This window comes from Pelodiscus sinensis, chromosome 12 (assembly GCF_049634645.1).
Source record: "Pelodiscus sinensis isolate JC-2024 chromosome 12, ASM4963464v1, whole genome shotgun sequence".
In the NCBI taxonomy this organism is placed as follows: Eukaryota; Metazoa; Chordata; order Testudines; family Trionychidae; genus Pelodiscus; species Pelodiscus sinensis.
Genome location: NC_134722.1, coordinates 30,456,766 through 30,528,854, shown reverse-complemented (window position 1 = coordinate 30,528,854; position 72,089 = coordinate 30,456,766). Strand labels below are relative to the sequence as shown.

General features: G+C 45.3%; 1 protein-coding gene across 1 annotated transcript; it reads right to left on the bottom strand.

Moving 5' to 3' along the window:
* Positions 1 to 17,694: 17,694 nt before the first annotated feature.
* HEATR3 (HEAT repeat containing 3) lies at positions 17,695 to 63,825 on the bottom strand. Its single transcript, XM_075940245.1, has 15 exons — positions 63,388 to 63,825; positions 55,837 to 56,009; positions 54,457 to 54,544; positions 44,066 to 44,178; positions 39,974 to 40,083; positions 38,344 to 38,484; positions 36,771 to 37,054; positions 33,608 to 33,698; positions 30,298 to 30,455; positions 27,022 to 27,104; positions 26,571 to 26,707; positions 23,415 to 23,503; positions 21,788 to 21,931; positions 21,510 to 21,686; positions 17,695 to 19,286 (listed from the first exon to the last, which is right to left on the bottom strand). The coding sequence occupies exons 1-15, from the start codon at positions 63,520 to 63,522 to the stop codon at positions 19,164 to 19,166; spliced, it is 2,046 nt and encodes a 681-aa protein (XP_075796360.1). The 5' UTR covers positions 63,523 to 63,825; the 3' UTR covers positions 17,695 to 19,163.
* Between the last annotated feature and the right edge of the window lie 8,264 nt (positions 63,826 to 72,089).

The window sequence follows — 72,089 nt, the reverse complement described above, 5'->3', positions numbered from 1 at the left end:
TTTAAAGAGGCTTACACTAATCATATATTCAAAGCCAAAATCACAGCAGAACCACCCAAAAATATCTTTATGGCTAAACAAAAAAAACAAAAAACAAAACAAAAAAAGAGGCAGTTAGAGGCAAAAAGGCATCCTTTAAAAATTGGAAGTCAAATCCTACTGAGACAAATGCCAAGTCAAATATAATTAGGCAGGCCAAAAGGGAATTTGAAGAACAATTAGCATAACACAAAAATTAACAGCAAAAATTTGTTTTAAGTACTTCAGAAGCAAGAAGCCTGCTAAATAATCAGTGGGGCTACAGATGGCATTCACTCAAGGGTTCTGAAGGAACTCAGACATAAAATTATAGAACTACTAACTGCGGTATGTACCTTATTTAGCTTAAATCATCTTCTGTTCCAGATGCCTGAAGGATAGCTAATATAACACTGTGTTTTTGTTTGTAAAGGCTCCAGAGGCAATCTGGACAGCTACAAACTGGTAAACCTAACTTCAGCACCAGGTAAATTGGTTGGATTATAGTAAAAACAGATTGTTCCTTCCTAAGTGGAGTACTTTGCATTCATACCTTGTTGAATTTCATGTTATTTAACTCAGATCATTTCTCCAGTTTTTCCAGATCATTTTGATCATCATGGATAGTTCTCTGAAAACATCCACTTTAACTCGTAGCAACATTAAAAAAATTAAAAGAATGCTAGGAACCATTAGGAAAGGAATAGACAATAAAACAGAAAATATCATGCAACTACAGAAATCCATGGTACATCTTGAATATGTCTACAGTTCTCATCACTCCATTTGAAAAAATATATATTAGAACTGGAAAAATGAATATAGAAAGGTAACAAAACAGATTTGTGCACAAAGCAACTTCCATATGAGGAAAGCTAAAAAAGGGACAACTAAGGGGGATATTACACATTTATAAAATCACGAATAGTATGAAGAAAGTAATGAGGGAAATATTACTTATCTCTTCACATAACACAAAAATGAAGGGTCTACCAATACAATTCATAGGCAGCAGGTTTAAGGGGGGAAAATGAAGTATTACTTCATACAAAGCACCAGTGTAGCTCATTACCATGTATGGCTTTTTATTAGTGACCTATATAAAAGAAAGCTATGTCGATGTTGCTCAGCTACGAAATCTAACTGTACAGGGTCAGATTTTGGAGAAAGGTGCTGAAGGGAAGTGAGGGTAGCTTGGCCCACTTCATGCATTGCTTCTATGCAGGGTTGTGGAAAGCTCTAACTGTATTTCAAAATTTAAGTACAGTTTTAATCTCAATATTTAGGGGGCAATTACTATGGAAGGTGACCTTCCTGAAATGTTAAATCATTTCTGACAGAAGCAACATATGCGGAGCTCAGCAGGCAGAGTCATTAACATAGTTCAGCATTGCAGTCTAAAAAAATCTTGCAAACAGGTTCCACTACTGAACTGCTGGCTAAAGTGTACTGCAGGTATTAGATCAATTTGCTCACATGCACGTTTGTCCAGAGAGAATCAGGAACTCACTTTGCTAGTCAGAGGGATTTCATAGGCTACATCTATACTTACCCACAGATCAACGCTCCAGATATCGATCTTCTGGCCATTGATTTAGCGGATCTAGTAAGGACCTGCTAAATCAAACACTGAGGGAGACCCGTCGACACCAGTACTCCTACTCTTCGCAAGGAGTAAAGGAAGTCAATGTGAGTGTTTCTCCTGTCACCCTCTCTCTGATGGGAGGCCAGTACAAACTAATTGGCCAAAGTTTGAATTAAGGTACGTTGACTCCAGCTACGCAATTAATGTAGCTAGAGTTGTGTATCTTCATTCAAACTTATCCCCTAGTGTAGACCAGGCCTCAGAGTATCTGTGTACTCTTTCTGCAAGCCTTTTCCTTTCCTCACCTCACAGCTTCAATTATTATATGAGGAACACTTCAAGATACTTTACAAACACTCATATTCTATATGCTAGGATAAGGAGAGAAGTACAGAAGGCACTAAGTGACTTGCCCAAGGTCACATAGGATGAGTGTCCAAATTGGGAGTGGAACCCAAAACTATGCCTTTAACATAAATCCATCCTTTCCTCAATAGATTTACACAATCTATGCTACTTCACATTGTTTTCTTCCTGCCTCTCAGGATCTTTCCTCAGTCAATTATACTTCCTTCTGATCCCTCCTACTTCCAACTGCCACTGCTATGGAGCCTTTTCATTTCCTCTTTTCTCCAGCTAGTGGGCATCACAAAGCACATTTTGCCTACTCACTGATGAGCAGTAGGAAGGAAAGGAATTTAATTGTAATCAACTCCGTAGAAATAGATTCACTTTTTCCTCTGCCCCATTCACTCATTTGACAAAGAAATTTATTTAAAAAACCTGACAATATTTGTATATATATTCAAACTATTTAGCCAGGTCTGTAAAACATGCCTTCAACCCCAGTAATAACTCAACTGGTATGAAGAGCAGTATCTAAATGTAAAAAAGATCATGATCTTTCTCAGAAGGTCCTTTAATTTGCTGGATCCCAGAAATCTAATTATTAGTTTTCTATTGTTTTCCATGCATTGGCTAGTTACCACCTTACTACACAGGTCATGCTAAAAAGCCAAGGGAAGGAATAAAAGCGTATAATACCTGTCACATAAATCATTTTGTTTTCTTTTTGCTATGTTGCCAGTAGATTTTGAAATGAAGTTTATCAAAAAGAGGGTACCCACATTTTGTAACATTCAAACCTCTAACATTAGAACAAAAACCAAAACACATTTAGTATTTAATAAAGAAAACATTTTTGGTTCAATGCAGCATCAAAAGCAAGTGTCAGGGTTGCTGAATATAAAAAAATCTTAACTTGCAGTGGAAGGGAGGGGCACACTATTCAGGCAGTCCACAGCTACTGATGAGAACATATGACAGGAGTGGGGATGTGTACCCCTACAAGACATGCTCTGAAGAGCACAGCTAATCTTTACAAAGGAGGATATGGAAGAGGACAGCAGGATCCTCCACAGAAGAGTGGGTAGAAGGGCTAGAATTTGAAGATGAAAGGTGAGCAGAAATCAACTACAGAAGCTGCTGCCTCAGCAATTTGTCTTCCACGTTTATCCTAGATTTGGGGCCAGACCCACAGAGACATGGATGCAAATATACAGTGGTCTGATTGTACACGTAATTATTTTAATAGTACAGGGAAAATACAACTCACTCTCTGGTACTGGTTGTCTAATGCTTGAGACACACAAGAGGTGTGAGGACTTAGACCATTGTATGGCTGTCAGGGTAACTCAGCAGGTGGATCTCTTAGCTTGTATTGGGGCTCAGAACTTCACAAGCAGTAGTCACAACTTGGATTAGAGTGTGCAGTTCAACGGCTCATGAAGGCATCAGTCACTGAGCAAGGGTGTTTTTTGGAAGGAGAAATTCTAGCAGCTCATCCAGTCCTACAAGGACAAAGTGAAAATTGTACCAGGTATTAGAGCAGGGAGGAAAAACTGAAGGAGCTAAAGGTAGGAAGGGAGCAGACTACACTATAGAACACATTAGAGTGGAAGTAGTACATTTCTTTCTTTCTCAAGGAGTAACAGTCATTTTTATAGTAATTCCTTGTCCTATACTGGAACAGTGTTCCTTGTTCTGCAGGGTCTAAATGAGGATACCTTTTCCTTTGTCTTTATACCTCAAAACCACACTACTAGTCCACTCATAAAATGGGCAGACAAGGATGTGTACATCAGACTGCAGGTTGAGTCCGTTAGTGGCCTAATGCATATGGTATTACTCTCCAGAACCTGGGGTTGCAAGTTCAAGCTTCCTCAGAGCTGGAGCTGAAACTAGCTGAAGGAAGGGAAGATAAGGCAGCCCTGTGAGTTGGGTCCTCCAGTGGCTTAATGGATAAGGCAGGAGTCAGCAACCTTTCAAACCAAAGAGCCAAACTATATCAAAATTCAGGAAAAGAAGTCAGTATGAGAATGCCCATTTGCATAACTGAAAATATACAACTTAATATTATTGATAATTGACATGATGATTAATATCATAAATGAAACATTGTACTCACTGACTTTATTTAATGGGACTTCTGCTGCTGGTAGGGGTGTGAGGTGCTCAAGACAAATGGTTGGGGGCAGTGTTCCCTCTAAGATTTTCCATCTGTGAGCGGAGTGAGTTTTGTCTCATGCACCAATAGCGACATGACGTGCGCTTGTTCGGATGTGCGCCCCTGTGGCACCCACCAGTTACTAACAAAATTATCTATATGTACACATAAAAATTTAAATTGTTATACAAAAAATACTAAACCAAGGGACAATTCACAAGGTGTATGACTCTGTGGTACAGGAATCAGGGCAGTGGGCAGGAGGTACAAGAGTATTCAGGCCAGGGGTGAAGAATTCATGTCAGTGGGAGCTCAGGATGGGGGAGCTTGGAGGTCCAGGAGGTGGCAGCTCCTTGATGGGGGTGGCTGGTGCTGGGTTGCCCATTACTCCGGTGCTTCCTTGCAAGGGGTAGGCCCAGGACTGGGCTGCCCCGCCCCCCAGGAAGCTGCTCAGTAGTGGGGAAACAGAATTGGGCTGCCTGACCGCTGGCCACTCAGCAGCTCTTTATGGAGGAAAGGGCTGGGGCTGGGCTGCCCAGCTCCCTCAACTGGTGGGTGAGGGGGGAGTTGGGGCAGCACTACCCAGTGCTCTCAGCCAGTCAGCTGGCAGCTCCTGGGATAAAGAGGCCAGGGCTGCTGGCTGGCAGCCGCACACCTGGCTGGTGCTGCAGCCGAGAGCCAGGCGGATAGGTTTGGGGGCCACACGGTGGCTCCAACCCTGGCTGCCAGGACTGCTACCACCTGCCACGCAGCTCCAGCTGGGGCCACCAGAGCAGCTGCTGCCTGCCACATGGCTCAGGGCCCAGCTGGGGCCACCAGAGCAGCCTCCGCCCGCCACATGGCTCTGGGACTGGCTGGCCCAGGGCATATTGCCTGCTGTAGCTGGAACTGTGAGGCTCCCCCAGTAAGGACAGTCCCACCATGCCCAGGAACCAGCCGGAGCAAACACGGGCAGGGCAGCCGCCCGCCACCACGCAGCCCCACCAGAACATACCAGGCCACCACCACTCACCTTCTGGGCCAGCAGGAAAGTGAGTGGTGGCGGAGTGTTGCTATGTGGCTCTGCGAGGTAGGCGGGCCTAAATTTGTTTGTGCATGGCGATGCAGCTCAGAGGGAAACCTGGTTGGGGGTGTGGAAGGTGCAGGAGGCAGGGCAGGTTTTTGGGGTGGAAGGTAGAGTATGTGGGGCTGGATTACCTTACCTGGCCAAGGCTGGGCTATTGTTCCTGGGCAGCGGTGGCTGGATGAGGGGCTGGGACAGGATTGCCACAGCCAGATTGTGGTTTCGTGTCCTACCCATGCCATCGCAGGAGGGGGGCCACCGTCTGCCCTTCCTGCACCCAGACGGGAGCCAGACTGTGGGCCTTCCCCAGGTTTGGGACCAGGGCCAGGAAGCTGCAGCCAGATGAGGGCTGGGCTCTGATTGGGGTCTTGTTGGCCAGGCTGCCATGGCCGGAACCCAAGTGGACTGCTGCGCGCCCAGGATGTTGCAGCAGTTTGTGGGACTATCATGGCTGGGCCACAGGTGGGCAGATGGGGGCTGGAGCTGGGCCACTGCGGCCAAATGGAGGCCTCTGCCACCACCAGCCCCTCTCACTATCCCAGCTTAGAGCATGCACGCGTCCTCTATAGTGCACCCTCAGCTGGCCCTTTAAACAAGCAGAGCCCCCCAGCCGGCTCTTGCTGGAGTGCAGACAGTTCTTACCTGGGTGCACCGCCTTACTTTCACCTCTAGTTAAAGGTGAAACAGACGAAAAAGACCCTCCTGACATGAGTAATTACGCACTTTTAAAATTTTGAATTCATTTTTTATTTTAAAAGTTGCATGTATTTTGGGAATGACAAAAGAGCCTTATTTGGTGGTTCCATACTGAGTCATATTTGGCTCGAGAGCCATAGGTTGCTGACCCCTGAGCTAAGAGTCAAACTTCCTTAAAATCTGAACTGTGGACACTTCTAAGGAAATGTCTGCATTGCAAGAGATGGTCTTTCTAAACAACTGCTAAGACCAAAGGGACAACAGGAATATCACAACTTAGAATCCCACATCCAGGTTCCAAAAACCCACATGCATTTGCTGTTGCCTTAACCCAAAATGAACATAGAGTCACCTTAGAAAAGAGCACATTTTTACTGTGGTGATGGGGGCTTGTACTTGAAAAACAGCAAGCAAAAAATTAATAATGTTACTGATTTCAAGACAAATTGCAGAGGGAAACATATCAAAAGAGGGAAAGAGGAAGCCTAATTTTAAGAATCCATGTATATCTGCAGTGGTGTTTTTGTTAAAAAAGATGCAGATGTGATTTAGTAGATATGTTGCAGGTGCAAAGATTAAAAAATTGTACACCGCTCTTTCAAAATTGTTTTCAATAGAAGAAAAAAGGCATAGCATGAAAGCTGGTACATAAGATACTATTATTACAAAACATGGTTTCGAGAAAGGTCTATATCGTGAACAGAGCTTGTCTGGAGAATCTCAACAGGAATACAACTGAAGTTTACTATATTTGTCCCCAATTCAGAACTTGTAATATACTGGATTAGTAGCACCCTACTGAAATCCCACTGTCTGCTCCGTTAGCTAGTAAAAGTAGACAGAGCTTTACTTTAGTCAGTGTTCCTCAATCAGCTAAATGAAGGAATATCTGAAAAGTAAATACCAACCTGTGACAATTATGTGAATCTCAGAAGGAAAAAAGGAGGGAAGGAGAGTGGCTGAGTAAGTAAATGCAGAGATAAAAAAAGAAGCTAGAAGCAAAACATACATAAAACAGGGGTAAGTCTACACAGCAGGGCTGTGTCTAGACTGCATCACTTTTCCGTAAAAGGGATGCAAATTAGACACATCGCAATTGCAAATGAAGCAGGGATTTAAATCCCGCCCACTTCATTTGCATAAACATGGCTGCCGCTTTTTTCCGACTCGGAGCTTTGCCAGAAAAAAGCGCCAGTCTAGACAGGGATCTTTCAGAAAATAAAGCCTTTTCCGAAAGATCCCTTATTCCTTAGGATAGCCATGCTAGATATTTTTTCTTCCAGCCAAACTTATTAAAGATCAATCTGAAATTGACATATGGATGTAACTGCAAAATTTCTTTAACATTTAATCTTGATAAAACAGTCATGTACTAAAGAAGTACTCACTATCTTCCATGCTCAGAGAAGGAAGAAAGAATAAATATAAACTCAAGTTAAAATGAGATGATAGGTGCCCCAACTAACAATTTTAGATTCATCAGTTTCCTTTTTCTACTCAGATAACCTAGAAACATTAGATAATTTCCTTGTTTCATCACAAATCCTTTTAATAATAAGAATAACTCTGAAAAGGCTGTCATTAAAACTCACTAAGCGAATGCTTGGCTTCCTTCGATTTTCTTGTATCTTTACAATATTTCTAACATCCGTTACATCAGACAATCATCCAGCATGTTCCTCACCTATCAAATTAAATCAAGTAATACCAGATACCTTTTACTTCTACTTATGTCTAACATTATTACATGTCAGAAACCATCTCTAGCAATCTGAAGAAGTTACACAACAAGTAACTGATGTTCTCTTTTGGGATGCATTTCTCTGGTTACGAGCCCAGAAGAAGTTTGCTAGCAGTTATGGTTGGAGCATGAAGCCCCACCTGCATGGAAACTTCCGGGAGATTAAAAAGGGGAACGGCTTCCAACTGCCTCAGCTCCTTTCCAATTAGTCTAAATATGTAAGATATACACTAAAAGGGAAAGGGGGAGGTGAAGATCAGTAGAGGCAATAAATGCAAAAATATCACGTAGTAAATAAGCTTTCTAAAAATTGTCCCAACTTTGGGACATTAGCGAAGAGTGCCAAGACTGAAGGGGGATCAATAAATAATAGTACACTTGAACCTCTGTACTCTGGGTGACTCTGATCTGGGAACATCTGTGGTACAGACTCTAGGCAGAGGGAGGAGCAAGCAGCTCTGTGCACTGCTGTTCCCCCTATGCTCTAGCTGGGGGAATGGTAGCACAGTACCTGGGAGCAGTGGGATGGGGGGAGGGGAGGAGGGCGTGGAGCCACATATGGCCCCAGTGGCAGGGTGCCAGGTAAATGCCCTGCCCCAACTCGTGCATACATACTCCTTCTCTTTCAGCCTCCCACCCCAGCATACTCCATGGTCCGCACAACTTCCTTAATCCAGCATACTCTGTTCCCCAGGGTTGCTGGATTAAAGAGGTTCAAGTATATTAGAAAACTACTCTTCTGACCTGAACCCCCAACTGAAAAGAACTCTATGGAGCTGATCTACATGTAACATAGAATGTGTTAATGTTTAACAGTTGGCCAGAGACCTGCAGCTAGCCAAATATTCCTGGAATTCTGATGGTGCAGCCATCCAGAACATCTCTGAATACTATCAAACATTGCAAACAAAATATGAGGTCTTCTCAGGAATTCACTCTGACTTAAGTAACACTAAGCACCCTGTTCACATCTGATAGGTTGTTTTGGCTCTAATGAGCATGTTGATGGACCATGTGTAATTAGCTTCTTGCTATCCAAGGGCTTGTATGTGCCATGCAATTTTCTGTGTCTGATGGCTTTTACATGGTTTGGACAGGTACCAGGGCTGATCCAGCATCCTACAGTTTAGGCCTATCAGATCTTACCTATCAATGCCCCAAATACCCAGGGCACCAAGCTCCTGAGGACAACGCCTCTCAAATTTGAAATGGCCCTTGCTATCTTCACAAGCTGTAGAAGACAGGACAAGCAAGTCAGATGAGAACTCAGTAACACTCTTTGCTCAAATTCTTCAGGCTCAGCCACAATCAAGCCTGGAAAAGGCCGTAATAGGCCACAAGTCTAAGTGACAAACTCAAAAACAAAAACTTAAAAACCCACTAATAGGTTAAGAGCTGCAAAATCATACCCTGGCATCAAGAGTTTGGGCAAAAATTAGGGAAGAATTTATTATCTGTCATACTGCAGCCAACTTACAGCATTAGAAACTGTAATTTGGGCACCATGTAATCTCATGGGGTTTCTGTACGCATGAGGCTCATTAGCTAAAGCCCCTGGCAGAAAATGGGTCTTGGCTTGTGGCCAGAGTTGCATGTATCTTAATTCATAGATTATATGGCTAGAAGGGGCCACTGTAAGATGATCTGGATGGTAAGATTTCTTACCCAATAATTTCCTTTCTGCTACAGGTTCTGCTACCTGTTTAGTCTGGCACTCTCTGCCCAGGCAACATCCATGGTCCGGCATGATTTTAGTTAGCTGAATGTCCACTTATGGTCATGGCCAAATTTCCTGCAGTGCCATAAAGTTTGTTGGCAATCATCAGTCCTGACTCTGTGTTCTGTGCTGTTATTTAGCTCTAATTTGCTCCCACATGTCTTCTAACAGCCCAATAAACAATGGGAGTGCTGGTAATGCTGTTAGACAACATTGACCTCCTGTGGTTTGGCAAATTCTCTGGTTCAGCACCGGTCAGCTCCCAAGGGTGCCACACTAGAGAAGTTCAATCTATAGCAGCATTTCCCATAATTCTGACACATATTAGCTACTTCCCTATCTGCAGTTCAAAGCATATGCTCTAGCCACGCACTCTGGTCTCCTGCCTCATGATTCATTCCAAAACTGTGTAAAAACTCATTCAGTGTGTTTAGTAACAATAACTTCCAGGCCAACTAATAAATTATGTACAATAGGCTATGGCCTACATGTGTAATGGCCAAATTAAACACTGCCCCTTGACACTGCTTAAATTAAGCCATCTAGCTAGAGTAGAATTGTGCTAGATACTGTTATCAGGAAGAATATTACCTAGTAAGAAAATTACCATTCTGCAAGCTCGGCATCTCCCTACAATTATGACTGTTATAGGAATCAACAAGTACTGAACAGAAGTAGGGATGGATAAGAAAAACAGAATGAGACAGGGAAGAGCTCTGATGTGTCTCAGGACACCCGAAGCGGTGATTCACCTTGTTGCCACTATTCTGCAGCCTGAGGGAGTCTTGCCTGTAATAGCTCAGTGTTTCTTAACCAGTGGTACGAGTACCCTTCGGGGTACTCAAGAGAAGTTTGGGAGGTCCAGCAACACAACTGAAATTTGGAGTAAACTGAATTTTTGTTTTAAGTTTTATAGTACTATTATTTTTGTACTTTTTACACCCAAAAATTTCATCGCCCTCCAGCTACAATTAAGGGCTACGTCTAGACTACGTCCCTTTTTCGTAAAAGGGATGTAAATTAGACGTATCGCAATTGCTAATGAAGCGGGGATTTACATCTCCCCTGCTTCATTAGCATAAAAATGGCTGCCACTTTTTTTCGGCACGGAGCTTTGCCGGAAAAAAACGCCAATCTCGACACTGATCTTGCGGAAAATAAAGCCTTTTCCAAAAGATGCCTTATCCCTTATTTTAGAGAGGGATAAGGGATCTTTCGGAAAAGGCTTTATTTTCCGCAAGATCAGCGTCTAGACTGGCGCTTTTTTCCAGCAAAGCTCCGTGCCGAAAAAAAGCGGCAGCCATTTTTATGCTAATGAAGCGGGGGAGCTTTAAATCCCCGCTTCATTAGCAATTGCGATACGTCTAATTTACATCCCTTTTACGAAAAAGGGATGTAGTCTAGACGTAGCCAAGTTGTTTAAACAAATGTGTTGCAATGGTAGAAAATTTGTGTGTCTGAAAACTGTAGGTACTGGGGGTAATTATTATTATTATTTTTTAAAAAGGGGGTACTTTATAAAAGAAGGTTGAGGAACACTATACTAGCTGACTGATAGCTCCCTAACACAACCAGCCTGTCAACTATTCAGGCACAAATTTCTGGGCTAGACCAATCTTGACTGTTGACAAGAGATGCATCCCAACTACCAAGTCCCTTTGAAGTGTTTCTCTGTGCTGTCCAGTGATTAGGAATTGAACACCCACAAAAGTCCCAGATCTTCCCTTCACAAAGGAACAAGTCACCCTGTTTGCTAGTTTTACTTTAGATTCACTTCTCCTGTATCACATACAACATCTGAGCTCAATCATGTCTCTCTCTATAAAAAACCCTTTTCCGGCAGGGGCGACAGAGTGACATCATCATGTCACTCTGCCTCGCCCTGCCCCCTAGCTTTGGCAGAGTCCCCAGAGGAGGAAGAGGCGGCCATGGCTCTGAGTTCCACTTTGCTGCCTCTCCTTGGGGGGGCACCGTGGGCTCTCTGCTGGCCCCCAGCTCCTACTGCAGGAAGACTAGGGGGTGGTAGCAACAGCTTCTCACTGCGCTCGGGACCCTGATGCTCTGGGACCTAGTGGGGAACCGCTGCCTCTGGCCATGTGCTCCAGCCTCGTGCCCTCTCCTTCCCCGTGAGATTACAGCGCCAGTGCCAGCTTCCTGTGGGGAAAAGGGAGAGAGCCCCGAGACTCCACGCCAGATCTGGCTTATGGGGCAGTGTGCATGCTGCTCCTTCCCTCCCCACAGCAGCACGCATGATTCCCTGCAAGCCAGATCCAGCGCGGAGCCTTGGGGTTTCTTCTTCTCCCTGCTCCCCCCCACAGGAAGCTGGCGCTGGCACAGGCTAATCTTGCGGGGAGGAAGGGGACACAAGGCTGGCAGCAGTTCCCCTCTGGGGCTCAGAGCATTGGGGCCCCGAGCGCAGTGAGTAGCCACTGCCTCCACTTCCGCTACCTCCTGGCTCGGCCTCCAACCTCCTCCAGTGGCTGAAAGACTGGGGTTGCAACTGGGGAGGGGGCAGGGGGACTGAGAGGCTGGGGGGCAGGCTGGGACTAGCTGTGGTTGGGCCTCCCCTCCCCCTCCCAAGAGGCTGGGGCTGGCATAGCCCCTTACCTTCCCCTCTCTGGTAGTGGGGGGAGGGGCAGCAAGAGGCTGGGGCTAGCTGGGGCCCCAGCGGCTGGGGGGTGGTGCAGAGATCACGGCTCCCCGGCTTGCCTACCCTCAGGGATGGAGGGTTGCCGAGCATAGTGAGCAGTGGGTATAGCCCCTTAGTAATAAAACAAAACAAAATGTATTTTAAGAAATGAGATTCAAATCGAAGCAAGTGTAACAAATGGTTACTTACAAAACCAAGTCATAACACTCCCTCTGGGGTCTACACTTATTAATAGTTACCTTTGCAAGTTAAGCAAGTAGATTCTCACCCCAAAGTTCACTGCAGTATTTGCTGCCCCTAGGGAGACAGAAGCATCCCCTCTATTTCAAGGTGCCTCATCAGCAAATGGCTCCAGATTGCTGACTCATACTTTTGTCCTTACTTCCAGACAGTGTGATTGTCATACTGTTCCTCTTCACTTCCAAGTGGTTTCCATGGCTATAGTATATCTTCGATGTTTTTCCATCAACTTTTCTGTGCATTACAGAATTCCTCCTGCTTGAACAGGCCATCACTGAGACATACGATTCTCTATTGACTCGCACTCCCAGACCACGTTTTCAAAATAGTTACATTATTCCTTAAATGTTACCCCTACACTCAGTTCACAGTGATTATAAGATACAAAGATTTCAGCAGATCTCACATGCTTGCCTTCATAGATAAATACCAGGAAAGTGGTGTAACGGGTGAAGCAAATTTGTCAGGACTGCGACAGAAGCTGCTTTTAAAGAACAGCGAAGCCGTGGCTGGTTGGCACCAATGGGCCTCTGTGTCACAAGCCTGTTAATACTGTTAATTGCCCCAAATGGTAATGCTGTTCACAGATCCCTGCTTCCAGCACCTTCTGCCAAAGGAGGGCTCTGCACAGGACAGAAAGACCACTAAGTACTGACGAATAAGGGTGTTAACCAGTCACCATGTTGCTGACCCACAAGCTCTTTCTGCCCACAAGGTCGTCATAGATTTTGGGGCATGTGCCTTGATACCATCTAAGACAGGGGTGGACAATAATTTTTTGCCGGGGCCCATTTCAAAATTTTTTGAAGTGGCTCCGGTCTGCTCCAAAAGGGGCGGGGCCTCAAATGGAAGGGGTGGGGCCAGGATGCTTCGGGCTTTCCCACCCACAGGCCATGATTGGTCTGAGGGTGGGGGAGCTCCTTTGCAACCCCCTTCCCACTAAGCACCCATGCCCCTGGCAGCGGGAAGAGACAATCAAGGCCTGGGGGCGGGGGAGCATGCAAAGCCTCCTCTCGCCCTGCCAGGAGTGCACGGCACTTAGAAGTGCCATGCGCGCCTCACAGGGTGGGGGTAGGGTGAAGGAAAGTTCACGTGCTCCTCCCACCCCCAGGCCACTCAGGGTTTGGGGGCAGGGGAGCACGCGAAGTCTCCTTCCGCTCTGCCAGGAACACGCAGCTGCGTGCTCCTGGCAGGGCGGAGGAAACTTCATGTGCTTTCCCCTACCCCCAGACCCTCATTGGCCTGGGGGTGGGGGAGTGACAGGGCCTCCGTGGGCCGGATCAACCTGCTTGGCGGGATGGATCTGGCTCACAGAGGCCCTTTTGCCCACCCCTGACGTAAGAGAAGCACCTGCTGTTTTATGTGTCTCAACGATGTACGGCTTAATCCATCTAGCTAGTGGCAGCTTAGCACTTTGGATGAAATCAAACAATCAAGGAGCCAGGTCACTGTGTTGATTTGGTGCACTTGACAGAACTCTTTAGCACTCTTCAAATATCAAAGTGTCCTACCACTTTTCTATTGGGGCTGGAGCTTTGGACAAAATGAAGGGATGAGGATCTCCTATTAGACATGAAAAAATTAATTCACCCCAGGCAAGACTGATTCTGGGATTTTTAGTCCTGGAACACACAGTGGGATTCCTGCATGGATTAAACTGCAAATTCAAAGACTCATGTAGCAGACATGATGGCAAACACAAACATGGGTTTTGAAGGAGAGGTAGATGAGATGCATCAATAGCTCAAAAGGGTAGGTTATTATGGCTTTTAAATACCAGTGGTAGGTCACATTAGGAAAATTTGGTTTAATTACAGGTTTAGCAAGCCTGACTGCTCTAAGAAATCCAGATACTGGAGGGTTCTTTGTAAATAGGATGCTACTTAAGGCTACACCTGGCATACTATGGAGCTAGACTGAAATCCCTTGTCCATGGCCACCTGAAGAAAACCCAGGATAACTGGGATACCAAGATCCATGGGATTTTGTGTGTTTTGAACACTACAAGCTAAAACAAGTCCAGATGGAGAAACAGGACTTTAGCACTGAAGCCTGCCTGCAGGAGAGTATCACTTTGGAAGATAGTCCAAGCTAACACTTCCCTTTCAATAACCAGGCTATCAATTGTAGACGGTGAGGGTCTGGATGGAGGAATGGGTCTTGGTAAAAGATGTCTGGTCTAAACTGCAGCTTCAATGATGGTTCCAACTTCAGTACTGTCAGTTCAGGGAACCATGGTCTAATTTGACAGTGCAGAACTCACACTATTACCTTTGCTACTTTTCACCTTATCCTCTAGATTACCTCCTCAAAAGTGGGAAAGGAAAAAGGGGTAAGGACTTATGAATAGCTGTGTGAGGGATTTAAGGTCTGCTATCCTGGTAACATTCTTGCTCAGTTTTTCTTCCTATGATTGGCTCAGCTGCTGGAAGAGTGCACTCCTATGAAATCAGGTGCAGTCAACAATTCAGAATGATGTCAATCACCTGAGCCAGTCTGCCTTTTGGTTCAGCTCCCCTTTCATTTGTATTGCTCTTATGTAAGAAAGAGTTCTCCATGTCCATTCCACTATCTCCTGCATTTCTTTGTAGCGTTACACTCCTTGTTCTCTCTTTGGTTGCTGATGTACAACTCCGTGATCATGCCGTTGGACTGGACCCCTTTAGTTCTGGAACCTCTGTATCTCTAGTTTGACACCTTGCATTGCCCTGTCCCCCAAGTCTACTTCCCTTCCTGTTAGGCTAACATTGGTTGTACCTCCTGGTCTGGAAGACCTATAGAAAGATCTTTGCAGATGTTCTGTGCGGTTGTCCACCATTGCAGAGAGATCAGCTTCTAGTCTGGAACCATCACCTGTTCTTGCTTGCTTTCCAGTGAGCGATTCTATACATTCAGAGAAAGGCCTAAATGCACCTGATATGGAAACTTGCTCAGGAGGCACTATCTGGACACAAAATCAAGGTCAGGAAGTTGCAGACAATGAGCTATGGTCAGCCTTGCACACTTCAACATGGATATCAGGAAAACGTGGAACTGACCAGCGAGTGATAGGCACGTCTTTATCACAGAAAAGTGTATTTCCATTCTCACAAGAGCAATTCTTTGAGTTGTCAGTCCAGCAGCAATTCTTGGTATTTATCACAAATCCACATGCTTGACGCAGATTTAGCATCTGGATCGTGGCACTGTGCAACATTGCTTGGGTTGGAGCGCTGATCTAGTTGTCATCTAGGAAACGATACCAATGACTGCCCTGAAACCCGAGCCTGGCTATCTTGGCACAGACCCTGGAGGATGAACATGCAAAATAGGAGCATGTAGTATTGGTGGTGGGCTATGCCATATGCTAATCTGAGCAATTTGCAGTGGCATGGTTTTATGGGAATATGGAGAAAATGAAAGTCCTCTTGGAAGAGGGATATTAGTCTTTCTATCCCATTTTCTTCATCCAGTTATTGAGCCACTTAAGATCTGGGATAGCTGTGATGCCCGTTATTCTCCACATGTTTCTGGGACAATGAAGAAAATGAAGCTTACTCCCAAGAATCTTTCTTCTGAGGGAACCCTTTCTATTTCTCCTATGTTCAGGAAATGCAAGATTTCATCTAACACCAACTCCCATTGGATGGGATCACTCATGAAGCAACGGGGAGGGCCTTAAGTTCAAGGAAGCATTTACAACTTTTTTGTCCTGTAAACCACCATTAGAATGAAACTAGGGATGTGATAGTATTCATGTGTAAGTGGTGAGCCCTGCCTCACCAGTTAACCTTTACGGTTTCACACAGGCTCCCCACCCCCTGCGCTGCTGCCTCTGTATCAGAAGCAGCAGCACAGAGGAGTGGGGAGGGTTGTGTGGGACCAGGCAGCTCTGCAGGAACCAGTACGTGTGACTTAAAACCTGGCTCCCCATGAGTACTGGTTTCTGCCTGCTACCTGCTCTCCTCCTCCTTTCTGTCTCTGATACAAAGGCAACAGCACTGGGAGGTGCAAGCAACGGCCTCCCCTCCCTGTGTGTAAATACACATTTACCAATATGATCACATTTTAACATCCCTGAGACCATTCTTCTTAGGAAAGGTCTACACTACCACTTACATTCAATCTAACCTCAATCCCTCTGTGATATGAAAGAGACACCCCCCCACCCAATGATTAATGCATCTTAGTGACCTAAGTGCCATCATCCACACTGGTACTACGCAAATGGGAGATACTCTCCTGCCTGTTATGGAAGAGTAATTATGACGACGGGAGAGTGCACTCCCATTGGCACAGAGTATCTTCACCAGCTGCACCAAATGTAGTGCTTCTAGTGTAGACCTGCTCTGAGAAGTAGGAAATTCTGCCTCCTAAATTCAGGCCTGGGAAGAGGCATGCTCAGTTGTTGTCATAGTGAACTCTTAAGGTTTTCCCCAGGACACCTGCTCTCTTTCCTCTGGTACATTTGTGAGGCAGATGGAAGGGGCGACTGTCTACTGCTTGTAGTCGCTTCTCAGAGTACTGAGTGGGAAGGAGAGGGGAAGAACTTTCAATTTAGCAGTGCTTTCTCCCACTATTTTGTCTAGCTTTTACTGAAAGAGGAGAAAGCCTGTAGATGATCACAGAAGTTGTTTGGAATGAACACTGACCTTTCAGGAGCAAAGCCAGATGTTGCATCTGGCTGATGAGTTGGATCCATGGTTCTGGCTGAAAATCTCATTGCATACATTGTGGCATCTGCCTCCAACATTATCACTAGGGAAGTGTTCTTAAGTGTAGACAGAAAATCAGGACAGCTTCTGTACTTCAAGGCTTTAAGATCATCAAGCCAGGATACTGGCTTCTGCAAATAATGCAGCCATCAATGATGCTCTGTAGATGGCCAATGAAGCAGCAAACACCTAAAACCAACAATTCTGATGGTGGCTTCCACATTCATCAGTTGGATGAAATGTCTGGTTTGAAACCACACACATCATCAGTTGGATCATCTTGCATCACACAAGCCACGGGTCTTCCTGGAATTATTCCCTGATTAAACTATAGCACAAAAAAAAAGTTATTAAAAAGTGTTGTGTCTGCTAGTTCACACTTAGGAATGATCTGCATTTTCACAATGAAAAAACTAAGTATAGTGCCAAAAAACAAAAACACAGGTAGAAGTTGGGAATAAAATCTCCTCTTGCAGAGAAAATAAGTAATATTTTTTTCTTCTTCTCACTGGCACTAGGACAACGAACAATAAAGCAAAATACTTCAATTTCTGGAATCTGGAAAAAAACTCCTGGGCAGAACAGGAGTAAAAATCTGACCAGAACAGTTAAAATATTCAGTGTTTAGAAGAATCCAATTTACTGTTAGCTATTAAAACCTCTCTGGCACTACCACAATAGCATAAGAATACTAATTTCTTCAAACCTTCCATTTCAATGGCTTAACAGGCAAGCTCTAAAAACACTCCCCATAGTCCCAAAAGTTTATACAATATTTGATACCTTTAAAGTTTAATTCTTCCAATTGTATTGGTTTCTGAATAAAGTACCATCTTGCATTATGAATAAAACTGATTAGTTATTCTCAGTTCTCCAAAGCCACATATACACACCTCCCAAATCATTTTTCTACACTGTGTATTTGATACTTTAGATTTCAAGAATTAAACAAATACATTTTAAGAAATAAAAGTGGTTTCATATATAAAGGCCATTTTTTTTTATGCATCCATAATCAGTGAGACTTCTTCAAAAATTGTTAATGTATTTTATAAGCTTCAGTTTAAAATCTCAAAACAAAGTTGAGGCTACGGCTACACTGCCGTTTTTTTTTCTCCAGAAGATATGCAAATCGTGCTTGCATTTGCATATCTTCTTCTGATTCTTTTTGTGGAAGAGGTTTTTCCAATATTTGGACCCATGTAGACAGGACCAAATGTTGGAAAAAAACCCTCTTTCACAAGACCCTGCAAACCTCAATTTATGAGGAATAAGGGGTCTCGCGGAAGAAGGTTTTTTCCAACATTTGGCCTCATCTATACAGAGCCAAATATCAGAAAAGCTTCTTCTGCAAAAACAATTGGAAGAAGATATGCAAATACGAGCACAATTTGCATATCTTCTTCCAAAAAAAAAAAAAAAAGGCAGTGCAGCCGTAGCCTGAGTGGATACCATTTAAACAATTTTTAAAAAATCTTTTATATCACATTTCAATATAAAAATAATTGTATCTATTAAGACTATTACTTCCCTGAATATAAACGTTTATGTTAATGGAGGATCGACAGATGGGAACTAAAATCAGAAAGCGGAACATCCACAAAATGAAGGAAAAACCAGGCCCAATATCTTTTTCAGGTTTCTTCCTAACTGACTTCCATAATAATTACCTCTCCCCCGTAAGAATTTATCATACTGGATGAAAGTGAGTTTGGCATGGCTTCTTCTCTGATAAGATTTGGAGAGCAAAAAAATCCAAATGCTGATCACAATCTATGTACCTAACACTTACTCAGGAAACCTGCCAAAAACTGCCCTTTCAATTTTGAACACAGCTGTCAGTACACATTAACTTTCTTAGGCACTCAGTCACCACTTAGATTCTCTTAAAAACTCTAGGTTTCTTATGGGTTTTTTCAATTCAGTAGGTAACTCATTCTTTTGTATTAATTTATACTGGAATAATTTTCTGCTAGGGTATATGAAGGTTTCCATATAGTGAGAGAAAACTATATACACATATCCCAAGACTGCAACACCACATTCTTAAATGCATTAACATTAAATTTCAAAGTAATGAAATACTTTAATATGCTGAATCCAGCTTGAATATTGCATCTTCCCAAAGAGCATAAAATATGCATAATGTAAGAAATGCAATGTTAACATAAAAACAAAATTCCCTCTACCCAAAATACTAGAATTCAAATTGACAATCAAACAATCCAGAGACCCTTAATTTAAAGGTCTGTTTCAAGTAGTCTTTCTTCCCCCTAATGTTTCTTGATAGACAATGAATCTTCTCAAATTCATTTTTACATTGTCAAGAACACACAACTGATCTGTACTGTACTGTCCTTTTCCTTCTTTCCGCATCTGCAATAAAAATATAAATATATATTTTAATTGAGAAGGCTGCTCTTCAGATTAGGACAGCCAAGTACTCCTCTGAAGCCCTCTGGCAAGATACGATGGATAACTCAAAAATTGTAAATTCACAGCACACTCTCTCTCCTCTCTAATGGTTAGCAATTCATACTATAAGACATTTTACTGCTCCACAGAACCCCTTCTTAATGAAGATTAGGCATTACCAGATATCTGGCCAGTACTATTATTGGCATCCGATTTCACAGTTAAACCTCTAACACATATTTATTCTCTGTAGATATTGTAGGGGAAAGCCCTAGCATTGCTCTCAGAAATAAAATGATGTGCAAAGTAGGGATGGAAAAAATATTTACAAATAATAACCGTGTAAAGGATAACAATTCGATCAGTTACTCGCTTAACTGTGGGGCTCAGCTGCCAGCTTTGCAGGGCTGCTGGCTGTGGGCCCATGGTGCAGTGAGCCCAGGTGTGCTGGAGCAGCACTCCGCCCACTGTGGGGCAATTGCTCCATCATGGCCAGGTGCCAATTAACTGATTACAGGTAAGGATCATCCAGTTAACAGATTATATCCCTAGGGCAAATCATTCACATATTTAATGAAGAGTCCATTTTTGGAGTATGACAACCAATTCTTTTAGGGTATGTCTAGACTACAGGGTTTTTCCAAAAGAAGTAGTCTTTTTTCAAAAAAACTTCACCTGCGTCTAGACTGCAGCTGTGTTCTTTCGAAAGTAAATCAAAAGAACACGGTAGTTCTTTCAGTCACAGTAAACCTCATTTTACAAGGAATAACACCTTTTTTCTAAAGTACTCTTTCGAAAAAAGGTGCTATTGAATGCAAACTCTGCATTTTCGAGATTGTATAGACTCTCGAAAAAGCGGCTCCCTTTTTCAAAAAATCTGCTTGTAGTCTAGATGCTCTCTTTCGAAATCTGCTTGTAGTCTAGAAGTAGCCTTAGAGTGGATTTGTCTTGCCCTGAAAAAGTGTCTCTCAAAAGTGGTCCATGAAACCACTCTGAGAAACCTGCTAACTGGGACGCTCCCGTGTATTTATTTACCACAGCCACAGAGCCACACCCTAGAATGATGGACCAATAGATATCAGGCCATCCAACAATAAAATAAAAGGCATACATTTTAAAAGTATATTAGAGTTTTTAAGCTTTCTGGGTGTCACCTGGCTAAAGCAACAAAATAGTTTCAAAATGTGCTACCCTTAAAAAACAATTCACTTTAATTTGAGGGATTGTAAATTTCACTTATCAATACAGGATTCTGGCCAAGACCTATCTTAACAGCAACAGGATAAGTACAGGCAGTCCCCAGGTTACGTACAAGGTAGGGACTGTAGATTTGTTCTTAAGTTGAATCTGTATGTAAGTCGGAACTGGCATCAGCCGCTGCGAAACTGATCAGTTTCAACCGCGGCTGAATCTGGATGCCAGTTCTGACTTGCATACAGATTCAACTTAAGAAACCCAGGCGTCCCCAAGTCAGCTGCTGCTGAAACTGATCAGCGGCTGATTCCAGGAAGCCTGGGGCAGAGCAACTCCCGGGCAAACGAGCAAAGCTGCCAGGCGGCGGCTTTGCTTGGGTGTCCCTGGTCTGCTGGGGGGGTCCAGCGGCTTTGCTGGACCCCCCCCAGCAGACCAGGGAGACCGGGAGAAGCTTTTCTTGCCCCGGAGGACACAGGTGGCGACACGCCGCCCGTGAGCTCCGGGGCGAGAAAAGCCCCGTTCGTAAGTGCGGATCTGACATAAGTCGGATCTGCGTAAGTCGGGGGCTGCCTGTATATGCACATTTGGAAACCCATGCAAATTAAAACAAAAAGACAAACTAGTTTCAGCAGAGGACTTTCTCTCTCCCCTCTCAGGGTTTGGCCCTCTCTACTCATGGAGGAATTGGCAGAATAAACAATCAGGATTTCAGAAAAAGATGGACAATAATTGGAAGTAAATATAGGATTGTTTCTTTATGCACAGGGTTAAACTCACTATTAAGAAAGGAATTTTTCTTTCCATCTATAGCATGCTAAGAATATAAGACGTTTGGCTTTTTGCTCCTTTCTGTGCACCAAAATTGTTTACAATGACGTGGGCATATTCCATAGAATTTCCTGGTAGTACGATCAGCTAAACCAATCTCAAGTCTTAACTTGCACTGTGTTTTGAAACTTTGGACTAGTTACTAGCTTGTGGGATGCCTACCCTCATTTTGAAGACTGGCTGGAATTCCTTCAGTGCAGGGAGCAATTTAATCTGAAGTGCTGCCTTTTCAGCTTCTTTCCCATCTGCAAACACATCAAAGAGAGCATCCAGAGCTTCTCCAGCTACCACAAGAGAAGAATCCTTCATAGCAACCTCAAGAAGAAATTTTCCAATAATCTGAAAAGAGATACCTATTTTTAAAAAACATGGCATTATAGAACAATGGCAAGTAATTGCCACTAAAGCAGTTTAGGGGCTGCTATCAATGTATTTTTTACCTTTAGTGTTTCAGCTGTATCTTCTACTTTAGCCAGCACGCTACCAGCTATTCCCAGGATACTAACTACATTTACTCTAACACTGATATTACTGCTATGAATACCAGCTTCACATAAAGTCATCAGCTGCTCAGGAGACATACTCTGTTTAAAGAAAAAGGGAAGAAAACTTAATGCCAGACAATTTTTAATTTCCAGATAAACTCTATTTCAAAGAAAAATCTTTAGGTCATTTGCTTCTCTAGAAGACGAATCTATAGCAGATGATCAGCCTTTGTATATTATGAAAAATGTTAAGGCTGAAGATGGAATCAGTTTGGAGATCATTAAACTATTCTTTTACTCCTTCAGAAACTTCCTCCAGAATAGGCTTAAAGCTGATTGTCATGGTTCTGTAGGTAAAAAAGTCCTGAACCAAAAAAGCCACATATTTACCTGTAATATTTTAATACCTCCCTCTAAGACATTACAAATACTTCAGAAACTCTTTATTCATAGACCCATAGCATTTAAAGCCAGATAGGACCATTAGATCATCTACTCTGAAGTATATCACAGGCTATTAAATTTCACCCAGTAACCCCTATACTGAACCAATAACTTGTATGGCACCTCTGGACCCCTTGCTCCATTCATCTGAAGAAGTTGGCTGTGCCCACGAAAGCCCATACCACCATCTACATTTTTTGTTAATCTCTGAGGTGCGGCAGGACCATTCGCCATTTTAAATGTTTTTTGTATGGCTAAAGTACATCTTCTAGAAAGGTATCCAGTCTTGAAGCTGTCAAGTCAGAGAGACTCCACCACTAGCCTTGGCAGTTTACTAAACAAAATGCTAAAACCTGTGGCGCCTGCAAAACAGCTTGATTTTACATTTCTTTTTGTTTTTGAAAAAGTTGGCCCAACTGTGTGTCTTTAAATAAGTATATGAAATAACCACTGGGCTCAGAACTTTTATGAAAGGTTTTTTCTAGGGACATATTTTTCCAGCAACCTTATTAATCTATGAGAAAAATGAGGATGAATTTTGTTGAACCCGTAATTCTAACAGCTCTACTGAGCACCATTACAATGCTTAAACATTAAACATCAAGTTAAGAATTTAACACTCTTTGAAGATTGGTTTGTTTCAAAACCGTAGAAGTACAATCTGATGTAAAATGTACTATACAGGTTGGACCTCCCTGGTTCAGCACCCACAGGACTTGACTGGTCCCAAATGAGGGATTTTGCTGGAACAGGGGAGGTCATTTTTGGACCCCCTGCCACCGGATTCCCTCGCCCTGCCTCTGGCCTCCCAGCCAGCTCCCCACTTCCTGCTGTCCCCACTGCCCTGTAGGGCAGCCTTTGCTGCTGGGGCTCCAGGAAGCCATGTACACCTCATGCTGGGGTGCTCCCTGGGCAGTCCCGACACCACACACTCCTACTGTCAGCTCCCTGCAAGCAGCGCACTGTCCTGCCAGCCCTGCAGGGATCCTTACTGCTGGCCCTCTACCGGGACTCTCTGGTCTTGCAACATCCATGCTGAACCATGGATGTTGCTGGACCAGAAAATCACAGTTAAGAGAGTTTCAACCTATATTTGTATCTACCAGGCTGTCCAATGTTTGGTCGAAAACCCTCTCACCTGAGATATATTCTTTGATGCCATTGTTTGCAATAGAGCTCTCATAGCACTAGTTATGGCTTCCAGGAACTCAGTGTGTTTTGGAAATTCTGCACAAACACAAAAACAAAGCCAAAGAGTCAGAACAAACTTTAGATCATTTTAGGGAGATTCTGCACTAAGAGAAGAGAAAAATTTCATTCCATTCCACCTTTACAGTTGCTACTCTAAGTTAAAAGCTAGATTTTCAGAAACTGGTCCCCTTGATTTCTGGGTGGAAATTGCCAACAATTTCACACTCATGACTGTACCTTCAAGTTATGTCACAGATGTTTGAAGTCCTAGTTTTCAGATACAATCCAGGCAGTAGCCTCCCCCGGAATTGAAATGGGGGGGGAGGTGTTCGAATTTACACGGGGGGTGTCAGAGCCGATGAGGGGTGACACCATGAGGGTGAAGGTGGGCTGTATGGCACCATAGTTCATAAAACTGGGGTGATGTTGGGGATATTTGGGGGGGAGGGATACATCCCCAGGGGGGAGTGTAGGGAAATCCCTGAATCCAGGACTGGGACTTCTAAGTGACATAAAATATAAGTGTAAAATTATGCATGAAAAAGAGGGGCCTAATTTAAGGCCACAATGAAAATTTAGCATACCTGTCCCACACCAGTATCTCAGACCATAAGTGCTATTGAAACACTAAGCACTGAAAAGAAGCTAAGTGGGTATTTTAAAACTCACTTCCTAGATTTTTTTAAGCAGAACTGTAAGACATTCAGTTTGGGACTCTGAGTTCCAACAAGCTCCCAGAGTATCAGTCTCCCCGCAGTTAACACAAAAAAACAAGTTCACTTCTTAGTTTCCCATTGGTATGCAGTAACCCTGGGAAACTTTGGACTCAAACTATGCTCATAAAATTTTCAAACTCAACTGCTCCTCAATACCAGATATTTTCTTGTATATTCCTCTGTATTTTTACAATTTTCATTCTCCCCTAATATACTTTTGTTGCTATTTACTGGCTCTTGCAGCACCACTCCCAGGGAGCCCCCTTGCCACCCCCATGCTGCTGTTTCTGTATCGGAGGCAGCAGCATGGGATGGCAGGTGGGAGCTGGTCTGCGAGGGAAGCCAGTTTAAAAACTCTGATATAGAGACAGCAGCGAGGGGTGGCAGCAGCCCCTGTCCATGGTGTGCCTGGGCCCACCACAGACAGAAGCTGGTCCATGGGCGGTCCAAGCTCCCTTTGGACAAATGCTACTCTGCTTCTCATGGAGCAGCCTCTGTTGCAGCAAGTCTGGGCTGCCGCAGAGGCTGCTTCACAGCAGCCTCCACTGCCCACCATGCTGCAGCCTTGGATTGAGGCAGCAGTGTGCATGGGGCTGGGGGGAATGCAGGCAACACTGTGGAGCTGGCGCTGGGGGGAACTGGCAGCAAGTGGGGGAGCATGTGGGTCTGCAGAGCCAGCTCATAAGCCAGCTCCCCTCAGGTGTCGCCTCTATCAGAGGCAGCAGTGCATGGTGGGGGGGCACGGATCTGGTACTCATGGGGAGCCTACTTAAAGCCCACTCTTCATGGGCACTGGCTCCTGCTCCCCCCCATTCCTGCCTCTGATATAGAGGCAGCAGGGGGGCGGGGAAGGAAATAGGTATAGCTGACAAGTCAGCCCAGGCTTATCGGTTAATTGTGTAGTCGATTACACACTGACACCCCTAGCTGCAACAACCATAAATAGGCACGTTTCACCTGGCTCCATGCTTCTGCGGTGGGAGTGTGTTGGGTTTGTCCTCTCTTTGCAGACCAGCCTGCATACTGAGTCCCTCACCCCAGCCCTATCCCAGAATAATGATTTAAATGAAGAATAACAAAACTTATTTGAATTAAGGTCCCAAGCAACAGCAGGTAACTCTTCCAGTATTTCCTATGGAAATACAAGTTGGACCCCGATAATGCAGACTTTCCTCTTGCAGCAACATCTGTGGTCTGGCATCCCCCATGGGAAAAGCTGGGCCTCCCACCCTCTTAGAGTTTCCAGAGTGCTGTAAATGGCTCATTTGCCACATTCAAGCTGGGTGGGGGAGGTTAGTAGAAGTGGGGTTGGGGAGAATGCTCAGGGGGAGAGGCAGGATGGCAGCGGGGCCCAATGGCTGCAATGTCCCTGTGAAAGTCAGAGCAGGGGGTCTCCACATTCTGTCCTTGCCTGCAGACACCACTCCTGCAGCTCCCACTGATCAATAATGGAGAACTGTGGCCAGGAGAAACTGTGGGGTTGGTGCTTGTAGATGAGGGGCAGCACATGGAGCCACTGCTGTAAATGACAGCTGCTTTCAGAAGTGGTGCAGGGCCGGGGCAGGAGTTAAGCCTGCCTTAACTCCACGGCTTCATCCCACTGCTCTCTGGCCACTCCCAGGCTTGGCGCACTCCCGCAGGACTGTGCTCCTAGCCCATGGCTGCAGAACTCTGCAGCCTCCATGCCTCTTCCCTGAGTGCCATTTCCTTCCCCCTCCCCCCAGCGCCTACGTGGGTAATGCCGGCACTTCTGCTGCTGTCAGAGTGGAGCCCCACAGTCGGTGGCAGCACAGGGGCTGGCACCGAGCTCCTTTGGTCCAACCCTGGCTCGGGGCCAGTCAAGGTTCCTGCACTAGAGTTTGTTTCAGCTTTGGAAATCACTTTGAGACTAAGCTTCCTGTGGTGCCTAACGTGAATTATGATGCTGGTAAAAAGTCACTTCAGATAAATTAACGGTCTCAAAATCGTATTTCTTTATACAGACTTGGGAGAAGTCCTGGTCTCCATAACAACAGCTTGATTTATAAAATCAATAGAAAAAACTGCCACGGTAACAGAAATGAGCAAACATAGATGAGGTGGTCTCATGTTAGGATGGAGCTCACTAATTCAATCCCTTAATATTTTAGTGCTTTCATATACACATGTGAAACATACTATGGACTCCAAAAACTGCATTTCATCTGAGCTTTCCTGGGAAAATGGATGACATGAGATATACATAGCTTCGGTGCACAGCAGCATATTCTCAACATCCATTTTTCTTGCGCTTGGAAGGCAGTGTGGAGAGATTTAGTAATAAAACAGTATTAAATAAATAATACACATAACATTTACTTACAATAGAAACAAACCTTTCTGAGTTAAGTTTAATACCGTGGCCTTACCTGACTGAGAAAAAACTAGCTGGGAGAGGTGCTGTGCAAGTGACTGAAGTGTTGAAGCTCCTCCAAGGCAATCCACATCAGACACTAACAAAATACTATGAAGGCACATGAGAGCTCTGCACTGCACTGTGTTCATTCTAGAACAAAATAAATTACAGAAATGTGCCCTTAGAGCCTCTCATCATTAAAAAGTGATCAACATAAACAAGGAATTTTAATTTAATTATGAGACGTTGAGAGGGAGTATAATTTACCTGTGGACCACAACGTATGTGCATATAAATATTTGTATTTTGTTACTAAACAATATAGCCGACACGTAGGAGGCCAGTTGTCTGGGGCAACCCAAGATGGATGCAGACATGAAAGCATCAATGTTTGCATGACTTTAATAAGACAATTACAAATAGCTTAATACATTAAAAAAAAAAGAAGTCAAAGAAATTCCTACTTTTTAATTAATGGTTTCCAAGATGGACTGTGCATACAGATGTCGACAGCAACGCTATTTGGAAAAGTGGTTTTTTCAAGAATCTGGAAAAAAGTTCAGCAATAGGGTTTTTTTGTGGTGAAGGACAGTTTAATGTTAGCCATTTCTTTGTTGATCATTCAGTAGAAAAATTAAATTATATGTTTTATCCCACAATCCCCCAGATGTCAAAGCTCCAACCATGTTTTTACTCAACTACTGGAACCTCCAGCTTCTCCTCTGACAACTTCTATGATGAAGTTATGCCTGAAGTTCAGCATAACATTTTTATATTAAATTAAATACATTACTTGATTCCATATTTAAAATCTCTTTAAACAATTTATATGATTATGCTACATAATTTCTAGAATGCTGCAGAATCTGGGGACCTTGCCACAGATTTTATGTTCACTTTGCCACAGAATAAACAGGGCCTTGAATACAGTTCATCTTATATTGAGACACTCTTTGTTCTCATTTCTATTACACTATCAAACTACTATGATTACTACTACAAGATGAGGCATGTTACCTCTGCAACCCACAATTAAGAATAAGGAAAGCACTTTACAAATAAACTGCCTAAAACTTTTGCTAATCCTTCATACCAAAATTTTAAGGTTAAAAAGTTTAGATGTCTGTAGCTGAAAAGATGGAGAGAGCAAATCAGACTGTCAAAGAATAACAGGAAAGGCTTCTACAAAAATCAGGTGTTATTCAGATAATCGAATGCCATTCTGGATTCTCGTATGAGAGAAAATCAAATCACTTCATCTTCCCAGCGAAATAAAGCATCTTTATGGTAAAAAACAACCCTTAATGACAGAGTCCCCATTATGCTTTATAGTACATACTATCACTGAACACAACGTCTGGAAATTTGAACTTTTTATTACAAGGGAACACCTTTTCAGTCTTTTTCTCAGATTTCACACCTAACTTGAAGTTCCCCGTTGAATTTTTGCTATTTTGTTATTTTAGTGTCTTATTTTAAAAAAAATATTTTCCTTTTCCCTGTCACTTCTTGGAACACCTACACATACAAGGGATTTTACACAGAGGGTATGTCTAAACTACATGGCTCCATCGACTGAGCCATATAGTGTACTCGAAAAAGGGAAATGAAGCGGCGATTTAAATAATCGCCGCTTCATTTAAATCAAAATGGCCACTGCGCTGTGCCGATCAGCTGATTGTCGGCACAGCGCGGCAGTCTAGACAGGGATCTGCCGACCCCAGAACCCTTCGTCAGCAGATCCTGTAAGCCTCGTTTCACAAAGCGTAAAGGATCTGCCAACAAAGGGTTCAGGGGTCGGCAGATTCCCGTCTAGACTGCCGCACTGTGCCGACAATCAGCTGATCGGCACAGCGCAGTGGCCATTTTGATTTAAACGAAGCGGCGATTATTTAAATTGCTGCTTCATTTCCCTTTTTCGTCCTGCCTAATCTACATGGCTCCGTCGACAGAGCCATGTAGTCTAAACACACCAAGAAGGAATAACTAAACAAAAAAACAACAACCCTAAAACACTGTCAAATAAAGCGAACAAACTAAAATCAATATTTTCCTCATGTTTCCAGTTATAATGATCTAAGCTGTTACTTGTAGAAATAGCAGGTAAAATATTTTTCCAGAAACATGCTGGTGTTTGGTGGCACCCTTTTAAGTACTGGAGGATTAAAGTTATTTTCCAGGCATGCATCAATTATAAAGGTGAACTGGAAACAAGTTTTAACAACCCAAAGCCTGTTAATAAAAAACATAGTATATTTTTATGTGGGATCCAAGTTTATGTATTATATATTTAAAATAAACAGTAAAAGTCATGGCTCTGCTTTTATTAAAGTAGCCTAGAAAGGAAGTGTTTCTAGACTCTGAATCTGAGAATGAGCGACAGAAGATACATCACTTGATGATGACCTGTTTTGTTCATTTCTTCTGAAGCACCACGCATTGTCCACTACTGGAAGACAAGATAGCTGACCATTGGTTTGACCCAGTATGACAGTACTTAGGTTCTTAAACCATAACATTGGACTGCTTCCAGTCTTCTGAAACTTCCCCAGCTTTTCAAGTTCTAAAATCAACATTAATGGTCCTGCAAGCTCCTCAGCCAGCTTCTTTAAAACTTTTGGAATGCTAGTTATGTGGAACTGCTGATTTTAAAATGTCTACCTTTAACAATCACTGTTTAATATCCTCCTGAGATGGATAGTTCTATTAATAGAAAAGAAAGAATAATCATATGACGTTACTAGGCTATGAAGTTTTTAGTGTAGTTATACAGATGTTGGTCCCAGCCTATGACACACACAAGATGGATGAAATAATCTCTTTTATTGGACCAATTTCTGTTGGTAAAATAAGCAAGCATTCAAGTCCCCCAAAACTCTTCTTCAGGTGATCTCTGAGCTTCAGATGGAACTCAAAAGCCTTTCTCTCTCACCTACAGAAGCTGGTCCAATAATAGGTATCACCTCAGCCCCTTTGCCTCTATCTAGGCTGGGAAGGGCAGACAGCACAGACAATATATTTGGCCCCTCCTTACAGCACCTACAGAAATCTTCTCAGCAGTTCAAGGCTGGTTGTTGAGGTTCCAGAACACATCATGCTGGAGAATCAACCTAAGAACTGAACCTCTAAACATGCAGGCAAAGGGCTGCAGGTACCGTGTTTAAGAAAAATGTTATTATAGTCACTTTTACAATGATTCTCACATTTTCTGATGCCTGTGAAGTCCTACTAAGATGTTGAGTTCTGGGGACTCAACAGCAAACCCAGAACTGGCAAGTGGAGTATCGAAATTTACAGTTTAAAAGGGATAAGGGGAATTGAGTTTATTTCCGTTTGATCTCTGGCATTCTCTCCCAACCTAGCTAGGAGTGAAAAATGGCATTTCGTGCCCTGGTTTGTTCAAATTTCATTATCTCTATGCAGGTCCCTTAACATATCCAACCTGGAAAAATCCTATACTGTTTAGAAAAAGCCCAATATCTCATTTAATTCTTGCCATAATGGAGGGGGAAATTTTAAGTTACAGTTATATCACAGACTTATTTTAGGTAAGTCAGCTTGTATGAATAATGTTGTATATCTAGGATTTTTTTTAAATGCCAAAGGTTTGATTAAAAATAAATCTTCCTGTACTACAGCTGGATTAGTTTTTGGGGGGGAGGGTTTAAACTAGGGCCTAAATCAAGTGCAGTGAAAACATTATATGTGATTTGTGACTACGTGATAGATAGCAGTTCTACCTTCTTTGGAATGAGGTTATTCATGAGTGCTGCATGAACCTCAGCAGAGAGACAAAGAGGTGACATTAGCTGCCCATTTCCCTCATCGTAAGAGTTCTCCATAAACAAATCACTCTCGTCGCTGCTGGAGAGTTCTTCCCATTCATCATCAGATGGATCTGAGAACAGAACATAGATGTAAGAATGAAATCTGAACTCACACACAAACTAGGCACCCAACTCTTGTGCAAACTACTGTCTGATGCTTAGTTTAACTAACTCCAGAAAAATGTTACAAGACAAAGTCTCTAGGAACTAGTGCGCTAGCACAGTTCAAGCCCATAGGCTTGTTCATGATACGTTTAAACAGTATTATATGAATTATTTTAATAAAAGGATCATGTTTAATTTAAGATTATTCAATTTATCAAATACTACACGATGGAACATACTGTTCACTTTGGTATATTTTATTCATTCCCAGAGTCCATCTGTAGAGGGCAAGGAATATATTTAAGGTTTTCCTCATTAGAGATAACTCCCAGTCAAACCCATATTTGCAGAACCACCTGTTGACTCCTACTCCCTGCCTTATGCCCCATGGAGAGGAAGTAACACTCCTTCAATGTTAGTCAGGACCCTAGGGTGTGGACTCTTTCATGTCAGATCAGCTAATGCCCTCGGTTGCCTGATAAGCAGGGTATGTCTGTTAGTTCAGTACACTGGCTAAAGTTTGGAAATCAAAATATCTTAGTCCTTAAACAACCTGAAAATTAAATGAACACCCATCTCTGGTTTCCTCTCAATTCTTCCAGACCTTTTTTTTCTTAAATCTACTCATGGACTGTTTAGTACTGCAGAAACACAAGATTGGTTTGCATTTTATACTGAGTAAACAAACAGCAGCATATGCAGCTATTCACAAGAGATTCTCTAATTAAATGAGGAAAGCTTATGAATTATTGTTCATTAGAAGAGATATGCAGTTTAAAAAGACCTTCATTTACTACATGCAGATTTTCTCACATGGCAAAATTATCAAAGAGAACATATGGCATTAGCAGGTTTTCCATCAGAACCAGCAAGATTTACTTAAGAAGTTATCACCTAAATGTGGGCTGCTTGGGGATCACATTTACATTATGGCCAGGAGCAGCAGCGTTAGAGATTACAAATTTCAGCTATTCATTTTAATATTCATGTTGAGGACTCCTCAGTTCCTTGGTTATTTTATTAACTGTCAGAAGAACAACTAATAAACTCAAATTGAAAATAAGAAACTAACAGCTGAAGAGATTAGTCAAATCTGAAAAAAAAAATCCGCTTTTAAAAATAAATCACAGTCTATTCTCAAAAGAAATTTTGTGTACATAGAGCCCTGTGGACTACCCACAACTGCATATAATTCCTATTATCAGCACAGTACAAGAGTTGTTTCTCCCCCCATTTCTGAAGTTGCATTCCATAATTCTAGGAATCAGAGACTTTACAGGAAAAATTGTATTAAATCAAAAGAGTAAGAAAGCCAGTGTGAGGTGAAGACAGAATGTGACTGAACTGCAGAACATCTATCTAGTATAACAAATTAGGCCCCGGTCCTGCAAATGTATGTTGGTGCTCCTTTAATTCTGATTGTCCAGAATTCTGCTCAAGAGCCACCGACCTGCACACGCTGCACAGATCCAAATGTAGGATCAAGGCCTTAATGGCACTGAAAGTTTTGGACATAAAGAACAGGCGGGGGGAGGGAGAGATTCTTTTTGTGAGATACTCAAAGAACCATCATCGACTTGAAAACGACATTTCCAGCTGAAAGTGTTAACCTACTATTCCTGCAGATAACCCGTAAGTTTACTAGGATAAAAAATTAAAGAAAAAATCTATTTTTCCAATGTAGTAGGTATATTTGGACAGGAGTTCATATACAAATCAGTTTATCTTTTGTTGGTGGTTGGTTCTACCACTTTCATGAGGGAGCTTATACACACATTCTTCCCCAAGTCTGTGTTTATCAGTAACAACAACAAAATTTAAAAAAGGGAATGAGAGGAGAGGTGGGCCTGGGCAGCCTGAGCAGTTTTTTAATTCGGTTTTCCCAGGAAACTATCATAAGCAAAACAAAGGATTAGAAAAGCCTTTATTTCCCCTAAAAATAAATAAAAATGGAAGTCAGGGTATACCATTTAAAAAAGGGATCTATCACATAGTTAATTTTTTAAATTACTTTCATGAAGTTTAAGCCAGCATTTTTAACTAGTTGCAAGATGACTGGGGAAGTTTTTACTATCCACAAGAGAAAATGTCTGGTGCACAGATTTACAGAAAGAAAGAGAGAGCATTAATGTAATTATTTATAATCGAAAGAAAGCAACTGGGATACTGAACTGCAGCTGCTATGGCAAGTCTTATAGAAATAATGGAGAGAAGAAACAGAACACTGTATGTAAACCCTGGCTTAAAAACAAACTAATAATTCTCTGGCATCGCTGCAATCATAAGAGAAACACAGAAGGTCCAAAAGACAAATGATGTACATTCCAATGGCATTAGCTTATTTCTTGTAAAACCAACCATTTATGGTTTTATCATATAGTGATTAAGCAAAGTAGTTGCTGTCCCAGATCCCTGCAAAAGGCATTTGTTATATTACTCTTTAAAACATTTCCCCTTCTGTTTTGTTTTGTCTTAATTTAGAACTATCAATGGTATCAGGGTAAAAATTTCCCTCTTTGATGGTGGACCTAGATAGCAACACCACAAAAAAGCTGACACCTGCGCTGCAGTGCTCCCAGCCCTGAAATGAAGATGAAACAGCTACTAAGTGATTGGCTCAGTCGACTCTTGAAAGCCTAGCACAAAACCTTTCTAGTGTAGATGTAGTTATCACAGCAAAGCAAACACGTTTTTTCTGTTTGGCCAGAAAACTAAGCTATACCAAGAAAAGCACTTTTTTGCCCATATAACTGCATCAACACTAAGGCTTCTGCTGGAACAACTATGTAATGAAGAAAAATCACACTTATGAGCTGGCAAAACTTAAATGGAGACCTGGACTCAGATCGTGTCTAGATCTTGTCACAAGATTCCAACACAGAGAGGGCAGTTTGAATATTGTAATGTCAAAACACACAAAAAAAGGATTAGAAGTTGTTGTACTGAGAATCTTTATGTACGTTAAAGGGCATGAAAAGATGCAAATTTATGTTTGTTCACCTTTAAGAATGGGAGGATTAGCAGGTCAAGTTAGATAAGATCCCAGAAAAGTCCAACTAAATTTGCCATGTTACTGAAAGTGGAAGCCTTGGTAACAATGAAAAAGCTGCCTACGTACCTTCACTGCAGCACATATTAACAATGATTTCCAGGGCAGTCTGCTGAGCCATCAGTAAGGCTGTCACTTGTTTCAGCTCCCACTTATCAGACTACAGAAAAACAAACAAACAATTTTGGAGGGCAGGGCTCTAGTTTTAAAACAGGTACATGTTAAGCAATGTAGACAAAATGTAATAATTGTGAATAAGTGTCACGTAAAAAACAGAACAGAGACTATCGAATATTCAGACACCACTGATGTGTGCCAGACTTCAGAAACTGTTAAGTATTGTCTTCTGCAGACTAACAGAGCCTCTATCCCTACTAATAGGCACAGATCACTTGCTATCCTGAAAGGTCTAATCATATATATAGTAGCCCAATGTCTGTGACTCTGTAACGCTGGCTGTTCCCTCTGGGCGGCGCTGTTGACTCCCGCTGTGGTGCTCGGCTGACTTCTGCGCCGCTCAGCCTGGCCGCCGCGCAGGAGCATGCAGGGGTGCTGCATGGGGAGCGCGGGGCCCAAACGGCTGCTTGCTCCCGCGCAGTGGCCCAGATGAGCAGCGCAGAAGTCAGCCAAGTGCCACTGCGGGAAGCAACAGCGCCGCCCAGAGGGAACAGCCGGGGGGCGGGGCCTGGACAAGAGTGTGTCTCTGACGTCAGGAAAGGGCGCCGGATTCAAAAGGAGGAAACCGGAGCAGACAGAGAGGAGAACGGAGGAGGTGGAGGACAGCGAGAGAGTGAGAGAGACGCAGCAGGAGGAGGAGAAGAGAAACACAGAGTGAAAGGCGGGAGAGGGAAAAGAGAAAGAGAGAGAGACTGAGAGAGAGGCAGACGAGAGCTGAGAGAGACAGAGGGCAAGGCAGTAGGAGGAGGAGAGAGAGAGAGAGAGGCCGTTTGCTTCCGCACGGCGGCCCAGCTGAGCAGCGCAGAAGTCAGCCGATCGCCACGGCGGAAGGCGAAGGGGGGCGGGGCGGGGCGGTGACATACACGCCCATGGGGCAGGGCCTGGACGAGTGTGCATTCCCGATGGAGACAGAGAAGAGCAGAGAGAGAGTGAGAGTGAGAGACAGGAGGGGGAGAAGAGAAAGAGAGAGACTGAGAGAGAGGCAGAAGGCGGAGGAGAGCTGAGAGAGAGGGGGGGAGGCAGTAGGAGCAGGAGGAGGAGAGAGAGAGAGAGAGAGACGAAGCGAGAGACCGGAGGCTCAGGAGAGAAGACCGACGTGGAGGAGAGACCTGAAAATCCCGTCTTATGACGGGCTAATTGGCTAGTCTCATCATAACCTGCCAAAAACTCGTAGTTGTTCTGTTTCCCTCCTCTTCAGTATGTCCTACTGAATTCTCATAATTTATGTATATAAAAAAAAATTATAGGTGTGACTAGTAGCACTGCCTATAGCTATGGTGTTCAATAGGTTAGCGACTAGACATGTGGCTATTCAGCCGGTTGAGTGTGGCTAGTTAGCTATAACAGTAGCCACTATAGTGGCTAGTGTTTCAGAACTAGTTGTACACCATGGACCTATATGGTTGCCTGACACTTCCCCACTGATTCAGTTACTTCACAAACTTCAACCATTTGAGCTGAAATTTGACAGGCAGGGTATCTGCCTAAGGCTGAATTTACTTTAAAAAAATTCTGCCAAAGTGAACCAGCTGTTTCTGAGAATGAGACTATTGTTTTATCCTCGCACAGTTCTAACAATCTTTATATACTTGAGAAGGTCTAGCACAAGGGTGGGCAATAATTTTTGATGGGGGGGGCCATTCCAAGATTTTGGCAAATGGATAAGGGCCACACTTTTCTATGGAGGGAGTGCACAGTCTGGGCTGGAGGTTGGGTGCAGAAGGGAGCTCAGGGTAGGAAACTGGGGTGCAGGAGAGGATATGAGAGGGAGTTTTTGGGTGTAGGAGGGGGTTGTGACCTGGAGCAGGGGATTGCGATGCAGGGTACAGGAAGGGGGGGGGGGTATGTGCACAGGAGAGGATTCTGGTCTGGTTTCTGGCCAATGGGAGCTGAAATATTGTGTTGGGAGCAGGGGCAGTGCACAAACTCCCGCCCTGCCCCCAGCGCAGAGAGCCACATGGAGCAGCCAATCACTTTGAGTGGCATGGAGCTGCTCAGTGCCCGAAAGTCCTGGTAGGGTGGGCTGGATGGGCCAGATCCATCCCGTGAGACGTATTTTACCCGCACCGGTCTAGCACCCTTGTCCTTGAAGGTAGGGACCTGAAATTTGGCATATGCCTTTTGCTGTCCTAATAAAAACTATCCAACACTTGTCTAGTTACAAGGCTTTTTGTAAATTGCAGAGAGTTTATCAAATTAATTAATGAAATAAAAAATACACTTGAACCTCTTTGATCTGGCAACCCTGGGAAATAGGGCATGCTGCATTAAGGAAGTTTTCAGACCATGGAGGATGGTAGGCAGGCTCATGGTGGGAGAAAGGGTGGGGGGGGGGATGGGAGTGAGGTGCTTACCTGGCGCTCTGCTCCCTGGAGAACATGTGGCTCCACCCCTTCTGCTGGTTCAAGACACCCCGCCTTCTCCCCTTGGGAGTGGCAGGGAAAAGCCTCCAGCAAAGCGCTTCACTGTGCTGCTTGTTTCCCCAGGTGGGGGGTGGGAGGGAAAGCAGCAGCACACCAGGGTCCAACCCATCGGTGTTCCAGATTATGGAGGTTCAGACGACAACAATAATAAATTGCAGCAGATTCATGGATAAGGCCTGGAATTTCTCAGAAGAGGCACAATGGCCTAGGTGCCCCTCAGTCTGCGAGGAGGCTGTGGCTGCATGATGGGGGTTACCATGATGGGCCTCTGCCAGATGGGTGTGGGTAGGCAGAAGGAGGAGGGACAGTCAAACTCCAGCCTCAGCAGCCACTGCTGTTTCCTGTCTCAGAGGCCAGCTGGCAGGCAGAAGGTGGCACTGACACCATGCTGGTATGCCCTGCCTATAATTAAGGGTGCACCTTCTATTATAGGGCCTTATTTTCAGTGGCTTATAACTTTGCCAAACTTTTACTTTAAGATCAGGATGAAATTTTTTATGCCAAGTGTCTGAGACTGAATTTTCACCCTTGTAAGGAAGAATTATGGAAAAATGAGATTGACAGTTAACCAAAGACTAATCAGAAGCATAACACTGCACTAAGTGCAGCCAGCCACGATCTGCCATACTTACTGGAAGAAGATCTGAAATGTCATTTTCTCTTTTGACTTTTCCTTCTGGTGGTTCTTCCATTTCTTCATCTTCATTCAGCACAGCACTGTCTAATACATCACCCACATTTTCCTCAGTTTCTGTCTCGACAGGGAGTTTTAGCCTCTGCGTTTCAGCTTCCTTCAGCTGAATAACTGTTTCGCCAGCATCCACCACTAATGATTCTGAGAAAATCTTCAGGATAACATTAATTGTGCTTGCCTGGCTACTGGATGGAATGGTGTCCTTTATATTCCAGACAGAGCCTAAATATGGGAGAGTTAGAATGTCAAAACATGTAAGCTACCTGGTGCATGACCTTCTTGTAGCCACTGCCATTGTAAAACCAGAGCTTGTGCTCACTATAATACTCATTATCTTTACCACCTCTTTCATCAAGAATCTCAAAAGTAGTTTTCAAAGGTAGCTAGCTATGGATTCCTCTCTTATACAAGGAGAATCTAAGGCACATAAAAGTTTCCCCAGGATCAGACGTTTCACGGCATGGCTGGAAACAGAACCCATGTCTCCTGATTTCCAACCCCTTCCATTAACTAAGAAGCAACTGACTCCTTCAGAAAGATAGGAGTCCTTTATGAACCGAAATTTCAAGTTTCCCAAAGATTTGTGACTTTCTGTTCAGTTCTTTAAAGTGTCAACCAATATTGATCATTCAAGGGCCCAAAACCTTAAGCTGGGGCAAACCACATCACATGAAGATGGACAAAACATTTGCACAGGGTGACGTTCTGCTTGATAGATATAGCACATCTTCAGGACACTGAAAAAGTTTGTCCCACTTCTTTTAAGACGTGGGACAGCTCAAACAGAGAGATTTTCTTCTTCAGACCTACAAACAAAAAAACTAACGAGAAATTAAATAAAATCCTCCCTTTCCAAGCACAGGTACAGAGTGCTCGAGTCAGGAGAATTCCAGTTAATTGTATTTCACTGTCAGAAATCATCAAGAATTAAGCATCTTAACTGGAAGGTACAACACAACAGAATGAAGCTGAAGGCAAAGCACCCAATGGCCCATACAATTTACATTGGACTTGTCTCTGTTGCAGTATAATAGGCTAGCCTTGTGGAGCAGCCAGATAAATCTTGCTAGAAATCGTTTAAATGTTCTTGCTGAAGCAAAGTTTAAAATCGGGTTTCAAATGCTTCGAAGCCCAGCATAGGTAAGATCAAGAACAACATGATGTCTTTAATATTTAGTATTTCCTTAGAAGCACTAAAGAATGAGTAACACCAAACCAAACTGGGACTGAAGTCACAATCAAGAGCCTTTAGTCATGATTCAAATATTGAATATATTATCCTTTGTAGTTATAAATGACGACATATGAAACCGCAGCCTCCCTGACAAAGGTGTAACAGTGGCAGGAACAGATTTGAGAACCATCTACCCAGCACTTGCTTCTAAGCTGGCACTTAGGCCACATCATTTGTTGCTATTATTTTTATATGATGGAGAACTAAAATCTCTGCCTCTTGCATCCCTATAGTCATATAATCAAAAGATAAAAGTTAGGGTCCAGTTGAATCATACCTGCCAACAATGTCCTTAAAAGGATATGCTCCATGGTGTTGTCTTGGGACAACAATATGGATTCCAGCATTTGGTGTGCAGAAGCATTGAAAGAAGAAAGCAGCTCTGGGTTATCTTCCGTTACTGCCTGCAAGCAATGTGCTGTAAGTCACAAAAAACAACCAAAAATGTAATGCTTTCAGCTCTCTAACTGCATGGGACACTATTGTGAAAGCTACTCAATTTTACAATTGCAGGATACAATTAGTTTACTGTACTACACATTAACTTATTTTTGCTACTGGTTGGACCTCCCTGGTCCGGCTCCCTCGAGGCCTGACCAATCCTGGACAAGAGAGTTTTCCTGACCAGGGAAGGCGGGGAGCAGCCTTTGTGTTGGGCTCCTCTCCCCACCTACCTGGCACCACTGCCCTTGGCCCCCTGGCTGGAGCAGCCCAGCAGGCTCCGGAGCCCCATGAGCCCTGGCGGCTACGTAGCTCCAGCAGCAGCCCCAGCAGTCCCTTTGCCCTTTCCCAGCCCCATTGGCTGTGGGTTTGACAGCCTCCCTGCCCCACGGACTCCCGCAGGTCCACCAACTTCCCAACCTGCTGTGAGCTCTGCTGCCCCCAACCCCACTCCACAGGTTCCAGCGCCCCACTGGCTTTCCTGCCTGGCTGGCTGCGGATTCTGGTGCCCTGTGAGCTCTGCTGCTTCACTGGCCTCACCAGCCAGCTCTGCTCCCAGCCACCAACAACCTCTGTACCGGGGCTCTCTAGTCCAGCAACATCCATGGTCCCGGACCACAGAGGTTCAACCTGTAGTAATAAAGGGTTTTTGTCTCCTTTTTTGTGACAGGAAAGACATGCACAAAGAGGTGAAAGCTTAGTCCTGCAAACCCTTTTGTTTGGGCACAAATAACTTTATTCATGGAGAAAATTCCCATTGAATTCAAGTGGGACATCCCAAGTCATCCACATACTTCTGCATGTGAGTCAAGCCCTGACCCACTACACAAGAAAAACAGTGGAAGTGTTGCGATGAATTTGTAACAGTATTAGTTACAGCAAACATTTTCAGAGAGAAGAGTGTTTTTGATGTCCCAACTGCGTTACGAACTCATACCCCTTGCCTAAAAAAAAAAGCTAAATTAATTAATTTTTCTCCAGAAAACCTTTCCTCTCACTCAAGCACTATAATACCCCAAAAGGGTAGTGTTGTGACAGCACGCATACAAGATTTCAAACTCCAAAGTGTAATTTTTAGACCCATCTCTTCTGAAGCTCTTATTTTCAGTTGTGAATCTATAGCAGGGATGGGAAACCTTTTTTTGGGTCGGGGGCCTCTGTTAGGGGCCACACACAAATGAGGAAAGAAAAATAAACCACTGCCGTGGCCCAGGACAGAGGTAAAGACACTCCCCTCTACTAGCCTTCAGGGCCCAGTGGGGGACCTGGAATGCCAATATGGACTCCCCAATTCTGGGTGGGAGCCCTGAGCCTCTGGGACTGCATCCAGGCAAGCCAGGGGCTGCATCCTTAGGTTCCCCTGATCTATAGGATCATTATGATGACCAAATACATGTATTTTAATGCTAAATATATATTCCTAGATCAAGAAACCCATGATGATCAGAATCCTTTTAAGCACTTACCTACGGAGATAGCCAGATCTACGTTGGTGGAAAATTTCTTCAAATATTGTAACAAAACATCCAAACACCCTTCTTTATTAAATACAGATACTGCTGTACCATTGCACTCACTAAGAAAAATAAAGAATAAAACATTTTTCATTTTTTATAAAAATTTCTATAGTAGAGCTCTATTCAAACATTTTATTTTTTGAGTTCATATTTTTATTAATAAGTTTTTTTTTTTTTTAATCTAACAGCCATATTTTCTACTTTAAGGGATTTTTTCCCCAGCTAGCAATATGTCGTCATAGGTCCTCCACAGAGAGATGACATTCAGAAATCTAGACTATTTTTCTAAAACCATCTGAAAAATGCCACTTCTTTTAATTATCTTACTAATCTCATTTGTATTTAAATTGCATCATCCATTTCACTTAGAACTAAAATATTAAGGCAAGACCTTGACATTTATGAATCTGAAATATCACAGTACATAGCCAGTTGCTAATAAACTCATCCAAATGATTATTTGTCTAGTGCCAAACTATGCAAAGTGCTTTACAAAACATGGTCCTGGTCTGCAAGTCATTTACATTCAAAATAAGACACTACAAATAAATACAAGAAACACTGTTCTCTTGATGGCAAGGGTTACAACAAAAGGTTATGTGGCAGCACAGAGACTTGTGCATGAAGTTATTTCATAGTTATAGATTTTAGTGCTTAAATAAGGCCTCAACTCTACTACTGCTACTGCTCCTGAAGCCCAAATGAAGGCAGTAGGACTTCATACTGGCTCAGGGTTCCATTTTCCTAGAGCAGCTTACATGATACAGCTTAAATGAACAATAACAAAAGAATTCTCGGTTGAATTTCAGTTTGAACTCTCAGCCCAAGTCTTTGTCACATTCTGTCATACCAATGTTTGGACCAAAGTTTCTATTTTTCTTTATGCAAACTTTAATTTTCTTCATATCAGGTACACAAATGGATGTAAATTAGTAACAGAATTATTCATATGCTTAAGCAGTCACCATTCCTGCATCAGAGCTAGGGATGTAAAATCCCATTTAATTGGTTAACCAGTTAAACATGAGAACAGGGGGGCCCGTTCCAGCACCACTAAGCTGGAGTGGCCTCCTTGGCTGTGCTAGAGCCCTGCTTTCCCTACAGACTAAGACTGCTCTGGCCAGCTGGTCAGAGCAGCCCTTGCTGCAGTGGACCCCTTGCGGTTGGAGCAGCTCCCTGCCTATGGTGGGCAGGGAGCTTCTCCAGCCCCTAACTGGTTAACCATACACATCCCTAATCAGAGCACTAACAGGTAACCCCAGCACTCATACCACATAGTCAGACTGGGGAGTGGAAACATCTTCAGAGAGAGGAGGAAGAGAACAAATCTTCACTCTTTCCCCCAACATGGCCACACAGTTGTTTCATAGAATAGGTAACTAGAAAAATCACTCCCCTTATGTATAGCATAACTTAAGGTGACCACCCATCCCCACCATTTAATTAGTTAACTGGTTAAATGTTAAATTTAATTTAGACAGGGATGGGCAGGGGGCTGCTCCCAGTTGAAGGTGATGATTACCGGGTAACCAGTTAACCATTCAGATTCCTAATCATCACACTAGTGGTGGCAGGATTTGACCCAACAGAGATGACTGCCTTAAACAAGGGTATTTTCTCTTTAGAACATCAGACAGCAGGAGGGCAGGGGAGCTATTTTTAGCAAGGGTGGCATGATAAATCATTTTAATCTTCCCCTGAGAATTGCAGTAGCCAGGAAAAGCGCACGTTACCAGGTTGTGTATTGCCTCAGTTGCTTTTGATTTTCACAGTTTGCTGAATTCAGTTCCCAGTCAGTGTTCCCTTTCTTTATGCTACACATGTGCACAGGTCACTTTGAGGCTCCTATCTCAGCACTCTCTTTACTATCATTTTACACGTATGCAGCATTAACTCCATTAGACACGCCAAAGGTTACTAACCTCTGTGTTCTATAGGTCTTAATTCTTTTCCCATTTCAATACTTCATAGGGCTATCTAGACATTCTGCGTTCTCCTCAATTTTCTCTCTCTCTCTCTAGATCTAGCACTTTACACTTTCACATAGTGATCTTCAGGTGCTGCAAGAATGGGCAAAGCATATGCAGATTAGGAAGCTCCACTCTGCCCCTTCAGTGGTGAATGCAGAGTCCAACAGTATAAGGGCCACTCTAGGTTTCCATTCAGTGGCTTTGCTATGAATGCTAAGGGACTCTCATTTATATCATCTGTGGATTTCCATGATTTTGCGTATTCAAGAACTTGAGACCTTAACTCAATAGAATCAATTATGAAACTACTATTGGCTTCACTGAGCCCGCGATCAGGCCCACAGAAAATAATTTAATTGTACAGGTTGAACCTCTCTCAACCAGGACTCCCAGGCCTGGCAATATCCTGCTCGACCATGGATGTTGCTGAACAAGAGAGACCCAGTGGAGAGCCAAAGGGAGAAGCCCTGTGGAGGCTGCAAACCCAGCCAGGCTGGCTGCAGGGAGGCCAGTGCCTGAAAGCCTTGCTGCAGGAGTCCAGCTGAGACGGTTGCAAGGCAGCCGGAACACCAGTGGGGTTCAGTCAAGCAGCGGCCTGCTATGGTGGGACCAGGAGCCCCAGCTGCAGGGCTGCCCTAGCAGCGGGGCCAGAGCAGCCTCAGCAGAACCAGCAGGGCTGAGAACCCAGGAGTGTGGTCTGCGATGGCGGAGAGGGGGTCAGGAGTCCCAGGGGTGGACCTGGAGCTTCTGTGGTGGGGCAGTGGTATGCTGCAGCAAAGCTGAGATCTACAGCAGTGGCACCATGGGGTGCTACAGCAGGGCAAGTCACACATGTCAGAAGATGAGCCAGGCTGGTGGCAGGGGCGCAGAAATAACCTTCCCTGGTCTGGCAAAATCCCTCCTTTTGGACCACTCAGGTCTCAAGGGTGCCGAACCAGGAAGGTCAAACTTCTAGTGAAATATTAGGCTCGAGCATCAAGGACTCAAGACTGGGACAATACTAGGATCTCCTGACTGGCATATAATATTCCCTTCCTTCTCCATTACAAGATGGTCTTATAAGAAATTTGGGGAGCGGTAATCTTCAATCTCCCATGAACTGCAAAAAGTTTTCAGCTGAAGAGACAGTATGGTATAGTAGTTGCACAAAAGCCAAAATCAGGAGTAATTCAAATTCCAGCACAGTTCTGCCTGCTTGATTAATAATAATAGTAAAATAATAAATTTGTGGATCTGCAAGATCTTGAACTTAAAAAATATTTTCATTAGGGATGTTAAATTGTGTTTAATTAGTTAATCTTGTAGTTGATGGAATTTCCATCGACAACTCAATTAATCAATAAGGGGAGGCGTGCTCACTACCCCCGGTGCTGCTCTTCAGTTTAAATGTAGTAGGATTCAGGTTTATAGGCTGCCCGGCATCTACATCATTTAAACTGCAGAGCTGCACCGGGGTTAGCTCCCCAGGGTAGTGTGAGCTAGAACTGAACAGTCCCGGCTCTCTCTGAATCCAGGACTGCTGTATCTCTGCTCTGTAAACATAGTAAGAGCCATATGGCTCTTACTACATTTACAAGGCAGACACACAGCAGGGGACCCGTAGCGAGCCAGGACTGCTTCAGTCTTGGCTCGCAATGGTTCCCCTGCTGCGCCTTTGTCTTCCCTGACCCCTCTCCCCCATGGAGATGGTGCTGGGGGAGAATCAGCTTTAAAGACGGCTCCCCACAGCACCAGCTCCTGCTCCCCACCCTTTGCTGCCTCTGATATAGAGGCAGCAATGGGGGAGAAGCACATAGTCAAGTAGGTGACTTGACTACCCAATAAGTCTAGGCTTATCAGTTAGTCAACTACTCACTTACATCCCTAATTTTTATGTTATTGCCCTTTACAAGATAAAAGGCATTTGAAGTGTGAAAAAGGACAGCCATGTTAATATACAAACTACTTTCAGGAATGACATGATTGGGTATTATTGCTTTTACCCTAATTAGTGCTTAACAGGTCAAACTATATTTCAAAAGAACTAGATATCTAAGAAAAGCATCTGTGTTAACGTTAACATGGAGCTTACCATACATTCCATAGCACATGAACAGCCTCATTGGCTATGTCTTCAACACAATTTTTCTTCGTATCTTTGCATTTCATGGGGGAGTCCTCACTGGCCACTAGTCCAGCACCACACTGTAAATAAATAGGCAAAAAGGAATTGGAAAAGAACTAGACAAGAGAAAAGAAACTGAAAGCACCAATCTCAGAACAGCTACTTAGTGACAGAAATTACGGCTCATCTGCAACTCTCCATGGCAAACAGAATCTTATAAAAATTCAACTCTTCCTCGCTACAGAAATCAAGTCACACACCTTTACAGAATCACCTTGTACTATGTCTTATCACACATACCGTAGTTTTCTAATGCATTTGCTTATAGACAAAAACTTGTTAAACATTTCTCGGGCTTTCACAAGAAAACAATGCCAGACACTTCTCAAAAAAACTGGAATTTCCATTAATGCTAATCATTAGGCAGATGATATTCTGTAAAAGCGCTTATCTTGCAAATAATGTGGAAAACTGTGAAATATCTGAATTAGGGATATGTTAGGATACATGGCTAAACAGTCAACCAATGAACCTGAGCTTAATTGTTAAACTTCATGGTTATATGCAAGCTCATCCTCCCTGCCCCTTGAGCTGCTGCCTCTGTATCAGAGGCAGCAGCACAGGGTGAGAGGGGAGGGAACACCAGCAGGAACCAGTTTTTAAACATGGTGGGGCTTAAAAACTGCCTCCGTGCACACACCAGCTCCCACAGAGCCACCTCCCCTCCTTGCATGTAAACGTGTAACCGCTGAAAATTTCAGTAGTTACACGTTTACAGAAAAAACTGATTTTTAACATCCCTAGTTTGAATTCATATTTAGACCAAAAAGGATTTAAAAAAAGAGACAGGAAAAGGTAAAACAATACCCAAGGCTCAGAACCTGGGATTCAAGATACACTTTTGTTAAATTATTACCCTACACTGAGAGAAGTTGTTAGTCAAGCTGACACAGAGGCTTAGTCTATAATACATCCTCCCATCAATCTAACTTAAGCAACTACAGCTACCAAACAGCGTAGCTGAAGATGACATTCTTCCAGCAGTGTCTTCTTTGCAGTAAGGTCAGTGGGGGCTAGGGATATAATAGTATAGTCAATTGACCGATTAGGAAAAGCTTATAGACTACTCGCATTCCCCCCTCCCCAGTACATTTTTTATCAGGCTGACCAGCAGTCTGGCTCAGTCCCGGCTTGTGCCAGGTTCGGGACCTACCCCTGCTGCGGTTCTTCATTTAAAGCGTATTAGGAGCCAGGTGCACAGGCAGCATGGCTCAGTTTTGACTTGTGCTGGAGCTCCAGGAGCTCAGACCGCACCCTCACCAGGAAGGAGCTGCTGCCAATCCACACTGCTGCCTCTGTATCAAAGGCAGCAGCACAGGGTGGCAGGCAGCCAGTCCACAAGGAGAGCTGGTTTTTAAATTGGCTCTCCTCATGGACCAGCCCCTTCCTGGCATCTCATGCTGCTGCCTCTGATAGAGAGGCAGCAACATAGGGTGACAGGGGGCTCCGCTTGGAGCGAGCCTGGAGGTCAGTGGCTGCTGGCCCCACCTACAGGGACTTTAGAATAGTCGACTAACCAATAGGAAGACATGAGGTTAATCAACTATTCAATTAACCGATATTTAACATCCCTAGTGGGGGCTGCTCTCCCGTCGACTCTAGTTATTCTTTCTAGTCCTGGTGGAGTACCAGAGTCCACAGGAGAGCACTCAGAGGTTGATTTACTGCATCTAAGGAGATATAGCAAATCGACCTCTGGTAGATCAATTGCTGCAGCAGCGATCTACCATGTAGTCAAGACAAGCCCAGAGACTTAACTGCAAGCTAGAGATCTGTAGCATCCAAGCTGGTACTTGGTGCCCAGAGAGAAGAGAAGGGGCACCAGAGCTAAGTCAGGTCTATCCAGGGCCTCAAGGACAATGCCAAGTGTAGGCAAGGCAATGTATGCGTAGACCTCTGATAATCTGAACCCACTTCTCTAAGTGCTGAGTCTCTTTAGAAAAAGAGATACTCTTTGTTTTCAAGACCCTGCTCTTGTATCACTGCAAACTACTCCTACCCACAAGCTCACAGAGGAAAACTCTTGCCTGTTGCTGAGCAAACTGGGCTAGCTAAGTAAAACAGTTGACAGCTCGCAGATGTAAATCAGAGATCCACTGGGAGAGCAAAGGCTCATGGGATCCCATCCTACAAGGGGAAGTGCGCACCTCCCACAGTGAACTGGAACAGGGTCTCAGACACAGCAGCCTCCCTAGGGATTATCCACGTTTTATAAATGGGAATAGAGATTAAGTGATTTGCCCAAGACAACACTGTAAAATTAGCAGATAGATGGAACCAAGAGCTGTACTCCCAGTCATGGGCCTTATCCACTGGGCCACCAAATGGAAACTATGTAGTACAATTGCAGGTATTACTTATCTTACTCTGACTGCTACAATAACTATGTTGCCAACTGAAAATTCAATCATTAATTTGGATTACAGCACTGACTGTGAATCTCAGTACACATGGCATACAATGTAAAATTCTAAAGACCCTGCAAACAGATGTGCTAGTATGATTCGCCCTCCCCATACCTGTGTGAAGGCCCATTTTAACAGACCTCTGTGTGGGCACACAGTTCTGTGCCAGCAGACACTGCTTAGGCTCTCGCTCTAGATTTGCATATAATTTTGGTGAATTATCATCGAAATAAACAGTTGCATTCATGTAATAATTTATGTGAAAAGGGTTTAACAGCTCTTCCTTAGGGAGATATGACATTTTGGGAATCATCCCAATCAGTCATGGCTCATTACTACCTGCCCTCTAACCTTGGGGTGCCTTAATGTTCTGCTGCTATGGCTCAGATTTCAAATATACATTCCCAAGGTGATTTTATCCATTAAATGCAAGTTAATTGGCTAATTTTCCCCTTTCCTTCATGTAGTCCTCTGATCCCGAAATAAACAAAATAAAATAACAACCTGTAAGCTTGTATTTCATCCCCTCACTTTTGAATCCGCTGGGACAGGGGTTCTCAAACTTTGTGATACCATGTCCCCCCGGGGGGTCGAGACCCATAGTTTGACAAATGCAACACTAGGGTTTGTCCAGCAAGATTTTGGAGTGCAACTCCTGTACCACCTATGCTACTAAGACATTTTTCAGATCATCCAGATGATTAGGAGTTGTCACCATCAGTCCTATACCTTGGGTGCCTTAACACTGTACTGCCGTGGTCACCAAGCGATCTACCGGTCGATCTCAGGGGCTCTAAGAGTTGATCTTGAGCTTTCTCTGCACTGCGCGTCTGCGCAGTACATTTACATTTGATTTCCTCATTTGAGGAGCAGCTACTCACCGAGCAACACCACAGATGAGTAGCTGCACGGAATGGTGGGAGCTGGGAGGTCAGGAGGGCTTAAACACCCCAGCCAGCTGGCTGTGGCTTTCAGCTTAAAGAGGCTGCCCTGCGCTCCAGCTGATCGGGCGGCTTCTCTACGCCTGCCCACGTGGAGCGTGGGGCACCCTGACTGAGCACCATGGCCAGCTGGCCGGGCAGCCACTTATCTTCGCTCCAGCCCTGCTGCCCTGTGCTCAGCCCAGGGAGGCTGCACCTAGCTCCAGCTGTGCTGGAGCAAGCTTCCCGGGGCTGAGTGCAGGACAGTCGGGCAGCAGCGAAGAGAAGCCGCTTCTCTTCGCTCCAGCCTCGCTGCCCTGTGCTCAGCCCGGAGGGAGCACGGGTCAGAGGCTTCCCTCCGTGGCTGGTGTAGGGGACTCCCTCTCCCCCGAACCTTGTTCCCTCTCCCTTGCCCCCCCCCGCCCCCTGCAGAAACTGGTCCCCCTTCTGCAGAAACCTGCCCCCCTGGCTCCCCTGCAGAAACCAGTTCCCTCTGGCACCCTGTCCCCTACTGCAGAAACCTGTCCCCCTGCCTTCCCCACTACAGAAACCTGTCCCCCCACTGCAGAAACCTGTCCTTCTGGCATCCTGCTCCCTCTTCCCTGCCCCCACTAGCACCCTGTTCCCTACCCCAGAACCCACTAGCCCCCTCCCCAGTATTGTGTCCCCTGCTCTCGAATGACTTTTCTATGGGTCAGTGACCCCTGACTCAAGGCAGGGGTCCCCTGCCATTCTCATAAATAAAGACAATGCAGAAACTTTTTGTATTTAACATAGTATTCTATTTAAAAATGAAACCTGGTCAACAAACCCCTAATTGGGGCCAAGCCCCCATCTGGCCACAACCACTCCTGCATTCTCCCTTCCCCAGACCCTAGATCTGAGCCTATCATACACTGGAACCCCCTGCCCTGAGCCCCTCACATACCCCAACCCAAATTCCTGCACCCTCACATCCACAAGCCTGTGGCTTGCTTAGTACCCCAACACTGCCCGGCCTGGAGCCACCTCCCCGAGCCAGTGTCCCCTTCTCCACCTCCTCCTGCATCCAGATTTCCTCCCAGAATTTGCACCTCTCACCCCTTCCCACGCCCAAATCCCTCATTCCCACCCCAGAGACTACACATCCTGTCTCAATCCAGCAAGGGTCCGGATAGACTGCACGAGTTTTTCAGGATTCTGGAGATATCCCAGAAAAACTCTTCTGCATCCAATGTTGCATTTGTTCTTTCGCTTTTTTTTAGTGGAAGAGCAAACATGATCTTTCGGTCACCCCTATATTCCTCTTTCCACGGGAAATAAGGGGGTTTCCAAAAGATGGGGTTTTTTTTCCTGACATTTGGTCCAGTCTAGACAGGCCAAATGTTAGAAAAACCTCTTCCTACAGAAGAATTTTTTTTTAAAAGCTGCAGTATAAGGATTGGGGATAGCAAGTGATGGAGAGGAGGAGAATAGAGAGGGCGGGGCTTCAAGGAAGGGGCTGGGTGGTAGAGCTTGGCTTGGTCTGTCATTTAAAAAGTGATCTTGGGAGTAAAAAGGTAGGAGACCACTGCTGTACTGCGATGGCTCAGAACCCTGACATCAGGTTGGCACACAAGCACAGGGTCTTACCCTGGCTTACACTTGCTTAGTCATTCCATTGGGGGTAACTCCAACAGCCCTTATCCTGAATCTCCCAAAGTCCATCCTCATAAGAGCAGCCACACTGGATCAGACTAAAGGTCCACAGTAGGGATGTGAATAGGTAACCCATCATCTTTACCAGGTGGTGCTTGCCAGTTAAAGGTTAACTAGTACCCAGGAGCAGATGCCCACCCTGTGCATGGGTGGGGGTTGGAGGGCAGAGAAGCTAGCTTCTGCTGCCAGCTTAATTGGCTAACTGGTTAAACTTTAGGTTTAACTGGTTAACTAATTAACCAGGATTTTAGATCCCTAGTCCAGGGGTGGCCAACCCACGGCTCGTGAAAAAAAAATTGCAGCTCCTGATGGAACCGGGACGGAACCTGGAACTGCTCAGGTCAGCTGCTCGCACGGCCAGGCCGCTGTGAGCCCCATGCATGCTCAGAGCCCGCGCCGTTCTGCTGAGGGCCCCCAGCGCACTACGTCGTATCCTGCACGTGCAGGCCGGGTTGCACACAGCGTCCCAGCCTGCACATGCTAGCAGCCGGCTGCTGAGCGCAGGCAGCGGCAGTGGCTCCGGGTGTGGCAGCTCCAGGACCTGGACATAAAGTTAGTGGGGGAGGGAGATTGGGTTAGAGCAGGGAGGGGAAGTGTCTGGCTCTGGGGAAGAAGAGGGAGGTTGGGGGGGTGCGCACAACCCAATCCCCCTCCCCTTCCCCAGCGCCTGGAGGGAGATGCGTGGCTGTAGCAGCAGCGGCGGTTCCGGAACCCGAGAATTAGGTTAGAGCGGCGGGGTGGAGGGAGATTGGTATACAGGGGGGCCGGTGCCTGGCTCTGGGGGAGGGGAGGGGAATTGAGTTAGAGGGGGGGTGTGCTTGGCTCTGGGGAAGGGGAGGAGGATTGGGTTAGGGTGTGTGTGCCTGACTCTGGAGAGGAGAAGTGGGTTGGGGTGTGTGTGCCTGACTCTGGAGAGGAGAATTGGGTTGGGGGTGGGGGGAGGGTGCATGTGTGTGCGTCTGGCTCTGGGGAAGGGGAGGAGGTTTGGGTTAGAGCGGGGGGGGGGGGGGAATTTGGGAGAGGGGAGGGGAAGAGCAGCCAGCGCGCTTCCTGTGACCCGGGATCCCCAGTACTGGCCCCAGCTGTCTCTGTCCCCTCCTCCTGGCCAGATCCTTCCCCCACCGCACAAGTACCCTGCCCCAGCACCCACCAGCACCCTGCCCCAGCACCATGTCCCCTGCCCTCACTAGCACAGCTGAGGCCATATTAGTGAGGTTTGGGGGGGGGGGGGGGGGGGGGGTTGGAGCAGTTGTTTTTTTGCATCTCACTTGTGTGGCCCCGACTGACTTTTCTGTGGGTCAGTGACCCCTGCCTCAGAACAGGTTCCCGGCCCCTCTCACAAAGACAGTGCTGAAACATTTTGTTTGACATATTTTATTTAAAAATGAATCATGGCCAAAAAGCCCCCAATTGGGGCCAAGCCCCCATCTGGCTGCAGCATCATAACACTCCCACCCCCCCCTCCGATCCCAAACCTGAGCCTATCATACACTGGAATCCCGTGTCCTGAGCCTCTCATCCCCAAACTCCTGCCTCTTACAGCACCAGTCTTCTGCCACAACACTCCTGCACCATCCATACACTGCAAATCTGTGTCCTGAGCCCATCATACTCCCAGCCTCCCTGCCCTGAGCCCCTAATGCACCCCAGCCCAAATTCCTGCACCCTCACAGCCACAACCCTGCGGTTTGCTCAGCACCCCAGCCCTCCATCTGACCCCAACACTCTCCAGCCTGGGAGCCCCCTCCCTAAGCCAGCATCCTCTTCTCTACTGGTGTGGAGAGGGCTGATAAAGAAAAGTTATTTAGTAGTTCACATAATAGAAGAACTAGAGGACACCAAATGAAATTAAAGGGTAGCAGGTTTAAAACTAATAAAAGAAAGCTCTTCTTCACACAGCGTGTTGTCAACCTGTGGAACTCCTTACCAGAGGAGGCTGTGAAGGCTAGAACTATAATAGAGTTTAAAGAGAAGCTAGATAATTTCATGGAGGTTAGGTCCATAAAAGGCTATTAGCCAGGGGATAAAATGGTGTCCTTGGCCTCTGTTTGTCAGAGGCTGGAGAGGGATGGCAGGAGACAAATCGCTTGATCATTGTCTTCGGTCCACCCTCTCCGGGGCACCTGGTGCTGGCCACTGTCAGCAGACAGGATACTGGGCTAGATGGACCTTTGGTCTGACCCAGTACGGCCGTTCTTATGTTCCTCCTGCACACAAATTCCCTCCCAGAGCTTGTACCTCTCACTCTTTTCCAGTGCTTTTTTTGTGAGCCACAATAGCAGTGGAGACAGCGTGAAAAGCCAGGGCAAAGTTGTTGAGCGCAAAAAAAAAAGAGGGGGGGCGGGAGGGACAGGGCAGGGCCATGAAGACCCGGGGAAAAGTTGTTGACCGGGAGAAGGGGGGGGGGGGACGACACTTTTCCCCGGGTCTTCGCAGCCCTGACTTTTTTTCCTTTCTTTCTTTTTTCTTTTTTTTGGACACTCAACAACTTTGCCCTGGCTCTTCACGTTGTCTCCTCTGTTATTGTGGCTCTTCGTCTGGAATGGGTTGTCCACCCCTGCCCTAGTCCATTGCCCAGTATCCTGTCTTCCAACACTTGCCAATGTCAAGTGCCCCAGAGGGAATGAACAGAACTATTTAAGTATTTAAAGTATTAACTCCTCCTCAAGCTCTTAAATATCAGGCATCTGGACCACTCCCATGAAGGCATAAAACAGGGCCCCTAGTTATCAGTTCACATTGACACACACACATGCCATACAGTTTGCACCACAGAGCTCTGCTTGGGGATAAACAACTACAAAAGATGTGGATTGAATAGAAAAAAGCCCAGAATAGTCAAGAAAGCAAACACATGCAAGTTGCACAGGCGACCAAAGATGTAGCCTTCCCTATGGTCTACACACCACATTCTTCCTTCGGTACTACTATGTCACTTGGGGGGTATGAAATATTCACACCCTTGAACGACAGTTATACTAATCTCATCCTCCTGTAGAGACAGTGCTATGCTGGCAGGAGAGTATCTTCTACCTACACAGCTAAAGTCTCTTGCGGAGGTGGAGTTAAGATGACAGGAGAATGCTCTTCTGTCTGTTTAGAGAAGTGGTCTCCAACCTTTTTAAACACAAGATCGCTTTTTTAATTTAAGGACAATCCAGGATCTACTTGATCTCCTGGAGGCATCTGCTGAGTGTGGGGAAGATGACAGTCGTGGGTTCAGGACTGGGGTAGGGACTCGGGATGCAAGCTCCAGCTGGGCACCGCTTAGCTCCGATGGCTCCTGCACAGTGGAACAGCAGGGCTAAATCAGTCTCATCCCCAACTTGCACCTGTGCAACTCCCAAAAGCAGTCAGCATGTCTATCTGGGGTGGAGGGGCAGGTTGCTCCATGCACTGACCCACACCTATAGGCACTGCCCCCACTGGCCTTCGTTCCATGTTTCTGGACTGTTAGTAGACAATCTCCCAGTTTAGCTGCAGGAGCCTCCAGAAGATTGAATCCAATTCGAGAACACTCCCTGTTGGTGTTCCCTCTAGGGTGTTTTTTTTTCCATCCATTTAAAGAATGAATTCTGTTATTGAGGTAATGTGCGGATGTGCACCAGCCACAACAGGTTAGGTGTAACAGCCACTGTGTGGATTTGAACCTAGGACCTCTAGGGCTTAGTGTAGGAGCCTCTACTGTTTGAGCTAAAAGCCAGCTGGCTCTCAGCCCAGGCTGTAGAGGTCTCTTGTTCTTACCTCTTACGGTAAGTGGTCTACATGGCACAACATGAGAGACAGTGAACCACACTAGATGTGTGGGTTACATAGGCATTTTAGAACACACTACTCGAAGAATTACATTATGAAATGCACAGATCGGTCAAAAATCTAAAAACACACTTTGAAAGAAGTAAAAACAACAACAATGTATTGGGTCAAGAGGTGAGTGTGAAAGACAGTGTGTGTGAGTGGGACACAATATGTGTGGGTGACAGAGGGTATGTCTACACTACCCCCCTAGTTCGAACTAGGGGGGTAATGTATGCATACCGAACTTGCTAATGAAGCCCGGGATTTGAATTTCCCGGGCTTCATTAGCATAAAGCCGGCGCCGCCATTTTTAAAAGCCGGCTAGTGCGAACCCCGTGCCGCGCGGCTACACGCGGCACAGGCTAGATAGTTCGGACTAACAAGCCATTCCGAACTATCTGTACACCTCGTTCCACGAGTAACAGATGTGCATTTCCCCTTTAAATATGCTGAGCACATTCAGACGTAGGAGCAGCTGTCAGCAAGTTCCCCCCATTCTGAGCCCTGTCATGCCCCCCCCCCATCTGTGGAGATGGAGTACAGGGGTGTTATCTCAATGATTTTTAAGTTCAGAACATTACATCCTTTCACATAAGACTATGACATGTTTGTCTAGTACAGTGTTTCTTAAACTTTTTAAGATGGAGAAACACCAAACAATAATTTTTTTAATGAGGAACACCAAGGACTTTTTGTTGAATGAGGGGGGAGAGGGAGAAGTGTCAGGGGGAAGTTATGGGGTGGGGTGGGGTAAGTCACCTGTCCCTTTAAGGGTGGCCATTTTGTACTCTGTTCTCCACCCACGTGCCATGGAACACAGTTTAAGAAACACTGATCTAGTATAATAATATCATATACAATTAACTAATTTAACTGCTTATTCTTTAGGATTCAAATCCCGTTTTCCCATTGGAGTTTCAGGATTCTGATTGTCACAAGTGCAATTTATTTTCAGCTAATGTTTTAATTCTGCTTGATTATATCTACTACGAACAGGAAAAAAAAACATTTAGGCTACCTCTGCACTGCAGGGATTTTGTGCAAGAAGTCTTTTGCGGTAGAGTTCTTGAGCAAAAGCATGTCCACACCACATGGACACTGCATGGACGCTCTTGTGCAAGAAAGCTCTAATGGCCATTCTGTGAATGGCCATCAAAGCATCTGTGCTTCTTCATATAGACTCTATCTGTGCAAGAAACCTGTGCAGAGCATCTACAGATGCCTTTTTGCAAAACAGCTGTGGTGCAAAAAGGAGTTATGCCTTATAGAAGGAGGTTTGCCGCAAAAAGCTCTCTGTTTGGGCCGTTTTTGCATAAAAACCCTGCAGTGTAGACGTAGCCTTATAATTCTAACACTTGAGATATATTAATCTTGACAAAATTTCTGCCTAAATATCAAATGACTCCTTCAAAATAATTATATAAACATTTCACTATAGTTTTGAAAAGAGAAAGATCAGGACAATTTAAAAATTGTATAAAAGTTAAAAAAAACATACCTCTTTCAAAAGTGCTACAAGAGGTGTCATGATATCTTTAGTCACCATGTCATCACAAACTTCAAATCCTCCACAAGCACTGAGATTTCTGGAACAAATTAAATGCCTTGAATATTTCAAAGACAATAGATTTAATTTCTACGATAACAGACTTAGAGGTTAAGACAGATTTACTTTTTTTTTTAAGTAATGTTTAATTACAAAGGTTCTGCTGTATTAATCACCTGCTTTTAGTCTATTACATTTCTTAATCTAAAAAGATATTAAAACTCAGTTTTTAAAAACAGAGAAGTGATGTCTCATGTGGATAGCATGGCAAGATTTCATTTGGGAAACTTATTCCCAGGCTTTTCTTTCTGATATCCCGGAAGCTAATCTTTTAAGCATGTGTGCGCAAAACATTTCCAGGAAACTGTTACTAAATACTTTTATAAAAGAAACACAAACATTATGTTTTTGTGCAAATAAAGAAAAACAACTGTAGGCCTGAGTGCCACACAGTCCCATAAAATTGTCAGATAAAAAAGCTATTTTGAATTCTCACTAATGAGCTGCTCCCAAACCATTATCAAAACGAAAGTTTCCTCATTAAATATTTTCAAGCATTTAAAATGTTTTCCCTTAGTATTTCTTTGTTTGACAGAGATGGAAAACAACATGCCACAAGAGGCAGGCCATAGAATAACAACTACTAAAGTAAGCCATGATCTTACAATGAGAACATGGTTGCACTTTACTGAAGTCAATGAGCATCTGCCCATATGAACCTCATGGTGAGATTAGGACTGTAGTCATTCATCCATCAATACTTTTCAGATTATAAAAGCGGCGAGGAGTCCTGTGGCACCTTATAGACTAACTGAAGTGTAGGAGCATAAGCTTTCGTGGGCAAAGACCCACTTCGTCAGATGCACTTCAGTTAGTCTATAAGGTGCCACAGGACTCCTCGCCGCTTTTGCAGATTCAGACTAACACGGCTACCCCTCTGATTTCAGATTATAGTACCATATAATAGGATTACAGTAAAAACTTCAAAGATAAGAACATAAGAATAGCCACACTGGGTCAGACCAAATGGTCCATCTAGCCCAGTGGTCCATCTGCCGACAGTGGCCAATACCAGATGCCCCAGAAAATCCCCAACCCAAAAGGTGCCATGAGATCCAGCCGCTGCCTGGAACATGGACTCAACTGTCAGGTAGGATTCAACCCACATCTCCAGGGGATACTGCAACCTTAACACAGCATCTTAGACTGCTCTGCCAACCTGACACTATTAGACGACTATATTCAAGTTAGTTTCCTTATATCAGAAACTCCTATTCGCTGCTGCAGCAACAGTAACAACTTCTTATAGCATAAGAATTATTAATCACTTACCGGAGAGCTCCAGCAGCTGTCTCACGAACAGCTAAACTTTGATCAAGCAACATGGGACCCAAACACCGGACAACATCTCTCTGCAGAAAGGCTGGGATTGCAAGCTTCTGCTGCAACAGTTTGGAAAGGCTGGCACAGGCAAACTCTCTTACATCCGCACTTGGATGCTGCAGCTAAAGAGATGCAACAAAATCCGAAAGCAAGTTCACTATTATAGCAAAAAAAAAAAAAAAAAAACAACTATCCTTTCTCCTGCTCTGCATTGTCTTCCCCCTTCATTATTATGTTTTCTTATTTCTGTAAAGAAGATTTAACAGTTTTTAAAATAAAAACACTTTAAAAAAACAAAGATCCTCATCTAGGTTTTAAATTCTGAAAGTAAAAAATTAAATCTTAAAAGAATAATCAGAAATAGGGAGCAAGCATTTGTTCAATCAGTTCAAGTAATGAGACTACAAAGTCTAATGATGGAAAAACAGCTGCGACTTCTCACACTCATGTAACATGTCTACTTGGGCCTTACGTGTAATCCTCTTCCATGACAGTTAAATGTGAAGGGTTACGATGGGTGAAAGGCTAAAACTAGTTTTGGGGGGGTTTATGTTTGTTCTCTTGATACTGCTGAGTCCTTAATTATCTCCCTCGCTGTTTGCAGGAAAAAGCTCGGCTCAGGTAGACTCAAATTCTCACAGGGAACAGCTATCCCTATAGGGGTGCAGTGTCCAGGACAACTCCCCCCCCCCCATCGCAGGCCCCTCCCCCACTCTATCCCTTCCCTCAAGTCCTACCCCTTCTCCGTCCTACCTCTTCCCACCCTCATTGCACCCCTTCTCCAAATCCCCTCCCTTGAGTGAGGCAGCCCAGGGGATTACCAGAGGGCCTGATGCCAGCAGCAGGGGTTGGGTTCCCCACCCACTCATCACAGCAGAAGGAAGTGGAATGGCCCAGACCCAGGCCACTCCATTCCCCCCCAGCCCAAGTCCCAGGCACATTGCTTGGGGGGAGCAGAGTGGGCAGGATTGCTCTGTTTCTCACAGCCACAATGAAGCGGAGAGACCGAGCGGGGAGATGGCAAAGCACTGCATGCTCAGGCTGCGTCACTTCGCTTCTCACGGCTCCTGCTGCCACTGAGGAGTGCACAGATGGGCCTAACCCCCTGATGCCAGCACCAGGCCCCCACAGTAATCCCCAGGCTGCCCTGAGCTTGTCACATGGTTTAAAGGCCAGTGGGCCAACAACAGCTGTTTCAAAGAGCAGTAATAATAGAGAAGTTAAAAAAAAAAGAGAGGGGATGAGAGGCACAGCTGTGCCACCCTTCAAAGTCACTGCTGCCCCTGCTCACTCCAGTCACATTCCAGTCCGCCAGAGCAGTGCCTCTGCTGACGAAGCAGAAGAACAGAGAAGAGTGGGTTAGTAAGAGGGGGTGGGGGCTTACATATCAAAGATTAAACTACACTATTTTTCTTCAAAGGTAGAGCAAGTTTGGTCATTTACTCTGTGTGATCCTCCCCTGTATGAAAAACAATAGTCCAGGTGAAAAAAAAAGGTCAAACTTCAGACATTCAGTTGCCTCCTCTTTTTCTCCTCAAGAATGGCAGCAAGACTCAAGGGAAGAGCTGGGGCAAAACATGTGGCTGGTGAGATGAAAGCACCTGCAAGTCTAAGAGTTTGTCAGGAAGGCAGGGAGGTATGGTTGGACATGGAGACTTCTATAACGATCATCCAATCTGACCTCCTACACATTGCAAGCTACAGAACCTCACCTGCCCACTCCTGTAATAAACCCATATCCTCTGGTGGAGTTACTGAAGCCCTCAAACAAGACTGTCTCTCATCAGTGCTGGTACCCTACACAGCCCAGCACTAGAACCTGCCACAGAAGTAGCATTACCAACTCTCCCATACTAGAAACCACTGCCACAAATGGTCTCTCTTCAGAGATGACAGCCCTAAACAGGAGCAGGGCAGGGGCTCACCTGACAGCCTCAGGGGAGTAGACAGGAGGCATGGGCATGGTGAGTGTGGTCTGGAGGAGCAGAGGGTGGCCACACAGCCAGAGAGAAGCAATGCTTTGAAGGGGAAAGCACCAGTTCTCTCCAGCCACCAGCTGTGTGGCTGGCCTCTGCTCCTTTGGAGTCCTCCAGCCTAGGCCACTTGCTGCTGACTAGTGAACAGTGGCTGGGTGCAGCCAGGTGAGGTGGCAGGTTGGCCACTGGAGCTGGCACAGAGTCCCCAGGGTAAGGGCGTGGGGGCTGCAGGTTGCCAAAGCTGGCACCGGTCTATATGCAACAGATGCACAGGGCACCATAAAATTCAGGGCAATTGGATGCCATATGAAGTTGCATGTTTTGCATATTGGTAGGGATGGTCTTGTCCTCAAATCATGGTTTAAAACAGTGTTTCTTAAACTGTGTTCCATGGTACACCGGTGTGCCGCGAGGCAGTCGGAGATGTGCCGCAGAGAACAGAAATCAAAACTGCTGCCCTTAAAGGGGCAGGCAACCTTTTTTTCTTTCAATAACTTTCTCCACGACTTCCCTCCCCTCCCCCCCCCCAACAAAAAATCCTTGGTATCCCTCATAAAAAAAAATATTGTTTGGTGTGCCTCGGTCTTAAAAAGTTTAAGAAACACTGGTTTAAAACCTTCAAGTTACTGAGAATAAATGTATTCGTACCACTGGTTGAAAAACACTGTGGTAGGAGATTAACAACACTTCCCTGTCTCTACTGGAAAACCTTGCCTGATGCATCTTAGGACTGGCATTAGCCTTGTTCATGGCTGCATCACACTGGGGGAATCAATCACCCTGTGATCAATCAATACACCCATGTCTTCCTCCTCTTCTGTTGCTTTTAACTGATAAGGCCCTAGCTTATAGTCACAATTCTTATTATTAGTCTCTAAATGCATGACCTTGCATTTTGCACTATTATGTTTAATCTTATTTCTAGTACTCCAGTTTTCAAGGTCATCCAGATCTTCTTGTATGATATTCCAATCCTCCTCCATAGTGGCAATACCTTCCCACTTTCTGTCATCTGCAAATTTTATTAACACTTCCCACTTTCTGTTCCAGGCTATTAATAAAAATATTAAAAAGACAGGTCCCAGGATCGATCCCTGAGAAATTCCGCTAGTAACCTCTGGCCAGCTGGACAGTTCACGTTCAGTAGTTCACCCACTGTAGACTTGTTTTTAACCAGTTCCTTATCCACCTTTCATTTTTCATATTAATCTCCCATCATCTCCAATTTAACTAATAATTTCCAATGTAGAACTGTATCAATTGCTTTCCTGAAATCCAGGTAGGTTAGATCAACTGATTTTTTTAGACAGAGGAATCTTCTCAAAGAAGGAGATGTGTTTGTCTAGCACAATCTACCTGTCCATGTTGCATCTATCCCAATTACTATTTACCTCCATGTCCTCAACTATGCTCTCCTTTAAAATTTGTTCCAAAACTGTGCATACAACTGAGGTCAAATTAACAAGTCTGTAGTTTTCCAGGTCACCTTTTTTCCTTTCTGTTCTTGGTTTTGTTTTTGTTTTTGTTTCCCTGTCTCCCTTCCCTTAACTTGCAGGCACACTACAGCAAGGGTGGGCAAGAGAGCCTCCAGGGGTCGGATACAGCCCGCCAAGCGCAAGGGAAGGATAGCTCAGTGATTTGAGGGCTGGCCTGCTAAACCCAGGGTTGTGAGCTCAATCCCTGAGGGGGCCATTTAGGGATCTGGGGCATAATTGTCAAGGATGGTACTTGGTCCTGCCGTGAGGGCAGGGGACTAGACTCCATGACCTCTCAAAATCCCTTCAAGCTCTATGAGATAGGTATATCTCCCTCCAAAAATGCCTTCCCCCCCACTTTAAAAAGTATTGCCCACCCTTGCTCTACAGAGAAGAAGCTGCCATGAGGGGAGAGTGATGGTTGCCAATACCACTGCTAGATTTTCTTTACACTGTTTCTGTGGGGCCCCTTGACAGACATATCCAAATCCTAGAGGCTTCCACACAGGTGTTGGTTGTGACTTGCTGAAAACACAGCTTACACATCCTTGCCTGGTGTGAAATGAGTCTGTTGGTGGAGTCTTCAGGAAAGACATAAGAGCTGCCCAGAGGTTCTGGAACAATTTTTGTAGTGGAGGTGCTGAGAGCCATTAAACCAAACTGTAAATCCTGTATATGATGGAAACCACTTCAAGCCAGGGGGTGTTGCTGCCATGCTCCTATTTTCAGTACCTGTGGAGCTGCCAAACAAGGCAACTTGTCTGCATAGTATCCAAGAGTATGAAGGCTTTATTGGCAGGATGCTCATGGAAACATCTGGGATGGAGGATGCAAGCCAATTACAGATGACTGCATCAGAGAAGAACTGGCTGCCAGCAATCTCAGGCGATAGACTGCACCACAAACATCCCAGGTCCCTCTTTCATCAAGGTTGAATACCAGTATGCAGTACCAGCAACAGGAGATGAGGAGCAGACTTCAATGGCTGAGGAGGAGCCACCTGCCCCCAAAATGGGAAGCTCAGGACAACTGCAGCCAAGAGGAGGCAGTGTAGGGTGCTAGTCATTAAGGACTCTCTTCTGAGCTGGACAGAGGCATCACACTCCAGTTCTGATATGATGTCATGGGAGGTGTGCTGTCTGCCTATAGCTTGCATCTAAGACATGACAGAAAGGCTGCAGAAGCTCACAATGATAATAGAATCACAGAACACCAGAACTGGAAGGGACCTCGAGAATTCATCAATTGCTGCCCACTGACCTCACAGCAGGACCAAGTACCATCTAGACCAGTGTTTCTCAACCTTTTTTTTTAATAAAGTACCCCTTTAAAAAAAATTGTAAGTACCCCCAGTACCTACAGTTTTCAGAGACACAAACATTTTTTCTACCATTGCAACACATTTGTTTAAACAACTTAATTGTAGCCGGACGGGTGATGACATTTTTGGGTGCAAAACGTACAAAAATAATAAAGTGCTGTAAAATTTAACACAAAAATTCAGTTTTCTCCAAATTTCAGTTGTATTGACGTACCTCGCAGACTTCTCTCAAGAACTCCTCAGAGTACTCTTACCACTGGTTCAGAAACACTGGTCTAGACTATCCCTGAGAGGTGTCTGTCTAACCTGCTCTTAAATATCTCTTGAGATGGAGACTCCACAACCTCCCTAGGCAATTTATTCCCATGTGTAACCACCCTGACAGTTAGGAAGTTTTTCCTAATGTCCAACCTAACCCTCCCTTTCTGCAGTTTAAGCCCATTGCTTCATGTCCTAATGATACTGACAGGTCTGATCTGGAAAAGTTCAACAGCAACTATAAGGCTTTGGGAGGGAGAGTGAAGGAATCAGAAACATAGGTTGTCTTCTTGTCTATCCTCCCAATTGAGGGTAAAGGATGAATATGCTCATCCTGGAGATGAATTCAGGGCTGCACTGGTGTGCCAGGAGAGCTTTTGTTTCCTCGACCTTGGGATGCTGTTCTGGGAAGAAGGTCTGTTAGGAAGTGATGGGGTCCACCTGACCAGGAAGGGAAAAAGCATCTTCGTGCACTAACTCTCCAACTGAGCAAGAAGGTTTTAAACTACATTCAAAGGTAATGGGTGACAAAAGCTCACATGTAAGCTGCCTCTATCCCCAGCTTCTCCCTCTTCCCAGTTCCACCTTCAGCCCAAGCTCCATTTCGGAACCCAGGGCTGTGAAGTGATGCGGGGGCGGGGGGAATGCAGCCTGATTCCATTCATGCTAAGGAGGGGTGATGACTGAAAAGGTATGTGCACCACTGACCTAAATCACAGTACTACTGAAAAGAAGGTGGAGATTAGAATGGATCACGAAGTGAATATGAGTTGACAATGTGACACAGTTCTGGAAAAAAACTTATATCCTGGAGTGTATTCACAGTAGGGATGTGAAAGGTTAACTGGTTAACCAATTAACAGGTAAGCAGTGCCCTAAACAGGTAATTCTTACTAGTTCCAGTCAGGGGCTCCTCCCTCTGTCTGCAGGAAGACCGGGCCCACTGGGGACAGGGGCTTCAAGCCAGAAGCCAGCGGCAGATTCAGCCCGGAACCCACTTAGTCAGTTAACTGGTTAAACATTAGGTCAATCTAACATTTAACTGATTAACTGGGATTTTACAACCCTAACTTACATGTGCATCACATGTAAGATACAGGAAGTAATTGCTCTGCTTGGCACAGATGAGGCCTCAGCTAGAATAGTGTGTCCAATTCTGAGTGCCACACTTTAGAACAGTGGTTCCCAAACCTTTAGGCATCACGCCCCCTTTTTGATTTTTGAGAAACCCTCACGCCCCCTTCGCTTCCTCCCCCAATAGCAGCAAAACTTGTTGAGCCAAAAAAGGAACTGACGGGAAGGTGGGGTTGCCTCACACCCCCCCCTGGAATTTCTTCACCTCCCCCCCCCCCGGGAAGCACACCCCCCAGTTTGGGAACCCTTGCTTTAGAAGACTCAGAGCAGCCACAACAAGAAAAGAGTTAGGAAAACCTGACCTCAAAGAAAGATTAAAAAGCTAGGCATGTTTTCAGTCTTTGGAAAAGGCAGAAACAGTCTCCAGTGTGATAAGGATTTTTATAAAGGCAATGGTGATCCATGTCCATTAAAGGCAGGATAAGAAATAATGGTCTTAATCTCCAGCAAGGGACATTTGGATTAGATATTAGAAAAGCATTTTAATTATGTAAGTTCTGGAATAGGTTTCCAGGGGAGGTTGTGGACTCCCCATCAGGGGTGGTCTACATTTACTTGGTTTTGCCTCAGACTGGCCTTGATGACTTCTCAAAGGCCCTTCCAGCCCTACAGTTCTATGATTCTGAGTCAGAGAGTGGCAACCTGATACTTGGTGTTGGACCATCAATCTGTGCATTTCTCTCTCACCCAGAGGCTACTCCCCACATCTTAGCTCCTTCCCCTCTGAAGAGATGCTGACAGGAACAAAAAAGTTCATCTCCCTGCACATGGTTAGCACACATAGCCCAGGTGGAAAACTGGTCAGCCCAGGCTTTAGCTCCAAAGCTACCTCCTGCACACCACAGCTCAAGCCTAAGCCAGGTGCAGAGTACATCCTCTTCTGGCACTGACTCCAGCTCCCCTCCCAAAGCCAGGGGAGGGTAATGCCACGCTCAAAAACACACCCATCAATCGCCCCAAACATGCTAGTGAAACCACACAGGGGCCTTCTCCTCCCGTGCACACATGGGGAGAGAGCAAGCCTCCCCCCATCCCACACACGGAGCCCCCTAGATCATCTGAGGCACAATGGACCCCCAGTTTCCATCCAGGCTGGATGGACCCAGCCCACTTGGGGGGCACAACTCACCCCCCCCCCCCGTCTCCGCAGAGGCTAGGGGGCCCCAGCCCACCTGCAGGGAGGACAACCCGTCCCCATCCAGGCTCTAGGGGAGGCTCCCCCTGCACAGAGCCGCTGCCTGCAGGGCAGAGGCAGGCGGGCGGGCGCGGCAGGACGCCGGCCTGTCTCAGCCCCCACACACCGACGTGCCGCCCGGGAGGAGCCGCTTTCACTTACTTGCTCCAGCAGCTCAGCGGCCGGGGAGCCTGCATCGCCGCCATCTCCGGCCGGCGCCTCCGCGCTGACCGGCCGCTGCGGGCCTGCTGGGGAGAACGGGGCTCTCCGGAACCTCTTGGCCTTGCTCTTGCCCATGGTGCCTGCCCGCGGACGGGGGGCGGCGGCGTCCCTGCCTCGCCGGGTCGGAGGCGAGCGCTGAGCCCCACGTGTGCGGCTGCAGCCCGGCCCTGGACCTGGCGCAGGCGCGGCGAGCGCCGGGGAAAGGAAACTGCGGCTGCCCGTTCCGCTAAGGGAGCGTGCTACCCGCAGGCTCTCTCGGCACAGCCCGGCCGGGCCCCGGGCTGGTAGGAAACCAAGTAGCACGGGCAGCGCTCGCTGCTTTTTGGGAGACTAGGCCCAGGCAGGCCTGCTCCTTTTCCTGTATGCTAAGCAGTGCCCGCCTTCTCCCCTGGGGGGGGCAAGGCTGCCCTGCTACATTTTCCAAAGTGAGAGGCTGCTGGTTCTGTTAGCAGCTCAACGTTACCCTGCATCTCCCAGTAAGGATGTAACAGTGGACTTGATTAACCGATAAGCTGGGGGCGGGTGCATCAACACAACTGAAATTTGCCGACAACTGAATTTTTGTTTTAAGTTTTACAGCGTTTTATTATTTGTGTACTCTTTACACCCAACAAATGTCAGTGCCCGCCCAGCTACTATTAAGTTGTTTAAACAAATGTGTTGTAATGGTAGAAAAAAATGGTGTGTCTGAAAACTGTAGGTATTGGGGGTACTTATTTTTTTAAAAGGGGTACTTTATAAAAAAAAGTTAAGAAACACTGCTGTAGACTACATGCATTCCGTCCCCTTTCCCCACTCTTGCCAGTATGTTTTTTAGCAGGCTGGCTACCCAAGATTCAGGTTCCACCCAGGTGATAAGCAGAGTGCCCACAGCCAGCAGCATGTGTTTTGGTGGTGCACATCTGCACATGCCTTGATGCACATAAAATATATTCCACACATGGATGGAAAAAAATTGAGAGAGAATATTGGCTGTAACTATTATAATTTAAGTTGTGTACAACCAAAGTTGGAGATTGTAAAAAAAAAAAATTACATTTTTTTCGGTCCAGGATGATGGTTTTTTTTTTTTAAGGGTATTGCTTAGGCTGCAACCTGTGCAACTCTAAGTAAAATGTACCTAATATTTTAACGTTTAAACTTTTCATGATATATTTTAAAAATCTAATACAATTTTAGCAAACTGCTTTGTCTCCCTCCCCCACGTACAGTAAAACTCCAGTTGTCAGGCATCCAGTGGTCTGGCACTCCTGATAGTCCGGCACCACCCGGGACCCGGAAGTGCTCCAGGCAGCTGGACAATTGGAGCTGCTCTGCCTCAGGCTCCCCCGAGTCATCTGCTGGTCAGTTTCAGCAGTGGCTGACTTGGGGACGCCTGGGGCAGAGCAGCTGGGGTGTTGGTTTGGTCCCCTAGCACCGCCCCTCTGCTCTGCGGGACCAACCCGGCAGCATCCCAGCTGCTCTGCCCCGGGCTTCCCCAAGTCAGCTGCTGGTCAGTTTCAGCAGCAGCTGACTTGGGGATGCCTGGGGTAGAGCGGCTGGGGTGCTGCCGGGTTGGTCCCACAGCGTCATTCCCCCAACCCCAGCCCAGACCCCTTATAGCCCCCCCTTCTGATAGTCCGGCATATTTGATAATCCGGCACCTCCTGGGTCCTAAAGGTGCCAGATTATCGGAAGTTTACTGTACTGCAAATCCCCCTACATAAAGTTGCTTCTCAGGGAGACACAGTGTTCTTAGATTCCATGTAGTGCTGTCCATAATTTTTTTGATTGATGCTGCATAAATGTAGATTCAGCATAGCCAAGGACAAAACATGACAATTTCAAGCTGCCTCTGGGGATTTCTATGCTCCTCTTCCCAATCAGGCATGGATTACCCTTGTGTCGTTTCCACGGCTGAATCTCCATTCCATTAACTTACAAGAACAGAGTAATTCAATCACACTACATCATCCAGTCAAGATTTTATTTTCCAAAATATAGAAACAAATGACTCCTGGGCTATGTCTACATTGATGCGATCTTGCGCAAAAGCGGCTGCTTTTGTGCAAAAACTTGCTGCCTGTCTACACTGGCCGCGAGTTCTTGTGCAAGTACACTGACTTTCTAATGTATGGAATCAGTGCTTCTTGCACAAGAACTCTGATGCTCCTGCTCAGGAATAAGCCCTCTTGCTCAACTGTTCTTGTGCAAGGGACCAGTGTAGACAGGCAACATGAATTTCTTGCACAAGAAAGCTCTATGGTTAAAATGGCCATCAGAGCTTTCTTGCACAAGAGAACATCTACACTGGCATGGATGCTCTTGCGCAAAAGCACATGCCAGTATAAACACTCTCTTCTGGAAGAGTTCTTGCGCAAGAAGCTGCCTGTGTAAACGTAGCCCTGTTGTTTAATAGGATTTCTCAGATCAGCACCAGACAAATGGATTAAAGCTCTTACAAGTCGATTCAAGCTGTAAAAACATTAGAACAGTGGTCTCCATCCTTTTTACACCCAAGATCACTTTTTAAATGTCAGAACAAGCCAAGATCTACCAACCCATCCTTCCCCCAAGACTTCACCCCCTTCCTTGAAACCCCGTCCTCTCTAGTCTCCTCCTCTCCATCACTTGCTATCCCCAGCCCTTATACACTCTACACTGCTGCTTTTTTTCCGATTCTTCTGTAGGAAGAGGTTTTTCCAACATTTGGCCTGTCTAGACTGGACCAAATGTCAGAAAAACCCCTTCTTTCAGAAGCCCCCTTATTCCACATGGAATAAGGAATACAGGGGTTACCGAAAGAGCATGTTGGCTCTTCCACTAAAAAAAAGCAGAAGAACAAACGCGTCTCTGGATGGGGAAGAGTTTTTCTGGGATATCTCTGGAATCCTGGAAAAACTCCTGCAGTCTAGCCGTACTCTCCCTGGGTATGTCTACACTACCCCGCTAGTTCGAACTAGCGGGGTAATGTAGGCATACCGCACTTGCAAATGAAGCCCGGGATTTGAATTTCCCGGGCTTCATTTGCATAAGCGGGGAGCCGCCATTTTTAAATCCCCGCTGGTTCGAACCCCGTGTAGCGCAGCTACACGGGGCTCGAACTAGGTAGTTCGGACTAGGATTCCTATTCCGAACTACCGGTACACCTCGGTACATTTAAAAATGGCGGCTCCCCGCTTATGCAAAAGAAGCCCGGGAAATTCAAATCCCGGGCTTCATTTGCAAGTGCGGTATGCCTATATTACCCTCCTAGTTCGAACTAGGAGGGTAGTGTAGACATACCCCCTGGATGGAGACAGGATGTGGGCTCTGGGATGGGAATGAGGGATTTGGGTGTGGGAAAGGGTGAGTGGTGTAAGCTCTAGGAGGACATTTGGATGCAGAAGGAGGTGGAGAAGGGGACACTAGGTTGGGGAGGGGGCTGCAGGCTGGGGAGTGTTGGGGTCATATGGAGGCTTGGAGTACTAAGTAAGCCAGAGGCTTGTGGATGTGAGGGTGCAGGAATTTGGGTTGGGGTATGTTGGGCTCAGGGCAGGGGGTTCCGGTGTATGATAGGCTGAGATCTAGGGCTGGGGAGGGGGCAGTGCAGGAGTGTTATGATCCTGCAGCCAGATGGGGGCTTGGCCTCAATTGCGGGCTTGTTGGCCAGGCTTCATTTTTAAATAAAATACTATGTCAAACACAAAAAGTTTCTGCACTGTCTTTATTTATGAGAAGGGCAGGGAACCTGTTTTGAATCAGGATCACTGACCCACGGAAAAGTCAGTTGGAGCCACACAAGTGAGATGCAATAACTCCTCCAAAAAAACCCCAAGCCTCACTAATGTGGCCCCAGCTATGGTGATGGAAGCAGGGGACATGGTACTAGGGAAGGGTGCTAGTGGGTGCTGGGGCAGGGGACAGGGTGCCAGTGGGGGACAGGGGAGAGGAGACAGGGTGCCGGGGGGGCAAGGGACATGGTGTCAGTGGGGCAGGATTCTGCATCAGGGGACAGGGTGTTGATGGGGGCAGGGAGTTTCCCGCACTCGCCTCCTGCCGGGACTCCTCGGGGGACAACTCCCCCTCCCTCTTGCAGAGGAGGGAAAGTCCCGGCACATGCCTCCTCCGGGGTGACTCCCTCCTCCCCCCACAGAGGTGGTGCGCAGCTGCTGGACTTCCGTCCATCTCGCAGGAAGCCGGCGCTACCTCCATTGTCGCTGAAGGTAGGTAGTGGGGCTTCTTGGGGTTGGAGGGAAATCGGAGAGGGAGGCCCAGAACGTCTTGCAATCGACTGGTCGAGCCCTCACAATCGACGGGTTGGTGACCACAGCATTAGAAAAAACAACACGTTCCCCATGTAGTTAATTGCCTTTTATTTAGACAAATCTGTAAAAGGTAGAGGCATTTTATTTCAGGCTTCAAGTGTTATATTGCCATAGCTCATTTCTCAGCCCAAAATGTAGAACTCCAAAAAAGACTGAAATGGTCATTTTCCACAGATTTTTGATTCCATTACAGAAGGGACAGTTCTCCAAAGCAGCCATGTTGAAACTAAGGCCTTGTTGAAACATTACAAGATAAGGTCAAATCTATTAAAGTCAATTTCTGGTCACCCGATCTTGCAAAGTTGAAGGTCCATGTCCCTACTGTATGCAAGAATTAAACGTAGTTCAAAAGAGTGCATCCCCAGTAGGGAGACTGCCATCTACTTTGAGAGCGATGCATTGTGGGTAGCTATCCTGCAGTGCCTGCACCAGTTTGCATTCTGAGGTACACTCCCAGTGCACGCTGGGACCAAAACTGTGCAGCAGGTGGTTCTGGGGTCACGTCCTCAGTGTCCCATAATTCACTCATCTTTTCCCTCCTCCCTTCCTAGAGATCAATAGAAAACAGCCTTTTTGACCATGGTTACCTGCACAAATGCCATAGCAGCACAATCATACTTCTCCCGCCCCCAATAGATCATGTTCTGCATCAAACCAGGATGAGGTTGATGTCTATCTTGATGCGCCTAATGGTGTAGTATTTTGAGAGCATAAACAAGTCACTCCTCCAGGAAGAGGAGCAATCTTCTCCATCTCAGGCTACGTCTAGACTGTATCTCTCTGTCAACAGAAGGATGCAAATCAAGCACGTCGAAATTGCTAATGAAGCCAGGATTTAAATATCCCGCTCCTCATTAGCATAAACATGGCTGCCAGTTTTTTCAAAATGGAGCTTTTTTTTAAAAAAATGGCATGCTAGACGTGGATCTGTCAAAAATAAATCCTTTTTTGATAGATCCTGTATTCCTCAAAAAATGAAGTTTACAGGATCTGTTGAAAAAGGCTTTATTTTCGACAGAGCCGCATCTAGACTGCCGGTTTAGTTGAAAAAGCTCTGTTTCAAAAAAAAGCGGCGGCCATGTTTATACTAATGAGGAGTGGGATATTTAAATCCCAGCTTCATTAGCAATTTTGACGTGCCAACAGAGAGGTGTAGTCTAGATACACCCTCAGAGTGCCATGGATGCGCTGTACAGGCAAGCCCTTGCATTCAGTGAATTGGAAAAAGACAGCCAGTAATTGATCCTCTGGAAATAGTGGAATGCTGGTTCTGGTGCCCTAAGACAGTGCTGCAGGTATGGGACAATCAGTAGTGGCTGCAGAACTTCCAAATGCACAAGGCCACTTTCATGGAACTTCACAAATGGCTTTATCTTGCCCTGAAGCCTGGGGCACTCGAGACTCACTGACCGTAGAGAAGCGCATGGTGTGGAGGCAGGGAAAAGGGAATAAGGGAATTTGTGTGCAGCCATCTTGGTCTTGTGAGCAAGAGTCAGGCTAATTCTGACTCTTGACAACGCGAGAGCTGTAATAAGACGCTGCCTTCGCCTCTCGCCTCCATACGGAGATAAGGATAGAATGCTGACTTTGGCAGGGACCTTGAGATAAGGAGCATCTGGGTGGAACTAAAATAACTGTTAGCCATTGGAGTTTGTAATGGGAAGGAGACTAATTGTTATTATATCTAATGGATAGTATATAAACTGCTTCGTAATTGCTTGTATTCGAAGATCTGCCTTGGGGAGGGGGGGATTCCGCTCTCCCCCCCCCCCATCCGAATCAGTTTTTCCCTTGCTGCAGCTCGTAATAAAACTGCCCTCTGGCTACTCGTTGCTTACAAACGCAGAGTGAGGACAATGTTTTCTTCCACAATGGTGATTGCCTTGTGGAAGCTTGCAACACCAGACAGCTACAAGTCAACTGGGAATCAACATGGAGTGAGAAAATCCACAGTGGGGGCTGTTATATAAGTAGCCAAAACCAGGGCTCGCCGAACTGTGGCGAGCCCTGCTCGCCAGCCGCACTGTCTGGTGATATGCGCATGCGCAGATCGCCCGAACCCGGCTCTTCCAGGTTGCAATCTACTCACCATGGGCGACTAGATTGCATTATTTGTCGAGCCCTGGCCAAAACAATCAATACCATCACTACCTTCACCCCCAGCCACCCTGCCAAGGAGTACACAAACTGCAAGGAGTACTTCTTGATGGTGCTGCAGGTGCTAGTGGATCACAAGATCTGTTTCAACAAGAACATGGGATGGCTGGGAAAGATACACAACGCACATATCTTTAGCATTTCCTGCCTCTTCAGAAAGTTGCACACTGGAACATTTTCCCCAGACTGGAAAAAAAAGATCCGAGAAGTAGAAACGCCAGTACTGTAGTGATCCTCGACCCAGCCTATCCCTTGCTCTTGTGTCTCATGAATCTGTACACGGGAAGCCTGGACTACAGTAAGGAGCAGTTCCATGACAAGACTGTGCAAGTACAGACTAGTGGAGAATGTGCTTTTGGGTGTTTTAAGGGAAGGCTTAGAAGTCTGACTAGGTTAGGCCTCAGCAAACACAACATTACCTTTGTGGTGTCAGCCTGCTGTGTGCTCCATAATCTTTGTGAGAGCAAGAAGGGAACCTTTATATGTCAGGGCGGATGCCTAGCCTGAGATTTTGAGCAGCCAGCCACCAGGGTGCTAAGGAGCACAGAGCATGGAGCAGTGCAAATCAGAGAAGCTTTGAAAGAAAGTTTTATAAGTGGCAGTTTTCAGAGTCACGCACTTTGCTCTCACAGAGCATTCAGTGTGTTTGCCTGTAACCCCTCTCCCCTCCCTCCGTAATACAAGAGACTATTGTTCATAAATCGTGTTTTTATTCAGGCAAAATTATGCAGGAATAAAAAAGGAATCCATGGTGGGATGCAAAGGGCAGGAGGAGGAAAATCAGAAACATTAGGACACCCTTTTCTCTGCTAAGGCCCTGTAGATTGAATGAGAGGCTCGCCTTGAATCTCCCCCACTGTCAGGGTGGCCATTATAGAACTGGGCAAGGAGGGAAAGTTATTCTGCAAGGTGTATTTGGGGGTGGTGGTGGGGCAGAAATTCCTTTCTAGGCTCTCTGCCAGGCATTCCATACAGCAGTCAAGGACAAAGATATTCTCCTGATACTTTACTTGCAGTTCCCTGCATACTTTCTTGTCCAGCTGCTCAACCATCCTGTCTTCCAGGAGTGTATTACTCTACCCCATTTGCTCTTCAAACACGTCTTCTCTTGTCCATTTTCATCTGTGGTTTGTGCGAGATAGACAGCTGCTAGAGTTGGAGTATGCAGCAAACTGCCTGCTGTTCGCCCTGTAACGAAACGTTACAAAAGGCGCACCTTACAGGAGATACACTGCGGAACCTAAAACCTCATCTGTTAACATACAGTGAAGGTCTCTCTAAATATGATAGAGATGTGTTCTGTGCAAAGCTAAAAGTTATGCTTTAATGCAGCCACTGTATAACAGGTACAGAGTTTTCCAGAGAACATCTGGACTCTCACAGTTTGCAAGCAGGCACAATAAGGGACTTGCCAGTGCATGATCCTGCAAGGGGGAAGGAGGTATAGAGTCCAGTCATGCTAGGGACAGAGGCAGGATGGCTCACATGGCTTCCCACAGGAGTCTGGGGTTGGGAGGGAGAGGGTGCCAGATACTGAAGCTATGCTGGCAGCAGCTCATAGGCTCTGGTGTGCAAGGGGAATGTGGGGAGTATCTGTCTCCTTCTCCGTCAGAGGCCGCATGAGTGAGGGTTTGGGCTTGTTTGTAACTTCTCACTTCTGAGGGTCAGCACCACTCACTCATCCACAAAAGGTTACCCATTACTGCACTAGACAACATGTTTGCTTATTTTTCTTGTGGTAGGACTACCTCAGCTCCTTTATTTTAGCACTGCATTTCTGGGGGGGCTCTGGAGTATCCTCTCTCCACCCTGCACTATGCTATCTTCATGAAGATATCAGTGTCTCTTTTGCTGTTTCTGAGCTCTGAGAGAATGGATTCTTCTCCCCATGCCTCAGTGAGGTCCAAGAGCTTCTGCACACTCCATGCTGGCTCTCTTTTGTGGTCCTAGGAACTGGAGCTCATGGGACATGAACTCAAAGTCATGGCTACATGAGGCACCTGCTCTGAGATGTGAGCACAACACTGTCTATATGGGAAATGAAATTCAAACTTGCCTGGGGCTTTTCCTGTTCACCCCAACAGAACAGTAGAGGTGCAAGTTCTGGCCAGAGCAAGACACTGTGAATTGGCTCCCAGAGACTCAGCACATCAACTTTCCCAACACTGGGTCTACACTATCTTGATCAGGCCAGGTCAA

Coding starts and splice junctions, on each gene's coding strand:
- HEATR3 (XM_075940245.1), bottom strand. CDS start 63,522: ATGGGCAAGAGCAAGGCCAAGAGGTTCCGGAGAGCCCCGTTCTCCCCA. Junction 44,179..54,456: donor TTGTAGCACTTTTGAAAGAG/GTATGTTTTTTT, acceptor ATTTATTTACAG/TGTGGTGCTGGACTAGTGGC. Junction 23,504..26,570: donor GCTAGTTTTTTCTCAGTCAG/GTAAGGCCACGG, acceptor GTGTTTGTGCAG/AATTTCCAAAACACACTGAG.